General features: G+C 44.8%; 4 protein-coding genes and 1 long non-coding RNA gene across 8 annotated transcripts; 2 read left to right on the forward strand and 3 right to left on the reverse strand.

Moving 5' to 3' along the window:
• Positions 1–6,750: 6,750 nt before the first annotated feature.
• On the forward strand, positions 6,751–19,923 carry LOC123054328 (uncharacterized). Its single transcript, XR_006426107.1, has 3 exons — positions 6,751–6,762; positions 8,594–8,597; positions 19,781–19,923. It is a non-coding gene; the product is annotated as an uncharacterized lncRNA (long non-coding RNA).
• A 4,847-nt stretch (positions 19,924–24,770) lies between these two features.
• LOC123054327 (acyclic sesquiterpene synthase) lies at positions 24,771–28,797 on the reverse strand. Of its 4 annotated transcripts, none has more exons than XM_044478071.1 (11): positions 28,525–28,797; positions 28,169–28,221; positions 27,845–28,020; positions 27,494–27,588; positions 27,169–27,353; positions 26,447–26,550; positions 26,271–26,366; positions 25,979–26,194; positions 25,762–25,903; positions 25,430–25,675; positions 24,771–25,266 (listed from the first exon to the last, which is right to left on the reverse strand). In XM_044478071.1, exons 1-11 carry the CDS (start codon positions 28,655–28,657, stop codon positions 24,907–24,909), a joined length of 1,806 nt encoding a protein of 601 aa, XP_044334006.1. In that variant the 5' UTR covers positions 28,658–28,797; the 3' UTR covers positions 24,771–24,906. The 4 variants fall into 4 exon arrangements, with proteins under 4 accessions (XP_044334006.1, XP_044334004.1, XP_044334005.1 ...); XM_044478069.1 differs by having other exon boundaries at positions 27,845–28,041; XM_044478070.1 differs by having other exon boundaries at positions 28,169–28,224.
• Positions 28,798–35,012: 6,215 nt separating this feature from the next.
• LOC123054325 (multiple RNA-binding domain-containing protein 1) lies at positions 35,013–40,678 on the forward strand. Its single transcript, XM_044478065.1, has 15 exons — positions 35,013–35,211; positions 35,322–35,432; positions 35,981–36,095; positions 36,252–37,099; positions 37,207–37,338; positions 37,497–37,583; positions 37,672–37,795; positions 38,021–38,344; positions 38,533–38,597; positions 38,998–39,169; positions 39,347–39,451; positions 39,541–39,642; positions 39,760–39,933; positions 40,206–40,337; positions 40,423–40,678. Coding segments are annotated over exons 1-15 (2,658 nt in total). The 5' UTR covers positions 35,013–35,209; the 3' UTR covers positions 40,588–40,678.
• A 175-nt stretch (positions 40,679–40,853) lies between these two features.
• Positions 40,854–44,040, reverse strand: LOC123054326 (vacuolar-sorting receptor 7). Its single transcript, XM_044478067.1, has 7 exons — positions 42,576–44,040; positions 42,389–42,472; positions 42,195–42,271; positions 41,861–42,092; positions 41,515–41,753; positions 41,280–41,408; positions 40,854–41,155 (listed from the first exon to the last, which is right to left on the reverse strand). The coding sequence occupies exons 1-6, from the start codon at positions 43,753–43,755 to the stop codon at positions 41,295–41,297; spliced, it is 1,926 nt and encodes a 641-aa protein (XP_044334002.1). The 5' UTR covers positions 43,756–44,040; the 3' UTR covers positions 40,854–41,155; positions 41,280–41,294.
• A 996-nt stretch (positions 44,041–45,036) lies between these two features.
• On the reverse strand, positions 45,037–47,478 carry LOC123054329 (uncharacterized). The gene is made up of 2 exons (XM_044478072.1): positions 47,150–47,478; positions 45,037–45,358 (listed from the first exon to the last, which is right to left on the reverse strand). Exons 1-2 carry the CDS (start codon positions 47,361–47,363, stop codon positions 45,213–45,215), a joined length of 360 nt encoding a protein of 119 aa, XP_044334007.1. The 5' UTR covers positions 47,364–47,478; the 3' UTR covers positions 45,037–45,212.
• Positions 47,479–71,350: the final 23,872 nt, after the last annotated feature.

Below are 71,350 nucleotides of genomic sequence, written 5' to 3' on the forward strand. Positions count from 1 at the left end.
GAGCATATCAATTAATCGCATACGCAAAAAGATAGGTCTAATCATTTCAGCAAAGCACTCAAAATCCTCATCATCCTTTTTCTTGGATGGTTTGGGAGGAAAAGGCATGGGTTTCTGAACCCATGGTTCTCTTTCTTTACCGTGCTTCCTAGCAACAAAGTCTCTCTTATCATAACATTGATTCTTTGATTGTGGGTTATCAAGATCAACTGCAGGTTCAATTTCTACATCATTATCATTGCTAGGTTGAGCATCATCATGAACATCTTTATTAATATTATCACTAGACTCATGTTCGTTACCAGATTGTGTTTCAGCATCAGAAATAGAAATATCATTTTGATTCTCAGGTGTTTCAGCAATAGGTTCACTAGAAGCATGCAAAGTCCTATCATTTTTCTTTTTCTTCTTTTTAGAAGGACTAGGTGCATCTATATTATTTCTCTGAGAATCTTGCTCAATTCTCTTAGGATGGACTTCAGGATACAAAGGTTCCTGAGTCATTTTACCAGTTCTAGTAGCCACTCTAACAGCATAATCATTATTCTTACTATTTAATTCATTGAGCAAATCATTTTGAGCTTTAAGTACTTGTTCTACTTGAGTGGTAACCATAGAAGCATGTTTACTAATGAGTTTAAGTTCACCTTTAACATTAGCCATGTAATTACTCAAGTGTTCAATCGTATAAGCATTTTGTTTTAGTTGTCTACCAAAATAAGCATTGAAGTCTTCTTGCTTAACCATAAAGTTATCAAACTCATCCAGACAATGGCTAGCAATTTTAGTAGGAGGGATTTCAGCTTTATCATATCTATAGAGAGAATTTACCTTTACTACCTGTGTCAGTTTTCAAGACCGTGAGTTTCTTCAATAGGTGAAGGATTAAGATCATATGTTTCTTCAACAGGCGGTAAATTAAGACCATGTATTTCTTCAATAGGAGGTAAATTCTTAACATCTTCAGCTTTAATACCTTTTTCTTTCATAGATTTCTTTGCCTCTTGCATATCTTCAGGACTGAGAAATAGAACACCCCTCTTCTTCGGAGTTGGTTTAGGAATAGGCTCAGGAGTTGGCTCAGGAAGTGTCCAATTATTTTCATTTGTCAACATATTATTCAATAAAATTTCAGCTTCATCCGCTGTTCTTTCCTTGAAAACAGAACCAGCACAACTATCCAGGTAATCTCTGGAAGCATCGGTTAGTCCATTATAAAAGATATCAAGTATTTCATTTTTATTAAGAGGATGATCATGCATAGCATTAAGTAATTGGAGAAGCCTCCCCCAAGCTTGTGGGAGACTCTCTTCTTCAATTTGCACAAAATTATATATGTCCCTTAAAGCAGCTTGTTTCTTATGAGCAGGGAAATATTTAGCAGAGAAGTAATAAATCATATCCTGGGGACTACGCACACAACCAGGATCAAGAGAATTAAACCATATCTTAGCATCACCCTTTAATGAGAATGGAAATATTTTAAGGATATAAAGGTAGCGGGTTCTCTCATCATTAGTGAACAGGGTGGCTATATCATTTAATTTAGTAAGATGTGCCACAACAGTTTCAGATTCATAGCCATAAAATGGATCAGATTCAACCAAAGTAATTATATCAGGATCAACAGAGAATTCATAATCCTTATCAGTAACACAGATAGGTGAAGTAGCAAAAGCAGGGTCAGGTTTCATTCTAGCATTAAGAGATCGCTGCTTCCATTTAGCTAATAATTTCTTAAGATCACTTCTATCATTGCAAGCAAGAATGGCTCTAGCAGATTCTTCATCCAGAACATAACCCTCAGGCACAACAGGTAATTCATATTTATTAGGGGGAGAGTCTTCATCATCACTATCTTCAATATTATCAGTTTCAATAATTTCATTCTCTCTAGCCCTAGCAAGTTGTTCATCAAGAAATTCACCAAGTGGCACAGTAGTATCAGGCATAGAAGTAGTTTCATCATAAGTATCATGCATAGCAGAAGTGGCATCATCAATAACATGCGACATATCAGAATGAATAGTAGAAGCAGGTTTAGGTGTCGCAAGCTTACTCAAAACAGAAGGTGAATCAAGTGCAGAGCTAGATGGCAGTTCCTTACCTCCCCTCGTAGTTGAGGGATAAATTTTTGTTTTTGCGTCTTTCAAGTTCTTCATAGTGACCAGCAGATATAAATCCCAAGTGACTCAAAGAATAGAGCTATGCTCCCCGGCAACGGCGCCAGAAAATAGTCTTGATAACCCACAAGTATAGGGGATCGCAACAGTTTTCGAGGGTAGAGTATTCAACCCAAATTTATTGATTCGACACAAGGGGAGCCAAAGAATATTCTCAAGTATTAGCAGTTGAGTTGTCAATTCAACCACACCTGGATAACTTAGTATCTACAGCAAAGTATTTAGTAGCAAAGTAATATGATAGTAGTGGTAACGGTAACAAAAGTAACAGTAGCAAAAGTAATATTTTTGGTGTTTTGTAGTGATTGTAACAGTAGCAACGGAAAAGTAAATAAGCGAGAACAGTATGTGAAAAGCTCGTAGGCATTGGATCGGTGATGGAGAATTATACCGGATGCGGTTCATCATGTAACAGTCATAACATAGGGTGACACAGAACTAGCTCCAATTCATCAATGTAATGTAGGCATGTATTCCGAGTATAGTCATACGTGCTTATGGAAAAGAACTTGCATGACATCTTTTGTCCTACCCTCCCGTGGCAGCGGGGTCCTAGCAGAAACTAAGGGATATTAAGGCCTCCTTTTAATAGAGTACCGGACCAAAGTATTAACACATAGTGAATACATGAACTCCTCAAACTATGGTCATCACCGGAGTGGTCCCGATTATTGTCACTTCGGGGTTGCCGGATCATAACACATAGTAGGTGACTATAGACTTGCAAGATAGGATCAAGAACTCACATATATTCGTGAAAACATAATAGGTTCAGATCTGAAATCATGGCACTTGGGCCCTAGTGACAAGCATTAAGCATAGCAAAGTCATAGCAACATCAATCTCAGAACATAGTGGATACTAGGGATCAAACCCTAACAAAACTAACTCGATTACATGATAGATCTCATCCAACCCATCACCGTCCAGGAAGCCTACGATGGAATTACTCACGCACAGCGGTGAGCATCATGAAATTGGTGATGGAGGATGGTTGATGATGATGATGGCGACGGATTCCCCTCTCCGGAGCCCCGAACGGACTCCAGATTAGACCTCCTGAGAGGTTTTAGGGCTTGGCGGCGGCTCCATATCGTAAAACGCGATGAATCCTTCTCTCTTATTTTTTTCTCCCTGAACACGAATATATGGAGTTGGAGTTGAGGTCGGTGGAGCGTCAGGGGGCCCACGAGGCAGGGGGGCGCGCCCCCCACCCTCGTGGACAGGTGGAGGCCCCCCTGGCGTGGATTCTTCTTCCAGTATTATTTTCCAAAAATAAGTTCCATGGAGTTTCAGGTCATTCCGAGAACTTTTGTTTCTGCACATAAATAACACCATGGCAATTCTGCTGAAAACAGCGTCAGTCCGGGTTAGTTCCATTCAAACCATGCAAGTTAGAGTCCAAAACAAGGGCAAAAGTGTTTGGAAAAGTAGACGACGGAGACAGGATGCCTCCCTACTCACCTCAGTCAAATGGGGTAGCCGAAAGAAAGAACCGAACTCTAACTCATATGGTTAACACCATGTTAGACACATGAGGTCTTTCCAAGGAATGGTGGGGGGAGACGCTCATGACTGCGTGTCATGTCCTAAACCGAGTTCCCACAAAGCATAAGACCATGACTCCATTTGAGGAATGGGAAAGGAAAAGATTGAAACTCTCTTACCTACGTACTTGGGGTTGTTTGGCGAAAGTCAATATACCAATTCCCAAGAAGTGCAAGCTTGGACCAAAAAACGTGGATTGTGTTCTTATGGGCTATGCTTTTCATACCGTTGGCTATAGATTTTTGATAATAAAATTTGAGGTATCCGACATGCATGTTGGTACGATTATGGAGTCGAATGATGCGACTTTCTTTGAGGACATATTTCCTATGAAGGATATGTCGAGTTCATCAAACCGGGAGATACCTACCCCATCTAGTGAGGAATTTGCTGTAATTCCAGAACCCACCATTGCGATGGAACACGTTGAGAATCCTATTGAGGGTTATAATGGAACTCCCGTGAGGAGTAAGAGACAGAGGACTGCAAAGTCCTTTGGTGATGATTTCATTGTGTACCTTGTGGATGACACACCCAGGACTATTTCAGAAGCCTATGCATCTCCTGATGCTGACTACTGGAAGGAAGCCGTTCGTAGCGAGATGGATTCCATCTTAGCTAACGGAACCTGGGAGATCACTGATCGTCCTTATGGGTGCAAACTTGTAGGATGTAAGTGGGTGTTCAATAAGAAGCTTAGACCTGATGGTACGATTGAAAAGTACAAGGCACGACTTGTGGCTAAGGGTTATACCCAGAAAGAAGGTGAAGACTTCTTTGATACTTACTCACCCGTGGCTACACTGACCACAATTCGGGTGCTACTATCACTGGCTGCCTCACATGGTCTTCTCGTTCATCAAATGGACGTTAAGACGGCTTTCCTCAATGGAGAGTTGAAGGAGGAGATTTACATGGATCAGCCAGATGGTTTTGTAGTACCTGGTCAGGAAGGAAAGGTGTGCAAGTTATTAAAGTCTTTATATGGCCTTAAACAAGCTCCTAAGGAGTGGCATGAGAAGTTCGAAAGAACATTAACTGCTGCCAGCTTTGTAGTAAATGATGGTGACAAGTGTGGGTACTATCGCCATGGTGGGGGCGAAGGAGTTATTCTTTGTCTGTATGTCGACGACATATTGATCTTTGGAACCAAACTTGATTTAATCAAGGAGGTTAAGGATTTCTTATCTCGCTGTTTTGAGATGAAGGATCTAGGAGTAGCTGATGTTATCTTAAACATCAAGCTGTTGAGAGATGAGAATGGTGGGATCACACTGCTTCAGTCTCACTATGTGGAAAAGGTCTTGAGTCGTTTTGGGTATAGCGACTGCACGCCTTCTCCAACTCCATATGATGCTAGTGTGTTGCTTCGAAAGAATCGACGGATTGCTAGAGATCAACTGAGGTATTCTCAGATTATTGGCTCGCTTATGTATTCGGCGAGTGCCACGAGGCCTAACATCTCGTTTGCTGTTAGCAAGCTGAGTCGGTTTGTGTCAAAACTGGGAGATGATCATTGGCATGCGCTTGAGAGAGTTATGCGCTATTTGAAAGGCACTGCGAGCTATGGGATTCACTACACCGGGTATCCAAGGGTACTAGAGGGTTATAGTGATTCAAACTGGATATCTGATGCTAATGAGATTAAGGCCACAAGTGGTTATGTTTTTACACTTGGTGGTGGCGCTGTTTCCTGGAAGTCTTGCAAGCAGACCATCTTAACGAGGTCAACTATGGAAGCAGAACTCACAGCATTAGACACTGCCACTGTTGAAGCAGAGTGGCTTCGTGAGCTCTTGATGGACTTGCCTATGGTTGAAAAACCAATACCCCCTATCCTGATGAACTGTGATAATCAAACTGTGATCGTCAAGATAAACAGTTCTAAGGACAATATGAAGTCCTCAAGGCATGTGAAGAGGAGACTAAAATCTGTCAGAAAATTGAGGAACTCCAGAGTTATTATGTTGGATTATATCCATACGTTGAAAAATTTGGCAGATCCCTTCACAAAGGGTCTATCACGTAATGTGATAGATAATGCATCGATGGAGATGGGTCTGAGACCCACCGCATGAGTTGTCCATAGTGGTAACCCACTCTATGTGATCGGAGATCCCGTGAAGTAGAAGTGGGAGACAAGCTGTTGGTCAGCTGAGAGGAGAGTATCCCTATAATAATTATCCCACTCCGTGAAGATGCAATACTCTCCTGATCTGCATGGCAGGTTGATACTTATCTTAATGTGTTCCAAGCAGAGATGTTGTCCTGCAGAACATCTCCTGAGGAACACACCTATATGAATTTGACTGTTAAACGTCACAGTCTGTGAGAATTGGGTGTTCTCTAATAAATTCATGAAAGGCCCTGGAGTATGACGTATACGCTCCACCCGCGGGGAAGCCTTGTGGCAGCCCAGTATCGGTCAAGAATTTGTGTGAAACTAGTCTCGCAGAAAACTTGTAGTTCAAGGCATAGTCCACTATTCAAGTTGTGATCTAGTGTAGCATAAATCTCTAAGTGGAAGTTCAACTTCACAGTCTCCACTAAGCACCGGTATATAAAAAATGTTTTGGAACTAAATGATGAGATGTGCCAATGGGACTTTGTGGGGGATTGTTGGAATTTTGCTAGTAGGCCTTTGGCCCAAAGCCCAACTAAAATTCTGAAATTCTCTTGGCCCATTCATGCACACATGTGAGTGGAGTGAGTGAGGCTAAAGTTTAGTCCCACCTCATAAGTTGAGAGAGAGTTGCACCTCTTTATAAGGTGAGCTCTTCTACCACTCGTATGAGCATGAGAAGAGGAGACCTACACGCGCGCTCCTCCTCCTCGCTCGCCTCGCCACGCCACGCCTCGTCACGACGCGTCGCGGGTTGCGGGATTGAGCCGGGCCGAGGACAGAGCTATGCACGTTGTCTATATTTTTGCTGCACGGGAAAAATTAATGAGTCATTAATTAATAATTAACAGACGCATTAATTACTGAACCATTTCCGATTCTTTTGGATCGTGACGACTCAGACGTGGGGTTTACTCCCACGACCTACCTGGCCCGCACTATATACTCAGTCAGATGTCTACCCTAGCCGTCGCTTCGTATGGTTTCTCACCACCATTCCAAATCATTGCGCCGCCAAGCAAGTCTTCTCCATACCTCCTTTCGGCGTGCACCGGGAGAAGGGACAGCAGGCCTCCGGAACCCCGCCTCTCGTGATCCTGTACGGGAGAGGGGCGATCAGGTTTTTGGGGAGCGCACTCGCGCGACTGCTGGCAGCGATGACTTCGCGAACGATGACTTCTTCCCCGACCTCGGCAACCTCATCCTCGACGACATGGGTGACAACGTCAACGCCGGCGGTGCTGCACCGTATGTGATTCTATCCTTCCTATTCGAGATCGTGGTAGAATTCATGTTTCTAGTATGTGCCCTAGATGTGATCTGTTCATCTGCTATGCTAGTTCGCATGATTAGTTTAATCTCTGCTACTGTAGTCATGATTTATCTTCTGTTTATTCGGATTAAATCTCGTAGTAATTTGCTCATATTTCCAACAATCCAAAAACCTGATTATAGGAAATTTACTCCGAGTGGTTTTGCTGCACATCTGAAGCTGCCTGCCTTTAAGGGGCACAATATAAGAGGTGGCGCACGAGAGCAGTCTACTGGTTTCAAACCATGGGCTGCTATGACGCCACCAAGGGCAAGCCTGAGGGCGATCTTAATCCAGCACAACTGGAAGCTTTTGAGAAGATCGATACTCTCTTTAAAGGCGCTCTTCTGAGTGTTCTGGATGATTCCATTGTGGATTCGTATATGTCGTTTGAAAATGGCAAGGACATGTGGGCCCCACAATGACACCTGGGCCCCACAACCCAGTTTTGACCAGTCAACCCAGTCAATGTTGATTGTTGACCCGCTGGCTCAGCACCGTACTGGCCCCACTTTCATATACATAGGCTAGGATGACACTAGGTAACAAAAGTTTTTGCTGATTTATTTTTGAATTAATAGAATTCCATAAATTTTTAGAATATTGTTAAATCTTTGAAAAATCATAGAAAATAATCCGTTACTCGGATGAAAATGTTTTATACATGAAAGTTGCTCAGAACAACAAGATGAATCGGAATACGCTCTCCGTTCATCTGTCACATGCCCCTAGCATAGCGAACATCCAACTTTTCCCCTCTGGTTCGTCTGTCCGAAAATGCCTAACTCCGGGAAAACTTCCCGGATGTTTTTCCCCTTCGCCGGTATCGTGTAGCACCGCGTTAGAACACCCCTAGCCCTGCGTGTTACCGCTGTCATGCATCTGTGTTGCATCTATTTGCATTATATTTACTGTTTCTTCCCCCTCTTCTCTCCGGTAGACCCCGAGACTGCCGCTGATGCCCCTGTGATTGACTACGTCGACAATGACCCTTCTTCCCTTTTAGTGGAGCTTCCAGGCAAGCCCCGCTTTGATCATCCCAATATCGCCCATTCTCTCATGCTTGCATTAGATTTTGCTACTGTTATTGATTACTCCTATTCTGATGCATAGCCTGCTTTTGTATCTGCTATTGTTACCTACCTGCTTATCCTAAACTGCTTAGTATAGGTTGGTTAGTGATCCATCAGTGACCCCACCTTGTCCTTGTTGCCCCTGCTTCATCATCGATGACTCGATCAACGTGATCGACGACCAGAGCCCGACACCTCACATCACATCACACCCTTTTTGTTGCTCGACCCTGCAGAGCTACTATCGAGTGCCGAGGGTGATCCCTCATAACGCACTCCTGATGATAATTCTGTAGTGTAGCTATTCGATCGTGGTCATCGAGGGTGATTTCCTCTTTCACCATTCCCGATATAGCTCTGTCGTGCAACACCTCAAGTGTGAACCTCGAGGGTGGTCCCTCTTACGTTCACCTTGATGATTACCTTGAGTGGAATCCACCGGGGGTGATTCCTCGGGTTTTCCCCTTGATTTCTGGACACACGGTTACCTTGACTTTACTTGAGACATTGGTGAAAGTCGGGCGGGCCCGGAGAGCACCCGTGCGATGTGACTGTGGCGGCTGGCTGTTTAGCGGTATCACCCAGGAGAGGGTGATAGCTCCAGACTTGTCCCGACAGCCGTCACTTCTTTTAATAATGCACTAACAGGTTTGGGTATTTGTTCTGAATTGGCCTTTGGCCTTTATGCACTAACCACCATGCGAGAATAGATATGGGCCTCGACATCGCAGTATCAGTCGAAGCTTTGTCAGACGTCCAGTCCAGCATTGTGGCACGGTCGGATCGTGCTGGCCATCCGAGGCGGTGCTGGTATCCACCCTGCACACAACGACCCGGAGTGCTTAGGATGTAGACCGCGGGGACCTCTCTGCTGAGCCTAGGTAGGGTTGCGACGTGTTGATCTTCCGAGGCCGGGCATGACCCAAGAAAGTGTGTCCGGCCAGAGTGATCGAGCGTGTTGGAAAACATGGTGCACCCCTGCAGGGAAGATATATATTCGAATACCGTGTCCATGGTAATGGACGTTCAGACTTGTATCCTGATCTTATACAACTAGAAATGGATACTTGATATGTGATGGATATGTGGCCCCGGGATTGCTTTCTCGTAGGGAGTCGAGGAAGGATCTCTGGGCATTAATTCTACGACATGCTTGTTAATTATAAACTGCTATTCTTTACTATTCTACATGCTGCAAGATGCTTGGAGCTGCTTGAAGATGCTAGTCTTTGATAGGCTAGGCCTTCCCCTCTATTCTGGCATTCTGCAGTTCAGTCCACAGATACAACCCTTCCATTTGATACCAATGCATACTTAGTATAGTTCTAATGCTTGCGAGTACTTTGGATGAGTACTCACGGTTGCTTTGCTCCCCCCTTTTCCCCCCTTCTTTCTTCTTTCTGGTTGTTGCAACCAGATGGTGGATCCCAGGAGCCAGATGCCACCCCAGTCGACTACTACTACCACCCTGAGGGTGCCTACTACTACGTGGAGCCCGCCGACGACCAGGAGTAGTTAGGAGGTCCCAGGCAGGAGGCCTTGCCTCTTCGATCGTTGATGTTTGTGCTAGCCTTCTTAAGGCAAAACTTGTTTAACTTATGTCTGTACTCAGATATTGTTGCTTCCGCTGACTCTTGTGTATCGAGCTATCTATTCGAGCCCTCGAGGCCCCTAGCTTGTAATATGAAGCTTGTATGACTTTTCAATTTGTGTTTAGAGTTGTGTTGTGATATCCTCCCGTGAGTCCCTGATCTTGATCGTACACGTTTGCGTGCATGATTAGTGTATAGTCGAGTCGGGGGCGTCACAAGTTGGTTTCAGAGCCGACTGCCTGTAGGAACCCCCTTTCCAACTCCTTGGCCGAAGTTGAGTCTAGTCTTTGAAAAACTATTCTACTAACATGGCTGTGTGGCTTACGGGCCCACGTCGCCATTAGGTGGTTTTAGGATCTTTTACTCCTCGTCTATACTCTGGGACTCTGATCTCTCCTCTATTCGGGTTAAATGATTTGCTAACTCTAACATTAGGTTCTCGTGATCACATCCACCCGGAGGTTTGTGTTACCCCTTTCTCGAATTGAGGGCCAGGATCTGCTTTCACTGATCGCGGGATCCTCATATCAAGGGCACCCTACATCGTCACTTGCAAATCCCTCGTCCCAGAGGTTTTCCCCGATGTTGATGTAGCCTTTGCTATGTCCCATTGTTGTATCCCTCCATTGCGTGCATGCGTGCCGCCTAGTATGTCTAGGATGTTTCTCTTGTCCGAACTCATACGAGCAGCGTATAATTGGCTCTATATATATCAGTATGTCTTCAATGACTACTTCTTTGTACATACTGCGCCTTTGCTCACTGTTCAAGTTACATCTTGAATAACTCCATACACTTGCTCCACCCCTTGCTAAACTACCCCTGTTGCATTTAAGCAAGATGGTTAGATCCGCTGGTTGTGGCCACCAAAATACATGGCCGAAATGATACAGCAGTTTGATGCTGAATCGCCAGTTCATGGAAGGGGTCATGGCTTTTCCCACGCCCCAATATGAATCGGCAACCAGCCCCGGTAACATTGCATTACTTTGCGCACCTCAACCCTGTCATCTACCGCAGCTAAACTCAGCCCCTTGATGCTGATGACTGGCTCCATGACATCACTTTTGAGTTGGAGTCTACTGATATAGCCCCTTTCAACTATGTCACCTTCATGGTTTATTACCTGAAAGGTCCTGCTGCTCAATGGTGGAACAACCACATGCGTTCCTTACCTGTTGGAACTGTCATCACTTGGCGGAATTCCAAGCTGCATTCCGCGGGCCAATGTCGAACCACCATGGTTAGTCACAACGTCCCCGTTGAAATTGAATGATGGTAAACACACACCGCTTCAATCATTTGCGACACTAAAATCGTCCATCTACTCCATCCTTCAAGTGAAATAGTAAGCTACCATGCTCATCTTGTTCGAAATGCCGAAGCACAGATTTATCCCTTGAATGCGTTAAAAGCTTCTCCTCTTGGGAGAATTGATAACACTCTAGTCGTTTGGGAATTTCAAGATATCTTTCCAAAAGAATACCCAATCCATAACCTTGAACTTGTTGCAGTTAAATTTGCACTGAAGTTGTGGCGACTTTTCCTTCTTGGTAATCATTGCGAGATCTTCACTGATCATTAAAGTCCGTAGTATCTGTTTACTCAGCTAGATCTGGATCTCCGTCAGCAGTGATGTATGGAAACAATTACAGACTATGACTAGGTATTTCTTATACCCGTGGCAAGGCTAGTGTCATAGCCAATGCCCTGAGTCGCAAGTCATATTGCAACAACCACCTGGCTTGTAAATCTCAACCCCGGCAAGATGATCTCGCTTATAGAGAGCATCTGATCCGCGTTCTCGTTCAAGCTGAACGTCGCACCCGTCTGAGGGATATCAATTTTTTTTAAGTTCAGTGGTCAAATCATTCTAAAGATGAAGCCACTTGGGATCGCACGGATCATCTTCGTGATGAATACCCCGCTTTGTTTCCGTCTACCTCCTAAATCTCGGGACGAGATTTCTTGTAGTGAAGGAGAATTGTAACGTCCCCTCTCCCACTCGCCCACTTGCCCCCTCTCTCCCTCGTCGCCCTTTCTCCCCCCAAATCCACTCCTCTCTTTCCTCTCGCCCTTCTCCACCCGAGCGCCTCCTGTCACCGCCGCTGCGTTGTCGTCACCACGACCAACGAGCTCTCCGCCGTGGAAGAACCTACCAGGAGCCTCGCCTCGCTCGTCCACACCGTCCTCGCCCGCAAGCTCGAGCCGCGGAGGTCGTCACCGTCGGATCGGGCATCTTCCCCGTTTCGGCCGCCGTCGTTCCGCCTCCTCCAGTCCTCCCCGAGCCTCTCCGGCTCGTCCCCGGCCTCCCCGAGAACGCCATCTGCTCCGTGGTGAGCTCCTCTCCCCATCCCCCTCTTTTCCTTGCTCGATCCGTCGCCGTATCGTCGTCCTCGCGAGCCTGGCTGCCATGGCCGACGCTTTGCGTCCGAGCGCAAGCTTGCCTGCCCATCCCCGCGCCTCTGCTCCTCGCAGCGCACCCGCAGCCGCTCCTGGTCGCGCCCTGCCTTGCGCCCAGTTGCGCCTAGGCGCACGCGTCCGCCCCCTCGTTGCCGCGCTCCTGGCCGCCCCTGCGAGCCGCCGCTGCTGCCTCTTGTACTGCTGCTCGCCGCCTACGCTGGCAGCTCCCTTGCTCCTGCAATTGCCACGCTGCTGTTGGTGCTACCTTGCCGCTGCTATTGCTGGCTGTGCTGGTGCTGCTACTTAGCTACTGCCGCTGCTCCTTGCCGCTGCGGCTACTCCATACTACTGCAGCGCTGCTGCTCCTGGACATGGCCGTCGTGGCCTATGTGCCGTGCATGCTGCCCCTGGTTTGCCTAGTCAAACGAATGGCTTGAGCCACTACCAAACGGGCCGACCATTAGACTAGGATTAGTCTTACTTAACTAACCTAAAACAGATATTAGTACCTACATAGAGTATGACTTATGGGCCCCACCACTAACTAGACTAAATAAACAATATGTTAAAAAATGACCCAATGACACCTGGGCCCCACAACCCAGTTTTGACCAGTCAACCTAGTCAATGTTGACTGTTGACCCCGCTGACTCAGCACCGTACTGGCCCCACTATCATATACATAGGATAGGATGACACTAGGTAACAAAAGTTTTTACTGATTTATTTTCGAATTAATAGAATTCCATAAATTTTCATAATATTGTTAAATCTTTGAAAAATCATAGAAAATAATCCGTTACTCGGATGAAAATGTTTTATACATGAAAGTTGCTCAGAACAACAAGATGAATCGGAATACGCTCTCCGTTCATCTGTCACATGCCCCTAGCATAGCAAACATCCAACTTTTCCCCTCTGGTTCGTCTGTCCGAAAATGCCTAACTCCGGGAAGACTTCCTGGATGTTTTTCCCCTTCGCCGGTATCGTGTAGCACCGTGTTAGAACACCCCTAGCCCTGCGTGTTACCGCCGTCATGCATCTGTGTTGCATCTGTTTGCATTATATTTACTGTTTCTTCCCCCTCTTCTCTCCGGTAGACCCCGAGACCGCTGTTGATGCCCCTGTGATCGACTACGTCGACGACGACCCTTCTTCCCTTTCAGTGGAGCTTCCAGGCAAGCCCCCCTTTGATCATCCCGATATCGCCCATTACATTCTCTCATGCTTGCATTATATTTTGCTACTGTTATTGATTGCTCCTATTCTGATGCATAGCCTGCTTTTGTATCTGCTATTGTTACCTACCTGCTTATCCTAAACTGCTTAGTATAGGTTGGTTAGTGATCCATCAGTGACCCCACCTTGTCCTTGTTGCCCCTGCTTCATCATCGACGACTCGATCAACGTGATCGACGACCAGAGCCCGACACCTCACATCACATCACGCCCCTTTTGTTGCTCGACCCTGCAGAGCTACTATCGAGTGCCGAGGGTGATCCCTCATAACGCACTCCTGATGATAATTCTCTAGTGTAGTTATTCGGTCGTGGTCATCGAGGGTGATTTCCTCTTTCACCATTCCCGATACGGCTCTGTCGTGCAACACCTCAAGTGTGAACCTCGAGGGTGGTCCCTCTTACGTTCACCTTGATGATTACATTGAGTGGAATCCACCGGGGGTGATTCCTCGGGTTTTCCCCTTGATGTCTGGACACACGGTTACCTTGACTTTACTTGAGACATTGGTGAAAGTCGGGCGGGCCCGGAGAGCACCCGTGCGATGTGACGGTGGCGGCTGCCTATTTAGCGGTATCAGCCAGGAGGGGGTGACAGCTTAGGACTTGTCCCGACAGCCGTCACTTCTTTTAATAATGCACTAACAGGTTTGGGTATTTGTACTGAATTGGCCTTTCGCCTTTACGCACTAACCACCACGCGAGAATAGATATGGGCCTCGATGTCGCAGTATCAGCCGAAGCTTTGTCGGACGTCCAGTTTAGCATTGTGGCACGGTCGGATCGTGCTGTCCATCTGAGGCGGTGCTGGTATCCACCCTGCACACAACGACCCGGAGTGCTTAGGATGTAGACCGGCGGGGACCTCTCTGCTGAGCCTAGGTAGTGTTATGACGTGTTGATCTTCCGAGGCCGGGCATGACCCAGGAAAGTGTGTCCAGCCCCGAGCTGCAACGTTCAGACTTGTATCCTGATCTTATACAACTAGAAATGGATACTTGATATGTGGTGGATATGTGGCCCCGGGATTGCTTTCTCGTAGGGAGTCGAGGAAGGATCTCTGGGCATTAATTCTACAACATGCTTGTTAATTATAAACTGCTATTCTTTACTATTCTACATGTTGCAAGATGCTTGGAGCTGCTTGAAGATGCTAGTCTTTGATAGGCTAGGCCTTCCCCTCTATTCTGGCATTCTGCAGTTCAGTCCACAGATACAACCCTTCCATTTGATACCAATGCATACTTAGTATAGTTCTGATGCTTGCGAGTACTTTGGATGAGTACTCACGGTTGCTTTGCTCCCCATTTCCCCCCCTTCTTTCTTCTTTCTGGTTGTTGCAACCAGATGGTGGATCCCAGGAGCCAGATGCCACCCAGTCAACTACTACTACCACCCCGAGGGTGCCTACTACTACGTGGAGCCCGCCGACGACCAGGAGTAGTTAGGAGGTCCCAGGCAGGAGGCCTTGCCTCTTCGATTGTTGATGTTTGTGCTAGCCTTCTTAAGGCAAAACTTGTTTAACTTATGTCTGTACTCTTATATTGTTGCTTCCGCTGACTCTTGTGTATCGAGCTATCTATTCGAGCCCTCGAGGCCCCTGGCTTGTAATATGAAGCTTGTATGACTTTTCAATTTGTGTTTAGAGTTGTGTTGTGATATCCTCCCGTGAGTCCCTGATCTTGATCGTACACGTTTGCGTTTATGATTAGTGTACAGTCGAGTCGGGAGCGTCACAATGCGTGTAGTAGTAGTAATTAAAAAGAAAACCCAAAAAGATTTCTCGTTCTTCTTTTGCTTGTTGGGAGCTTTCCCATGTAAATAGTTTTATTTCTTTTTTTATTCTTTGGGGGTCGAGAGGAGAAGACCATGATGAAAATTTTGAGTGGCTCTCATATGCATTATTGTTGATTTAACAAAGAGGCCATATTACTTTGTCTTCTCCCTTGTATTGAATGCTTGCAGATTCTAGCTTAGTCCAATGCACGTGCACTATTATTATTATCCACACCTTTCGGTCGTGCGAGTGAAAGGCAATAATGACGATATATGATGGACTGATTGAGATGAGAGAAGCTGGTATGAACTCGACCTATCTTGTTTTTGTAAATATGATTAGTTCATCATTCCTGATTCAGCTTATTATGAATGAAACATGTTTGCAATGACAATTAGAGTTTATAGTTGCCCATGCCATGCTTAATTAGCTAGGAGTTTATAATGGTTTACCTTGCGTACCAACATGCTATTAAGATGGTTGTGATGTGGTATGAGCACCAGTTGGAGATCACCGTTGTCATTCGCATGCATTGCTATTAATTTACATTGAGTATGACTGTGACTGGATCTCTTTTACCATGAATTACAATGTCTAGTCAGTCCTTGATCTTCAGGGGTGCTCTGCATTTATGTTTTGTGGTCTCAGAAAGGGCTAGCGAGATACCATCTTGTTATATCATGTTGTGATTGTTTTGAGAAAGTGTTGTCATCCGAGATTTATTATTATTGCTCGCTAGTTGATTATGCCATTGATATGAGTAAATATGAGACCTAAATTTTAGTGTGAATATGGTTAGTTCATAATCCTTGCTGAAAACTTGAATGCTGGCTTTACATATTTGCAACAACAAGATCAAACAGAGTTTGTAAATTTTTTTCTTTATCACTTTCAGTTTGTTAGCTGAATTGCTTGAGGACAAGCAAAGGTTTAGGCTTGGGGGAGTTGATACGTCTCCAACGTATCTACTTTTCCAAACACTCTTGCCCTTGTTTTGGACTCTAACTTGCATGATTTGAATGGAACTAACCCGGACTGACGATGTTTTCAGCAGAATTGCCATGGTGTTATTTTTGTGCAGAAATAAAAGTTCTCGAAATGACCTGAAAATCCATGGAGACATGTTTTGGAATTAATAAAAATACTGGCGAAAGAATCAGCATCAGGGGGCCCACACCCTGTCCACGAGGGTGCAGGGCGCCCCCCTGGGGCGCGCCCCCTGCCTCATGGGCCCCCTGAGAGTCCACCGACCTCAAGTCAACTCCATATATTCACGTTCGGGGAGAAAAAAATCAGAGAGAAGGATTCATCGCGTTTTACGATACAGAGCCGCCGCCAAGCCCTAATCTTCCTCGGGAGGGCTGATCTGGAGTCCGTTCGGGGCTCCGGAGAGGGGAATCCGTCGCCATCGTCATCATCAACTATCCTCCATCACCAATTTCATGATGCTCACCGCCATGCGTGAGTAATCTCATCATAGGCTTGCTGGACAGTGATGGGTTGGATGAGATTTACCATGTAATCGAGTTAGTTTTGTTAGGGTTTGATCCCTGGTATCCATTATGTTCTGAGATTGATGTTGCTATGACTTTGCTATGCTTAATGCTTGTCACTAGGGCCCCAGTGCCATGATTTTAGATCTGAACCTATTATGTTTTCATGAATATATGTGAGTTCTTGATCCTATCTTGCAAGTCAATAGTCACCTACTATGTGTTATGACCCGGCAACCCCGAAGTGACAATAATCGGGACTACTCCCGGTGATGACCGTAGTTTGAGGAGTTCATGTACTCACTAAGTGTTAATGCTTTGGTCCGGTACTCTATTAAAAGGAGGCCTTAATATCCCTTAGTTTCCAATAGGACCCCGCTGCCACGGGAGGGTAGGACAAAAGATGTCATGCAAGTTCTTTTCCATAAGCACGTATGACTATATTCGGAATACATTCCTACATTACATTGATGAACTGTAGCTAGTTTTGTGTCACCTATGTTATAACTGTTGCATGAGGAATCGCATCCGACATAATTATCCATCATTGATCCATTGCTACGAGCTTTTCACATATTGATCTTTGCTTAGTTACTTTTCCGCTGCCATTGTTACGATTGCTACAAAACTACTACTGTTACTTTTTCCACCGTTACCGTTACTTCCATACTACTTTGCTACTAAATATTTTGCTGCAGATATTAAGTCTTTCAGGCGTGGTTGAATTGACGACTCAACTGCTAATACTTGAGAATATTCTTTGGCTCCCCTTGTGTCGAATCAATAAATTTGGGTTGAATACTCTACCCTCGAAAACTGTTGCGATCCTCTGTACTTGTGGATTATCAGCTTGTAGTTCAAATTTGAATTATGCACATAAAATGCCTAGAAACCCTAGTTAATGTACAAAAAAGGTCAAACGAACCCCGAAAAATTCCAAGATTAAACACAACACTCATGTTGTTCTATGTTGACACTAGAAATTTTTGAAAGCAATAAGAGGCAATGGATATCGTCCCGTCCCCAAAGGTGGTACATTCCCTATCGAAACCATCATGCTTGTTGTGAGAAGCTCTGGTTTGTGAGAAGCTTATACCCAAACCTGTCCCGAAATGGGACAAAATTTTCACCACGGCATGTTGATGCCGCTCCATGATAGCATGCCAAGTTTCATGAATTTCAGACGAGTTTTGGATTTACCAGAATTTAAAAACCAGGTATCTCAACGTTTTGCCGGCAATCAACAGTGCCCTGGTGTTTGAAATTCATTCCCGTCTCTTGCATGGGACCTAAGTATGCACCCAAGGACACACATGTGATTTTTCAACCAATTTATATGCACTCGAGCATGTGCATGTAGTTCAAATTTGAATTATGCACATAAAATGCCTAGAAAACTCAGTTAATGCATAAAAATGTCCAAACGAACCCCGAAAAATCCCAAATTTTGACATAACACTCCTGTTGTTCTATGTTGACACGAGAAAGTTTTTGAAAGCAATAAGAGGCAGTGGATATCGTTTCGTCCCCAAAGGTGGGACGTACATTCCCTACCGAAACCATCAGGCTTGTTGTGAGAAGCTCTGGTTTATGAGAAGCATATACCCAAACCTGCCCCAAATGGGACAATTTTTTTACCACGGTATGTTTATGCCGCTCCATGATAGCATGCCAAGTTTCATGAATTTCAGACGAGTTTTGGATTTACTAGAATTTAAAAACCAGGCATCTCAATGTTTTGCCGGCAATCAACGGTGCCCCGGTGTTTGAAATTCATTCCCATTTCTTGCATGGGACCTAAGCATGCACCCAAGGACACAGATTTGATTTTTCAACCAATTTATATGCACTAGAGCATGTGCATGTAGTTCAAATTTGAATTAGGCCCATAAATGCATTGAAAACTCAGTTAATGCATAAAAATGTCCAAACGAACCCCAAAAAATCCCAAAAATTGACACAACACTCCTGTTGTTCTATGTTGACACAAGAAAAATATATGAAAGCTGTAAGAGGCAATGGATATCGTTTCGTCCCCAAAGGTGGGACGTTCCCTATCGAAACCATCATGCTTGTTGTGAGAAGCTCTGGTTTGTGAGATGCTTATACCCGAACTTGCCCCAAATGGGACAATTTTTTACCACGGCATGTTGATACCGCTCCATGATAGCATGCCAAGTTTCATGAATTTCAGACGAGTTTTGGATTTATTAGAATTTAAAAACCAGGCATCTCAACATTTTGCCGGCAATCAACAGTGCCCTAGTGTTTGAATTTCATTCCCATCTCTTGCATGGGACCTAGAAATTCACCCAAGGACACACATGTGATTTTTCAACCAACTTTAGTGCATTGGAGCACGTGCTTGTAGTTCAAATTTGAATTATGCACATAAAATGCCTAGAAAATCCAGTTAATGCATAAAAATGTCCAAACGAACCCCGAAAAATCACAAAAATTGACACAACACTCATGTTGTTCTATGTTGACACTAGAAATTTTTTGAAAGCAATAAGAGGCAACGGATATCATCCCGTCCCCAAAGGTGGTACGTTCCCTATCGAAACCATCATGCTTGTTGTGAGAAGCTCTGGTTTGTGAGAAGCTTATACCCAAATCTGTCCCAAAATGGGACAAAATTTTCACCACGGCATGTTGATGCCGCTCCATGATAGCATGCCAAGTTTCATGTTTTTCTGACGAGTTTTGGATTTACTAGAATTTAAAAACCAGGTATCTCAACGTTTTACCGGCAATCAACAGTGCCCTGGTGTTTGAAATTCATTCTCATCTCTTGCATGGGACCTATAAATTCACCCTTTTGACTTACTCCCCCGCCACGAGCGAACGGGAATGGATAAGAGGCTTGTGGGATTGACGTGATAGGGTAGGGTTGGCTATACTGCTGGTGGCGAACTCCAGGCTAATAATCTGAAGCGCATGGATACAAGTTATCCTTGGAAGGAAAGACAATTCCGAATCTGCTTTGTCTACGAATAAGGAAGCTATAAGTAATGCAACTATGAATCTCATGGAGAGTTCGATCCTGGCTCAGGATGAACGCTGGCGGCATGCTTAACACATGCAAGTCGAACGGGAAGTGGTGTTTCCAGTGGCGAACGGGTGAGTAACGCGTAAGAACCTGCCCTTGGGAGGGGAACAACAACTGGAAACGGTTGCTAGACACACATGTGATTTTTCAACCAACTTTGGTGCATTGGAGCATGTGCTTGTAGTTCAAATTTGAATTATGCACATAAAATGCCTAGAAAATCCAGTTAATGTATAGAAAAGGCCAAACGAACCCCGAAAAATGCATTCCCATTTCTCGCATGGGACCTAAGCATGCACTAAAGGAGATAGATTTGATTTTTCAACCAATTTGTATGCATCGAAGCATGTGCATGTAGTTTAATTTTGAATTGTGCACGTGAAATGGCTAGAAAACCAGTTCAATATATAAAATGTCCAAACGAACCTTGAATAATTCCAATTCTTTTACGACACACATATAGTTGCATGTTCACTGCAGATAAATGGTCTAGCAATTCAAACAGCGTCCATTGCCGCTGTGACCCCATTTTGTAATTCATATCAAGTAGATCCCACACAGTTTATTATCACCAACCGTGTGAGATGTAGTACAAAATATCTTGGAGCACCGTTGGTGTATAGTACGCCTATGGCTTACGCGATAAGGTGCGTCGGCTACAGTCCACAGCCAGTGTGTCAAGCACACTAGCTCACTCCCCAAAAACTCTCGCCTCTGCATCCCTCGCAATCTCGAAAATATCTACCGCCTGGAAGGTTTTAATGTTTGGTAGCACACGATTAGTATGTGCGGACCGTGTGCGATATCTGTTACTCCCGCTCTGCTTCAGTCCCTTGATTCAAATTTTCAGTAGCCCCGGCATTTTAGTCCCGCCTCTGCATCCCTCGCAATCTCAAAAATATCTGCTCGCCCTTGATCCAAATTTTCAGTAGCCCCGCCTTGTTACTCCCGCCTAGTAAAAATTTTAGTTGCCGCAGTATTTCCTCAAACACAACCTTGCCCCCCCCCCTCCACACACCCCAAAACCTCCGCTCACACAGACACACACAACCCTCGAAACCATTGGTAGGTCGCCGCCATCGCCGGCGCCTCCATCCTCAACCTCTACCTGTGTGCCGGGGAGCTCGAGGAGCCAATGGCCAAAAAGAGGTTTATCGCGGCCTTTTCGCCCGACGCCGGCGAGGTGGCCGCCGAGGTGTCCCCGTCGTCCTCCGCGGGCCCGATCCGCCATCGCTGGTCCCCCGATCTGCCCGCCGCCGCGCCCCTACGTCGGTATGAGGACTTCCTCGTCCTCCCTCGGACCCGGCAGCCGACAAAGTCCTACCTCGGGTCCGGCAGCGGTGGTGGGGGACGTGGGTCGCTGAGATTACAGATCGAGAGACCCACACCCACCGGTGGCTCAGTAACTTCCACAGGGCCGAGCTCGCGGCCATGGAGTACGACCGTTGGCAGGTCCGCTACCACGGCGCGGCGGCTAGGCTCAATTTCCCCTTCAGCACACGGCCGGTCGACCTCGTTCCGTCAGAGCCAGGGATGGTGAGCTCGGCTATGGCGCGGGAGGACCGCGAGGCGTGGGAGCGCCTCGAGGCCGAGGCCACCGATGAGGCCTACATGCAAGAGCTCCGCCGGCAGCACCCGGAGCTCATGGAGGCGGAGCGGGCGATCTTTGGCAGCGAGGTTATCGCGCTCTCCTTTGATGACAAGGTCGAAGGCGGCGCGGCAGGCGGCGAGGTTATCGCGCTCTCCTCTGATGACAAGATCGAAGGCGGCGGCGACGGCGGCGCAGAGGGCGTCGAGGTGGGCCCCGAGGACGAGGAGATCGACGTCGACGAGTGGAGGAGTGCCTTCCCCAATGACCCCGATGATGGTACTGGCCCGGACCCGGCTCGAGGCACACCGTACATGACGAGGAAGGATTGGCTCGACCTCTACTTCGACCAAAAGTAGTTTAGCTTAGTTTAAATTTATGTTTTATGTTCGGTTATGCAAAAAACTATCTATGTTTATGTTTGAATGCATGCTACTTTTGGTTGAACCTGCTTTGAACTTGATCAAATTGAAGTTTACAACCTTAAGTTTAGGGGATCCACTAGAAAAGGCCAAAATTGCTGGAGTATATATATATATATCCACTAAGGGTTTTAGTCCTTTAACTTTTTAACGATCGCCTAGAGATGTCCTTATAACTTGTTTATTTCAGTTCTTCACAATGAGATGCTCTATATGTGCAACTATTTGCCGTGCAGTTCAATTTCATCAATAACAGTTTCAACAATACCACTATGAATTACGATATTTGGTTGTTGCTAAGGATATTGCAGTTAACATACCTTTTCGTTTTTCAATTGTTGTTTAGCAACATGCATTGTACTGAATGACTAAATATGCAATCTCAGGCTACATAGCAACAAGGAAGAGTGTTACCTTAATGTTCTGATGATGTATAGATATACATGTAATAAAATCTTATATAATGGGATGGATGGAGTATTGTACAACATCATTTTTCAATTGTTGTTTAGCTTCTAATATTAACTTGGTGCTTTTAGGTACATATATCATTGCCAAAGATCCACACTTCGACCCTTTTTGCGTATGGGGCAATGAGATATTCATGAACCATCATCAAGTGAGGAAACTAATAAAGAATATTAAAATGGGTCAAAAAAATGTCAATCGAACTATTTGTTTACACTTTATGCAAGACAACAGTGAACTACAGGATGGTAAGTAAGAACCCTGTAGCCTTCTTTTTACTGCCCGTAAGGAGTTGTGTTAGATGACAATATATGAATCTTTTTTCTTTTGCAGTGGATCCTGAAGAAGTTTAATCAAGATTACCTCTCAAACTACATGATTGGCGGCCGACCATCACAAGGGGTTGGACTAGAGTCCTGCATGCCTTCTGCATCCAGGAGAGCACAATAGAGCCATTCCGCTTCGCCTTGTTCAGCAACTGGAATGTCTGTCGCCTCTTTCTTTACCATCTGTAATAGTACAAGTATAGAACCCTGGTACATCATTCTTTATTTGGTGCTTATGTAATTCTTAAACATATGTACATGTGAATCGAATAATGCATTGGTTGTTTGAACCTGATGGATATGAATAAAGCTATAGCCTACTTTCAAGTTTAAATTAGGTACAATTTTAAATAGCAGCAATTAAATTAGGGCGAAATTACGTTGTGCAGGTCATTATGGCACACACGGTTGGTAAAACATAAACGTTTGCGATATACACCATAATCCGAGACGGTTCACAGAGAGGAAACGTGTGCAAGCATGCACACAGTTGCCATTTGCAAAGCGTGTGTGATGTCAGACACTATCACATACGGTGCGAGAAAACTAAATGTTTGTGATTGTCTACCCATCGTACACGTTTATAATCATGAACTGTTTGTGATGTGCCAGGCATCGTAAAACTCCCGTGCCTAGAATCTGCCTGGAAAACTCCTGTGCCTGGAATCTGCCTGGTCTTAAGCAGAACCACAAAACTCCGACTGCAATGGCAATGCGAGCACAAACGAGTAGCAAGGATGAAGCATTTGGGATATTCGAGATATCGGAAACGGTTATATAGGGACAACTATATGCATCAAGGCTCCCTATCCCCGACGGTTTCTGGGTCGTGTGGGAAGGACCCCCCTATCGCCCACACTCACTTGGCGACGGTTCCAAATGCCGTCACGGAAAGGGGTTAAAAACCGTTTGTTTAGGACCGACGCGCACCAGTGTTGATTTGTTGCTAACAACCTAAAGTCGTGGCCAACTGGTTGTGACGATTATTTCCATCTATGGGGAACCTCTCCTACCAAGTGGATTCCATATGCCCTAGCTCAGTTTGAAGGACCGTAGCTATGGCTGGAGCCTGTACTGCAGTGAGCTCCGATAGCGAATAGGGGGCAGTCCTGTCAATTAGACGGGGCTAACAGACGCGAGGCAAAGCCACCAAAGAGGTGGCCCCAACCGCGCCCACGGACTACCCGTCATGGAGCCCTGAGGAAAACAGATCGGGTGTGATGCGTTCGTGAAGATCGGACTACCGCGAGGGCGCCCAACTGGAGCGGGCGAAGCACCTCAGCCTGGGGCGAAGACGCTCACTCGGACCTGACTAGCTCATCTCTCGCGGGGCAAGGCGTGAGAGGGCGTGACGAAATCAACACATAGAGGTGGTCTCGGCGTGACTGCGGCCCATGCGTCATGGACACCCAAAGAAAGATGGTTGGGGTGAGGCGTGTAGGCAAATCGGAGCGTCCTAGGGCGCCGGCCATGTGAGGTCAGCGCCAACGGGACGGCGCGGAGGGCACTCTTGTGCGGCGAGGCTTCTAGGAGGCGGCTACTCTACCATCCTTTATAGGAATAATGTTCCATGTGTAGCACGCATATTTTCCATATTGTATGAGGGTTTCCTGCATATTTATTTACTCCATCCCCGCGCGCGTGAAAATGCAAATTGCATAGGCATCCCATCATTACATTTACTTATTCTCTGTGTCTATGAAGATCTTGTCGTTCAAGCTCGAAAGTGTGCTTCTAGTCCCGAGATCACATGCACATGTGTGGCATAAATGGTAAATTAAAAAAACGAATTCCAAGAATTATGTTTTTTTGCAACAAACATTGATTAGTGTTATGCCCGCATGCAAATTTTCATAATGAAATGACATTTGTTGATGTGTGCAAAAAATGAGCGCCCCAAAAATGCTTTAGAAATTAGTCTTTTGCAGATTGATTTGTTTTTGTGCGTAGACTTCCACAAACATTACTCCACCATAAAATTTTGCACGCACATAAAACATTGTTCAATGTTTACCTAAGAAAAAACAATTTTTTAATATTTTATTATTCTTCTGGGTGCATGTGCACCCGGTAGCAGAAACTCCATATCCTGTCTTTTCTATTTGTTTTCTTGTTTACTTGTATTACTCGTTGCCTACAAGCTGATTCTCTAGCTCTATGCATCTGTTGTTCATGGCTTTATCAAATTTAAAGCCCAGTGTAGTGCCTTCGATATTTAGGCTTCGATATTTAGGCTACACTATAACACAAGGATGCATATGCATCTTCACCAATGACGCACGCACAACAATATAAACATGAAGTAGTAATTAATGGTTGATCTTTGTTTTCTCACGCAAAGTAGATAAATCAAGGTCAGAGAGTAGATTCATCGGGAGTTGGAGTGGATCATGTATCACCGCATCCACCGCACCGGCCTTCTCCTCTTGGCAGCTAAATGCGTCTCCCTGATAATAGAAAAAGTAGCATGTCTTGCATATGTTCCAGAACAGTTCCTTGCAAGGCCTAGGCACGGCATCGTCCTCCCTAAGGACCAACCTTAGCAGGTCTCTTCTGCAGGTGTCTATGGGCTTCTGCAACTTCCTCCTAGCCTCTGGTATAGTCAAAGAGCCATCATTGTGAAGCACGAGCAGAGAGACACTGTTGAGTTTACCCTCTTTGTACTCCCTCTGCAACAAAGTAGTCAACAAAACTCTTTTTGTTAGCTATGATGCCACAACTTTTGTTTGGAGTTTGTCAATTGCATCACGAGAATTCAAGACACATTTATCTGAAGCTAAGTAATAAATCAACGCATGCAAATTAAATTTTAGAATAACTTGTGCAAGATACCTCGTAGGTTTGGACGTCATTGAGAAGACGACCGCAAGTGCTCGTCAGCCTAAACAACTCACTGTACTCAGGATCTATGACCATAGACTCCGTAATCTTTGGTCCAACAAAGTACAACGCCGGAAGCACAATTGGGCCCAACGCAAATGTCACAACTGCATTTTCTATGTACTCATCTAGAGTTGGAACGTATCCGCCCGTTCTCCATTCCACCTCAGTCATCATATTCCTTAGCAATTCTTGCCACTATAGAAAGCAACTGGGAGATCATCAGTATTCGTAACAACAACATATTCTTCCATGAACACGAGACTGGGCATGATTAGACTAACAATTTCTACTAGGTGTCCCGTGACATCGCGACCTTGCACTGTGGAAGCCTTTGATCCAAGCTCGTTTACCGAGCTATAAATTGCAGAGAACACGATCTCGACTTGTTCAGAGTAGTACTCAGTTTCCTCTTGGTGCTCCCACCTGTGACAAACTAGGATAACCATAAGAAACCCGACTTTGTTTTGGGAGAAAAATAACCGACGTAAATATTGTTACATCTCGACTAATGCAGTGAGGTTCTCCAATTCGTCTTTTGATCCCCCAACGTCAAAGAAGTCATCAACAACCGTTGTGAGCGCGCCATTCTTGGCCCATAGGATGCGAGCATCAGATAGCTCCGGAGGGAACATGGTGCTGGCAGCTGACAGGTAGAAATATGCCAACTTCTGTCTTGCGAAAGGTAGCCGGTTCAGCCTGCTCTCTCTCACCCAACTGTCATGAAAATAAAAATGTCTTAATAAGAAAATTTGTCGGTACATAGGAGAACATTAATTTCAATCAGAAGTACCTCTCGAGATGCTGATATTCTTGTTGGTAAATAGATTGACTTGTATTGAAATCCATGACACCCAAAGCTAGAAGATCTTGATTTGTCTGCCAAGTCCTGCTTAAGAAATGCGATGATATGGTAGTGTTTGTGTGTACATAGCACTTGATTTGCGAAAAAAAAGAATAAAACCATACAATTGTAGGATGGGATGCTCGATTATGTCAAATTGTTCGATGTTCCTCTTATGCTCCAGACGATCCAACATGGTGTAGAAGGGGCTATCAAGAACATGTTCTACCTAAGAACACAAAGGCACATATTAGCAACGAGCATACAAGAAAATTTAATCTCCAATGGAGCTAGGAAAATTAATTCCTAGAACGAATTAATCATAGACAAGATCTTACAGAAATATAAATCTAGTATACAGCAAAAATGTTCATTCTTTAGGGAAAGGAGTGGCTGAACCCAGCTCGGTGCACCCACGCAAGAAAACATAATAAAACATTTTAAAAAATTCTGAAACTTTGTAGGAATGATCATCAACAAATGTTATGGGCACTTGCAAAGTTTGATGGTAAAATAACATTCGAGGAGCTCTGTTCAAAAAATACAAAATTACAAAATCTGCTCAAACAGTGTACTTACGTTTTGAGTAAATTTCAGTGATTTTGCCTTTTCTGTACATAGCTCCTCGAATGTTTTTTGACCACCAAACTTTGCAAGTGGCCATAACATTTGTTGATCGTCATTCCTACAAAGTTTCAGAATTTTTTGAAATATTTTGCTATGTTTTTTTTGCGTGGGTGCACCGAGCTGGGGTGTAGAAAAACCACTCTCCATTCTTTAAGTCTATCTATAGAAGTTCAGTAGGTGCATGCATGCACATAGTTTTTTGGATGAAGTATATATATACCTCTCTTAGGAGTGGGGTTCTTTGTGCCTCACTAGATTTCAGTTGTTGCCTCAGTAGGTGACCTGACCAGTATCCTATAATATCCAGAATCAACTCATCGTCTGAAGTACTAACTTGTGAAGCCTTGTATAGTTCCAACAAAGATCTCGTGTCACTCAGATCGGTGGAGATATGTGACAGGCCATCTACATGCGCACGTTATAATTTCAGGTGGATAATCAGCGTGAGAAAGGTACACAGCCTGTATTAAGTAAGAATTAAAACAAATAATATACTTTAAGCAAATTAACAACCAATTTTGTTTCCAAAACTAGAAAAGGTATACCAGCTGATACATTGTACCCATTCATCCGTAAGATGCGGAACGCCATGGCACATGTCTCCACATCTAGCATGATCTCATCTCTTTGTAACCAATAACTGTAAAATTTGCTCTTGTCAGGACACACATGATACTTATAACCACAGTAAAAAGATGTTAGTGTTTACGCCTAAGTTGTCTTAGATTTTTCTTATGTCTAAGTCGATGGTGCTTGTCTCTCACTGCGGAAATATCAGACGGCTCAAACATCAACTTAGACATACAAATCCTAAACAACTAAGATTTATCGAAACCAAACACAATAACCAAATAAACGATCTCTAAACCCTACCTAGTAGTGTGTGTACGGTGTACCTGTATGTAAAATCCAGGATACTCTTGATCTCACTGGCAAAATGCCGAGATATACCGATCTTTTGGAGCACATCCACCATGGAAAGTTGGCGATGTAGACTTTCCTGACACGTCGGCACTTCTTCAGGTTTGTGGAGCTGCTTCTTTGTTTGAGTCTCTCTAGCCTTCTTCTCGACCTTGCAATTTAATGATCCTAACTGAAAAGTACATATGCAAGAAGAAGTACTAAAGTTGTACTAAGTCTGTGTTAATTAATATAGATTGGAGGGAGTACTTGTTTTCATTTATAATAAAAATAAAAATGGAACCAGAGTCGCCACGTACCAGATTTGGCATGCTCGCAACATTTCCTCCAACTTGTGGCTTGTTCTTGGCCACTGCTATAATAAAGAATGTCACCAAACCGATTGAAGACTGTTAGTTAGTTAAGAGTTTTGCTACACCTACGTAATTGGTCTTACATAGCATAAAGGAGGGACGAGGTGGCAGCTTTTAATTTGATATTAGTGGGGGAAAGAGGGATTTTCGTAGGTCACCTAATACCTCTTGGTAGGTCTAGCATTTTTGGTTAGTTATAATTAGCAATGCGGCACAACTAATTTGTTTCTCTCCGACGATAAAAGCTAGGCACAAGATTTTGCTTTGCATAAAACAAAGAAGATGCAAGCACGGCAGGCTACCTCTAGCGACGGCAGGCCGGGGAGCTCTGGTCGATCGCATCGGCAGCACCCCGCATAGGAGGCCGCCGCGGGACGAGCAGCGAGCGGTCGGCAGCGTCAGAGAAGAACTGCCCGGCGGCGGATTCACCATCATTGCCGCCGCCACACGATTGGTCGATGTGCAGAAGAACTAACCGAGTGTGTGGTCGAGTGAAAGACTCGGAGTTCAGTTTATATAGAACGTCGCCAGACCTTCCTATCTGTGTTGCGGCCGGATATTTTATTCTATACGAGGTGAGTCTGCATTGTCCCTCTGTTCCACTCACGGGTCTTGTGGACGAGGTGAGTCGCACATTTTTCACTCGCGAATCCTGAGGTTGGTTCAGTTCTTCAAAAAGTGGGCATGCGTCGTGAGCCACCCGTGAACATATCTTCCTCTGGTCCATGAGAGTAGGCCTAATATGGGCACGTCCAACGAAGGCTGCGTCAAGCTATATACGAACATACCTCTTCCACATAGGCACATGTGGTGCTGAAGCTACCGTCCAAAACAAACACTCTCACCTCACGCTCATACTCAGAGTGAATCGTAAAAATCCACCACATTTAGGGTATCGTTTGCAGAAAACCACCTAGTCCCTAATTTTGTGCAAAAATCATTGCGTTTCTAGTAAACTTTTTGCAAATTGCACTGATCAGGTGATTTAGCCCATGTAATCACTTTCTGACACGTGGGACCAGACTATAAGGAGCTGTCTTGGCAAAAACTTTACATGCACATCCCTGGATCTAAAAACAAAAAGCAATCAACCCCTACGGTGGAGTTCGTCCTCGCCGGAGTTCGGAGTAGTTCGGCGGCGCGCAGGAGCTCGTCCTCGCCGGAGCTCAGAGTAGTTCGGCGGCGCATCCCGGTCGCAGGTCCCCGCGGTCGCCTCGTCCGCGAGCTGGTCGGCACATCCGCGACACAGCGCCACGGCCTCGTGCTCAGCATGCCCGCAACACAGCTGCTCGGCGTGCCTGCGGCTGCAGCAGCAACCGCGGGGAGCAGCGGCGAGCAGCAGCCACATCGGCGGGAAGGTGCGGTGCCGAGCAGCAGCACGCAGCGGCGCACGGGGCCGTGAGCTTGAGGCTAGGGCGAGCTGCCGGCCAACTGCGATGGCCGGGGAGGAGGGAGGCCGGCGCCGTCCTGCCGGAGGCCGCCTCGCGGTGGCCAGCCACTACCTCAGAGGAGGAAGGCGACGGGGGTGGGAGGGGGGCTGATTGCTTTTTCATTTTTTGAATAAGGGTGTCTTTGTGAAATCCGGGGAGGTGTATGTCAAATTTTTATCAAATCATCTCCTTATAATCCGGTCCCACTTGTCAGAAAGTGATCAATCAGGCTAAATCAATCTACAAAAAGTTTATTAGAAACGCGATGATTTTTACACAAAATTAGGGACTATGTAGTTTTCTGCAAACGATGCCTCAAATATGATGCTTTTTTGCAATTCACTCTCGTACTCAGATTCTTTAGGCAGAGGTCGGCCCGTCCGATCAGAGTAGATTCCGGTAGGCCGGTGCGGAGGCAGAAATGGACCAGGGTAGCCTGACCAGCTTGTCCACCAAGTAAGCTGCCACGTCGTTCCAACAAACGGTTCGAGTTAATCACTTCGGCGAAATAAAAAAATCAAAGGCATTTATGGCGGTTGATAAATGATGGGGGTCATTGTCTTCTCTTATGTACAGTGGTTGGCAAAAACAGAATTAGAGGCTGATGGAGAACCACGACTCCCTTTGCTCTATTGTGCTTAGAGCAAAAGATATTATCCAGGGGAAAATTTATTGCAAGCAAAACGGAAGAGTGGAACATCGTTTACTTGGCATTGCCATGTAACTATTATTGACCCACTCGTGCTGCTTCAGGGAAAACCTTGGGATCTGGTATTCCAGATCGGACGATGGCGACACTGCGGTGTCGTTTCTCTTTTGGGAGCATCATTTGTGGAGCAGCGCTGGAAGACAGAGGCAGGAGGTAGAGCGGCTTCGTCTTGCACGGAGCTTCGGTGGAGATGTCAAGTCATGCCTGGGCGACAGGTGCTACGTTGTGTCATGTATGTTCGGCAGGTGCTACGTACAACATATTTTCCAGAGACTTCAAGCTGTGTCGGCTGGTGGTACTTGGTGACATGGTGCTGCGGTGTACTGGTGGCGACCGCGACGTGCTCAGCAGTTTGCGCGCAAGGTGGTGGTGTCGTTGGACGCCGTGGTGGCGTCGGCGGATGGCCGGACTGGTAAGGATGATGCATATCTCTTTCCTGAAGATGTGTCAGTGGTTCGATGATGATGGCGGCTTCTAAAACATGTGCATGTGTGTACGCTTTAGGTTTGCTGCACCAGTTGTAGGTTCCGATACCTTATGTGGATGTATCGGCGACGGCACCTATTTTAGATGTGAAGAGTAAGGGCATATACAACGGAGGCATCACCCTGATACTGCCTCAGCTCTTAAACTAATCAAAAAGTAATGAAGCCACCATTTTGAAAAAATTCTGACCAACAGAGGCCACACTATGTAGCGGACCCACTGTCCTTCACATGCATAGCATTCTTCTTCTGCTCTCTCTATCCCTTTCTCTGTATGCATCAGCGCAGCATGCCTTGCTTTTCACGCCCGAAGAGGCTGGCTCTTCTGCAGGCTACACTCGCTACTCCGAGGCTATATCTTTTAGTCCGAACCTAGTTCCGGTCCTACGTGTACCAGTGGCGTAGCAGGTTGAGGCTACCCATTAGCCATGCCCTAAAAGCACTCCACATTATCATGTTTGTTGGTGTGTATGTTGGCTTCAAGTGGCTTGATGTATATTCTTGTCAGACATTTGTTGAATAATTAATAAAGATGGGTGTACCATCGATTGATGCAGAGGCCGAGGGGTTTAACCTCCTTTTCCAAAAAAAAATCTAGCGAGTAGGTGATGGAACTCATATTGATATTTGGTCACCGTCTCATCCTTGTTTTCGTGTGCTTACACCAAAAGAAGATAATTTGATGCAGAAAGTAAATGACTTGAAAGGGCATCTCCAACAGTAACCTATAAATTTTCTCACGCATCCATTCGCGGACAGGCTGATGTGGGAGTCGGCCATCCAGGCCTGTCCGCAAATGTCCGCCTTGTCTTTTCTAACTCCGTCAAATATCTATGATAATCCATGGATTAGTAGCTTCCGCCAACACATGAAAAAGGGCTTCGGCCAAAACATGCCTGACTTATTTTGATAATACATGGATTATCAGTAGCTTTGTTCACTTGAAGGAAAAAATGAACGGCACTTTGGCGCAAGCCAGCAAGTGTTGGCGGAAGCTTTGTTCACTTAAAGGAAAAAAATGAAACACACTTGGCGGAAGCCAGCAAGTGTTGGCGGAAGAGGATGTGTATCACGTACTAGCACAGTAATCACACAGTAATCCAAGTGATTGTTGGCGGAAGCCTTTAACAAATGTTGGCGGAAGCATTACTAATACATGGATTAGTAGTTGAACAAAATAAAATAGTGACTTCCGCCAAACATGTTAGGTGGTTTTGAAACCTTCCGCGCTCCAGAGAGAGAAGGGTATGTGGTGGCTTTTGATTGACCAGACACGGATGTCCGGACTCCCCAAAAGCTCCCCCACGATTTACGGCAGAAAACACGTCCGGATGGCTTCCGCAGTTTGGATAGCGCGGTCCGGACGTATGCGGACAGTTTATGGCCGCCTTGGAGATGCCCTAAACCAGCTTCGGGTAAGTGGGATGAAGATCTTGTTCGAGATATATTTTGGTTATTGTCAATCCCTCTAGCGGATGACTGTGAAGATTTTGTGGTAACTTGAAGACAGGCATACTTTATATTAAAATCAGCGTGCTATGGGAGTGGTCTCACAAGTTTAGACAAAGTTTTGTTTATCCACGTGATATGGTTGGATCCATAAGCCACGAGGTTTGGGCAGACATATGGAAAGAAAAGGTATCTTCGAAGGTAAAATGAAAACAATTGGCGAGAATTCTAGCAAAAAGGCATGTATGTGATTTGGGACCGTGTCAATTGTGTCCTTTGAGGATTCGAACCATATGTTTTTTTGCTTGCACAAGAGCTAAGCAAATTTGGAAAGAGCTAGGACTGAAAGATGAATCGGAGAAGGATTTATGTACAAACCAAGATGGGGCCGTTGTACTAGAGTAGTTGTTTAAGAACGTCCATATATCGCCCTTGTCCCCGAAGGTTAGTATTTGCGAGCTAGTTTTCATATGGTGGGAGTGACGCCAACTAACACATGGCGAAAAGGTGCAACCTATTATGCAGCTTGTAATGTCCATTAGTGCGCTTGTTGTTAATTATGTGAGGTGTATGAAAAAAATTGTTGCTAAGCCGAGGGTGGGATGGAAGAAACCACCTGAAGGTATCTATATGGTGAATATAGATACATCCTAATCATGAAAGGTATGAAGCTACATCAGATGTGGTGATCAGGAAGTCGCCAGGAGGTTTCATTGTAGCTAGAAGCTTCAAGCTTAATGCAGTAATGGATGGCCTTATGGTCAAAGCTTATGCAACCCATGATGGTATCTGGTTTGCTCAACATATGGGTCTATCCAAAGTAATTATTCAAGGTGATGATTAGCAAGTTATGGCAACTCTTTGTGACGGAGGGCTCTCAGTTACATCTAGCTTGGCTATTTTCCATGAGTGCATGCTCCAAGCCAGTGTATTTGATGACGCATTGTATTCGATGAACCCTAACTTTCTTATGAACTCTATCATAAACAATGTAACTTCGGTTGAGAATGAATATATGAGCCCCAGCACCACCTCCCCCCCCCCCTCCCGGCAAAAAACACACACATCACTCTCCAAGGAACAGAGGTGGCAGCTAACATTTTTGCTCCAAAGAATCAAAGAGGCACGGTCCCTTCGCCATGTGCACCAACCCCCTTTACCCATATTACCCAAGTTTTTTATTAGACAATCTCGCAAAGATTCAGCCGCCATAATGTTTACAAAATAAACAAAGATCACCATGTTGACCTAATCAAACATGATGGTCAACTTCTAAATGTAAAGCATGTTTCGCTAGATTTTGAGCCTCGAAATTCAAGCTCCTCAACTCATGAACGAAATTACATGAAATAAAAACATTATAATGCTCTATGATTATATCCGGTGTAATCATAGAGGCTACGTTTTTTAGTGCTGAAACATTTTATTAACTCAAAATATTTTGAGGAATACAAATAATGTTTGGCCTATCCAGCAGCCACAAATGACGTCCAAAACCTAATGTGGTAGCCGCCTTTGCCAGATTATGAGCTTCTACATTCAAGCTTCTACTTTCATACACAAATTCTACCGAACCCACACTCTTCATCTTCCCATTTATTTCATGTATAATTGATTTTGACGTACCAAGGTAACCCCCCTACAAGTTCTTTACCGTTCTGTGGCAGTCGGTCACAATAATAACATTGTTGCACATTAGGTCCATTGCCCGGGATAGAGCTTCACTGCTTGCCTTCGCTTCAAGGATCTCCAGCGAAATCAGATCCAAGGAATCAAGAAAACAACATGTTTCATCATAGAGGTTGCGTTTTGTTTGAGACAATCTCGCGAAGCTTTTTATTAACTCATCACAATGTTTACAGGGATGAAAGTAAGATCACCCAAATTGCCTAACCAAACATGACGGGCAGCCCCAAGTGAGAGAGCATGCTTGGCTAAATTGTGAGCCTCGGTATTCGAACCCCTAAATTCATGACTAATCTAAAAGGCTGCATATACTCGGGACCTCCTATATGGCGACCTGGGAAACCAGTTAAGTGCTCACCCCCTCCCCCCGCGCGCCCTAATGAGCCGGCCCATGTGCGGGACGGGAAGCCCCTTGATTTTTTTTCTTTTTTTCATTTTTCTTTTCTCTTTTGTAAGTTTAAAAAAAATCAGGATTTCAAAAAAGTTGTGAATTGTGCAAAAAATGTTCGTGCATTCAATAAATTCTCATGATTTGAAAAATATTGAGGAAATGATAAATGCTCATGCATTCAAAAACTGTTTGTAATTTCAAAAAAATGTCCGTCTATTAAAAAAATTCGCAATTTTAAAAAAATTCATGAATTGTTAGAAAGTTTCATGATTTTTTATAAATTTTTCAAAATACTCAAAAAATGTTCGCAAAATTCAAAAAGTGTTTGCTGATTCAAAAAATATTCATGAACTCAGATAATGTTTGTCAGAAACAATAATTTTTTCTGAATTTTAAAAATTGTTCCCGAATCTTATAAATTGTTCTCTGATTCAAGAAAAATATCCCCGAGTTCCAAAAAATGTAGTAGTACGCACTAATTAGGAGTGGCCGTATTAGCCCCCGTTTTTACCCGAATGCCAACCCCTTCGAGCCGTAGCAGCAGTACGGCCCAACGAACTTGGGTTGGTACCGTGTGCATCGCAGTTCGGGCCTGCCAGGGGGTTATACGGCCCAGTCCCATCTCGCACAAGGCCTTGGCTCGACACGGTGAGACTCCCTGCCCTGCCCTATCGCCGCCGCCGGCCGCCATTGCCAGTAAACTTTCAACCGGTGACTCCCACCGCCCCCAAAGTAGGCCAAAACCTACTCGCCCTACCGCACCATCCCCAAACCCTACTGCCACCCGGCCCCCCTTCACCGCCGCCGCAGCAGCACGGGGACCTCGCCGCGGGCGCCATGTGAGTGCCCGCCTTTTCGCGATAGCTGCTCAGCCGGCCGAACTGCTCTGCGTCGTCTCGCTGCTGTGTTACCCCTTGGCGTTTGATTTGACATGGCTAGTGCCTCGCAGGTCGTCGCGGCTGTGCGTGAAGAATCTGCCCAAGGGCGCTGACGAGAAGCGGCTGCGGGAGGTGTTCTCGCGGAAGGGCGAGGTGACCGACGCCAAAGTCATCCGAACAAAGTAAGCGCCTCGGTTGGGCTCCTCTTGCTGCTTATGTGCCAATTTATAACCATATTATGTGTTTAGAATCGAACGATTAGATTTGTATTCCCTTTTACGGAGCACATGATATTCCTCCGGAAGCATAAGATGAGCTGATGAAAAGTTAGTAGGGAAAATGGTAGCTTCAATTGGACAAGAGAGTTAACATCTCACTTCTGTATCCTTGTTTCCTGCATCTTCAAACCTGGCCCGGCATCCATTGCACCTCATCACTCTGTAATGGGCAGGCACACAGTAGCGGAGCTATAGATGGAAAGCTGGGCGGGCTGGCCTATAGGAAAGCCAAATTATTTTTCTCATATGGCTCAATCTACTCCAACACCTCACTGATTTCAAACTGGACAGGGCGGGCCATGGCACAGTTTTACTTGCACATAGCTCCGCCCCTGCAGGCACAGTGAAACCTGACTTGAACCACACCATATGTGGCTGTCTGTTTGGAGTAAAGAAATTGCATTTGTAGCTTGAAAACTATATGTAAATTGATTCGTTTTGCGTGTTTATAGGGATGGAAAGAGCAGGCATCTTGCATTTATTGGTTTCAGAACCAATGAAGAGGCAGCGGAGGCCCTCAACTATTTCAACAATACATACATTGACACTTCTAAGATCACCTGTGAGGTAGTTTACTTTCTAAATAAATGGGATTCAGCTTCCTTTTCTCTTTTGTATACGTATTGGATGCACTGCTGTAGCTTGTAGGCGATTGAATGATACTCTGGTGGGTTGAGATGGGGGTGAGTAAACATGTCTTATAAATAATCTGGTGTCTGACAGATTGCACGGAAGATTGGTGATCCTGATGCTCCTCGCCCTTGGAGTCGCCATTCTTTAAAGAAGCCAGAATATAATGCTAAAGACAAGACTAACAGTGGCGATGTTAATGCACCGCTGAAGAGTTCCAAGAGCCAAGGAAAGTCTGCTGATGTGGGAGCTTCTAAAGGCACTATAGCTAATGATCCCAAGTTCCAAGAGTTTCTTCAAGTTATGCAACCCCGATCTAAAGCAAAGATGTGGGCAAATGATACAACGGGTACCCTTGATGATGATGCCAAAGATAGCACGGTAGCTACTGGATCCAAGAAGTCGCAGAAGAGTGAAAATGATTCATCGTCTGAAAATGATTCATCTTCTGACGATGATTTTGAGGAGAAAATAACAAATGATCTGCCCCCACAAGATGCTTCAGAGAAGCTGCAAACTGAAAGTAAACGAGACAACAGTATGACAGATATAGACTTCTTCAAGAGTAAAATTAGAAAAGATTGGTCCGATTCCGAATCTGATGATGAAGATTCTGGTGATCAGTTGGGCAACAACACTGATGATGAAGAACCATCTGATGAATTGCTTGACGCAAATGAAAAGGGTCAGATGGTGGATCAAAAGGGTAATCTAAACCAGAAAAATCATGAAGATAAGAAAGCGCCCATGGAAGGTAGTGACATGCAAGAGGTTGAAGATTCTGACAACCAAGACGGTGAACATATTGATAGCCAACAAAAAGATGAAAATCATGCCAATCAAGAAACAGAAGATGTGGAAGCCGCTTCAACTACTGATGAAAAGAAGCTGGCACTGGAGACTGGCCGTTTATATATCTGCAACCTTCCATATGCAACTACGTATGCTTTTTACTTGGTGTCATTACTTCAGATCAGCATTTATGTGTATATTCAAGACTTTAGCTGTTTGCCTTTTCTTACAAGGATATTGTTGCTTGTGGTTTCAGTGAAGAGGATCTGGTTCAGCTATGCAGCCAGTATGGCGATGTTGAACAGGCACATATTGTCGTCGATAAAACCACTAAGCTCTCAACAGGCAGAGGTTACGTGCTTTTTAGCCTTCCAGACTCAGCAGTCAGGTAAATATTTGGCTAGCAGCTTTGTTATCCCTGATGCAGAAGGATAGTTTTTTTTGTCAGTTCAGCTTACAGGAGATTGTTTAATCCGACACTGTACAGACTTACTTTCCTCCATGCATATTTGCATGATGCATGACAGCTTCATATGTGGTTTGCAGGGCACTTGATGAATTAGACAACTTAAGTTTTCAAGGGCGACTGCTACGTGTTAAGGCTGCTAAACCACTTAATAATAAGACATTTGAGTAAGAAAAGAAGTTCATTTTGTGCTATTTCCTTTCTTTGGTTGGCTGTGCAAATAATGTGGTATTCATTTACTCTTAAATTGTCAAGGTCTAGTCATTTTGCTGTTGACGAGAAAATGAATCTCAAGGAGAGAAGGTTGGAACAAAAGAAAACATCTGAAATTGGCGGGGATACAAGAGCATGGAACAGCTTTTATATGCGTCAAGATACTGTATGGTTATCTTCTAGCCTTGACATTGAGTACTGGTTTTTGTTTGTGTCAACTCAACATGCTGTTTATGTTTTTGTTGAGACAATTGTCATTTATGTACTTTTGTTGAAAAAATATTGTTGCAAATCACATGATATTGTTGTCAAACATTTCCTCGCTGTTCCTTTTTGAACAATCCTCTTATCTTTCATGTCAACTGATTGAAGCAATTGCGTTTGTATTTAGGTCGTTGAAAACATAGCAAGGAAGAATGGTATAAGTAAGAGTGAATTACTTCATAGGGAAGCGGATGACCTTGCTGTTCGTATTGCTCTTGGTGAGACACATGTCATTGCGGAGACCAAAAAATATCTATCTAGGTCTGGAATTAATGTTGCTGCCTTGGAAGAACATACTTCCAAAAGAAATGAGAAGTTGAAACGAAGCAACCATGTGATATTGGTAAAAAACTTGCCATATAGTTCTTCTGAAGAAGATCTCGCTGCGATGTTTCAGAAACATGGAAGTTTAGATAAAATCGTTCTCCCACCGACGAGAGTATTTGCCTTGGTATGTTCTACATTTTACTTGTGTTGTTCCACTGTTTGTTGTCATGCTGGTTGTGATATTGCCTTTTGGAACTTTTTATGGGTGTATATCATTCGCTCTTAGGATTGTGAGTTTGCTTTGCCACCTGAGCTGATAATGCCCCTCTTCACTTCTTGTATTGTTCTGAGTTATTTCTTTTGGTGTCTCAGGTAGTCTTCGTTGAAGCAACTGAGGCTCGTCATGCTTTCAAAAAATTGCTATACACACGATACAAGTAAGTTTCTGCAGTGGTGCTAGTTAATTCATTGTTAATTAAATATATTCCAGCTCATAAAGTTTGCATGTGTATTAGTTACTTAATTGGGTTCGGGTTCAATAATGTAATTTTCTTTGTTCAAGTAAAGTAATACAACGAATGGTATATCTGGCGTTCAATTAGGAAGATTCTCTTTAGTTTGTATATTCTTAAAAACTCGTATAGATACCAGAGGTTGTAATTCTGCTAATGGAGATATTTTAAGCCACTCTGCATCCTTTCATTTTAGTGTTGTTTAGTTTTGTTTACCCATCGTATCTTCTGAAATTCCTGTCAATTTTTATAGCGATAGCTCCTAGCTTTGTTTATAGAAATCTACACTTCTGTATTTCATAATAATCTTGCTTTTGGATTGTAGGGATACTCCACTGTATTTGGAATGGGCACCTGACAATATTTTATCTCCTACCTCAACAACCGTGGAAGAAGACGAAACAAATACAGCTGGTGAGAGGATTATTACAAAAGCTATTGTAGATCAAACAAAGGAAGGAGTTAGTGCTGAAGAGATTGATCCTGATAGAGTGGAGGTTTGCAGCTTTCTCTAACTCTTGTTTTCTTGTTTGTTATGACTCATGAGGAGCATTTGTTATACTTGGCCTTCTCTATTGTACATATTATGAACAGAACAGTTATGTATTTTCTTTTGGTTACCCGATTATACTTGGGCTATTACAATCTTAGTAATGTACCATTATTCATTGCAGTCCCGATCTGTATTCGTCAAGAATTTGAATTTCAAGACTACAGATGAATCGTTAAAGCAGCATTTCAGTACAAAATTGAAGACCGGGAGCCTTAAAAGTGCAACGGTATGGACATGCTTATGAATATCAAATGCATTCTTGGATGTCCCACTATCTTAATTCTTTACCCATCCTTTTTCTGAGTCACTATTTAGGTGAAAAAACATATTAAGAAAGGCAAGAATGTCTCAATGGGATTTGGCTTCGCTGAGTTTGATTCGGTTGAAACTGCAACCAGTGTGTGCAAGGATCTACAGGTATCCTCCATTTGACCTGCCTGTCAGGGTTCTCCTCCCCTCTATTTTTTTGTGTGGTTTACATCATAATGTGCTCATATAGATATGCAGCATGCTAAATGAACTGTGTGTTAATAGGGAACGGTTTTGGATGGGCATGCTCTGATCTTACAACTATGCCATGGGAGAAAGGATGGTCAAACTGCGAAGAAAAATGAGAAGGACAAGAGTTCAACCAAACTACTTGTGCGAAACGTAGCGTTTGAAGCAACTGAAAAGGACCTGAGGCAATTATTTAGTCCATTTGGCCAGGTGAATGTCCTCCTTTTGTTGTCGAAATCTATTTGAAAACCCAGATGAAGACCAAGAACAGTCCCTAGGGATTTGGATTTAATTTCATTGAAAATTGCAATAATAATATCATCATGAAGAAAATTTCAACTCCTCGCAACAAGAAAGTATTTAAACATAATTGGATTTTACTTTTAGATCGACTTAATAAAGAGTCCATTGCTTCTGGGTGGATGACAATGCTATATCCTTCCTGAAACCTAATGAGTTTATGTTGATGAAAACAATTTCAGATCAAAACCCTCAGGCTGCCCATGAAGTTTGGAAGTCACAGAGGTTTCGCGTTTGTCGAATTCGTGACGAAGCAAGAGGCACAGAACGCCCTTCAAGCCCTTGCAAGCACCCATCTCTATGGCCGACATCTGGTACGAACCTCTCTCATTCAAGATCCCACCCCCTATGCTTCATGAACCAACCGCAGTGTATTGACTTTGTTGTTTTCACTTTCAGGTGATTGAGCGAGCCAAAGAGGGAGAGACCCTCGAAGAACTGCGAGCAAGAACCGCCGCTCAGTTTGTGGACGAACAGAGCGGTTTCCAGCGGATGTCCAAGAAGAGGAAACAGACTAGTCTGGTGGACGAAGGCTCTGTTAAGTTTTCAAGGATAGTAGAATGATAATCTCCTGGAGGTAACAGCAGGCAGCAAAATTTTGACCATGTAGTATGATACGATAGCATCACTCATCTAAGGCGTGTCTCTTCTATCTTGTCTTGTATTTTCGGGTTGTCCAAGCTTTTGCTTTTATCTTGTTGTGCTGTGTTTAGTGCTGGAGAAAAGAAAATACAGAAACTTGAATGTGCAAACTAAACTACATCGCGCCCAAAAATGGTATTTAAAAGAAGTCAAAATTACTCAGTTCGAGACAAATTGATGACAAAAAATCAGAAAAGGCCAAGTAGTTCTGCCTGTTCAAATCTGTATGACGACCAGCTTGTCCGGTTCTGCACTGGACATCTTTATCTCAAATTTTGTACATCAATGGGCAGATTCATCACTGCTATCCTATTTCACATCTCAAATGTGTTTCAAAATCTATCTGGCAGCTCTCTCTACAAAAGCACAAAGTAAAGAAAATGCAAGAGCTCCTGCCTGTCCTGTCAGGTAAAGCTATAAGCAACTTCTTTCATGTACACCATGGTATTCACCCATTTGTGGAAAATCTATCTTGAAATCTCAGAGCTGGCTGTAAATATGAAAAATAACGATCAAGTAAGTCAAGCAAGCAGTAGGAATAATCAACACCTGGAGTCACCAGCCAAGGGATTTATTATGCCAAAACCAGTCATGCCATTCAATTCACTCATTACCTGGCTACGGGCTACCTATGCTGCTTCCACGGCCTCCTCCCTCAGCGGCCGGTGCTCGCCGCTGGTGCTCTGGCCCTCCAGGGGCATGTACTGCGACATGATCGCCGCCACTTCCGAGTCCATGTACCGCTGCACCAGATTTTAATTTTTTTTTCCGTCAGCAACAAAGATTCAGTGATTGCTTGCTTGCTAGATTTCGAGACGGAGGAGGCTGCCGCTGAACTCTGGTCCTTACCCTGAGCCTGTACTTGTAGAAGGCGAACCCGGCGAGCCCGGCGCCTGCGAGGCACGACAGCACCAGCACCGCCACCAGCCACCCCATCGCCGCCGCGCTCTTCCCCACGCAGGTGTCCTCGGCCTGGATGTACACCTGGTTGCCGCCGCCGCCGCAGCTGCAGTGGTACCCGCCCCAGTTGTTCCGGCAGGAGCAGCCCGGGCAGGTGCACGCCAGCTTCTCGCTGCACTCGTCCACGTCTGCAATGGCGGTCCGGAGTATCATCAGTCTCCTACCACCCACAGCCACAGGCCACGGAGAAACTGCAAGTGGAAGGAAGGTGAGCGACTGAACGAGGTGAACGCACCTTCGCAGGTGATGCCGTCTCCCTTGAACCCCGGCGGGCACTCGCACCCGCTGAGCGACCCCGAGCCCTTGCAGGCGGAGAAGGTCTTGCCGTGCCTCGTCTCCTTCCAGCACCCGCCGTTGTTGGCGGCGCACCGCCCCGGCCCGACGGGCTTGCACTCCTTGTACCCGTTTCCCTCGTACTGCACGCCGTCCACCGCCGGACACTCGCACACCCTCCCCCTGTACGTGTCCTGCAGTGCCAACGCGCACACCGGTCAGTTTACTGTGGGAGTAAGTCTCAACTCTCAAGTGTTGTGAAAAGCAGAAAAGGAATGAGGTATGCTGTAGTGTACCCTGCACGCGGTGATGTTGGTCTTGTCGTCGCGCCAGCAGCCGCCGTTGTTGTGCATGCACTCGTCCGTCTCCATGTCTGCCAGAGAGATCATACAGATTACTCAGTAATTAGCAGTGAGCAGAACTAATGAAATGAAGCGATCGACCAGGAAAACAGCCGGCAACTGTTATCATCAGGTTGTAAAATGTAAACCTTGTGTCATGCAGACACGGGGCTCCGTGGTCTCCTTGAAACCGGCGCAGATCGCCTTGAGGACGGCCGTGCTCTCCAGCTTCCCTGCAAAACAGAAACAAAACCACGATCAGTTTCTTTCAGGCAAATCCAGCAGTGTCAATTCTCTTGTCGCCATGAAACTTGGAGCAACCGAACCCGATCGTACCCCTGTACTGCACGTTGTTGATGACCAGCGTGGGCAGGATGGTGACGTCCCCTCGATTCCCCTGCCCGACCTGCACGACCTGCTCCGTCCGGAGCACGTCGTTGTCGGCGTCGGCGTCGGGGTCGCCCATGCACTTCTCAATCATCTCCGCCGGCAGGCCGAGCGACGCCACCACCTCCTCGGCGCACCCGCGGGAGTACTTCTTCTCCCGCATGGAGCACCGCACGCGGTAGTCGGCCACGAAGTCCCACCACGCCCACGACGCGTTGCGGGCGTTGGCCACCCGGTGCACGCACAGCTGCCGGAGGTTCTCCAGCACCACGTCGCGGCCCCGGTAGCCGGCGCCGAGGTCCCCCTCCGGGTCCGGCGCGCAGTAGCGGCCGCGGTTGATGCACTGCGACGCGCACTGCCGCGTGCCGCGGTACTCGTCGGGGCAGAACCAGGTGATGTAGTGCGGCGTGAAGAGCGCGTCGCCGGCCTTCTCCAGCAGCTGCGCGTGGCCCCGGAACGCCGCCACGAACGCCGCCTGCTCGTCGCACCGCGGCCCGCACTCGTCGTTGCTGTTGGTCCACAGCTCGTACTCCACCCGCGCGTCCGGGTTCGGCATCGACTCGCGCCAGTCGAGACGGACCACCACCTCGGCGCCGCCGGAGCTGGACGCCGCGGCGCGGAGCGCGTCGCCGAAGGGCTTGGAGACGAGCGCGGAGGGGGCGGTGATGTTGGCCAGGAAGGCCATGTCGGGGGTCTCCTCCTCCGGGGTGTCCATGGTCAGCAGCGGCTCGTCCACGCTGTCGGCGACCAGCACCGCCGCCGCGCCCGCCTGCTGCGCGTGCCACGTCTTGAGCGCGAAGTAGCAGCCGCCGCGGTCCACCAGGAGCACCACGGGCCGGCTGGACCGCGACTTGAACGCCGTCGCCCCGAACGGCTTGCACCCGTTGGCCTGCCCCGCGTCCGCCGGGTACAGCACCACGCCGGTCAGCGTGCCGCCGTAGTCCGGGACGCCGTAGTTGGCGATCGCGGCCTCGTGGCGGCCCCGGAGCGAGTGCGGCGACAGCACCTTGATGCTGTTCTTCTCCACCACGAACCGCGCCGACGCCACGCTCGCCGTGGCCACGACGACGAGCCACAGCGCGGCCGCGAGCCTGCCCCTCCTCCCGTGCCCGTGGAGCGCCATCGCCATGCCTCTCGGTCCGGTCTAGCTCTGCTTCCTCTGCGTTCTTGGGAAGAAAATTTCGTGGCTGGGTTGGTTAAAACAGGAGACCACGTAGTGGAGACGACATGGAAGTTTTCCAGGTACGAGTTTTCATAGGAAATGTGTAGACGAGAATAAAAACATTTTGGGGGAGGGGAATTGGTCCGTAGACTGCAAATTGGAGTCTAGAGATTCAAAGGTTGAAATCTTCTACGTTATGTCGCTGTACAAGATGATGTAACAACTTTGTAATTTTGCATTGACCGGCTGCAAGTCTGCTAAATGTTTTTTTTTTCTTTGGAAGGGGCACTATATGATAGTACGAGAGATGTGACAATGCTTGCTTCGCACAGCAACACACCATGTCGTGATAATTAGGCTCCGACCAATTCCATTCTTCTCCATATGAGAGTCGTGACACTGACATTGGAGATGCCCTAACCAACCAGCTCAAGGTTGGGGTCAGTCAGCGGGTGAGGGCAATCATGGCAACTGGCCGTGTGGGATCAGGCAGACGTGCCAAGAACAACTCAACCCTATTTCCTACTACACATCAGATCCGATCCGTTTAATTCAAACAATAACACAACTACCCAAGCCATGATAATTAAACGCATTCTGGTGGATGCTTAATAAGGCCACTAATTGATGCTTACTACATGAGAGATCATGTTCGAGTACATCATCTGGCATGACAAAAAACCATGAAATGTTCAATTAGGTTGCGCAAAATTCAGTGTCAGTGTGTTTGGATAGTATTCATCCAGTCTGGATACAAGTCAACTGGTGTTATTTTGTTTCTAGCACAATCTGTTGTGCACATGAGTAGATGATGGTGAACTGGATTTATGCATTCCAGGATCTGCATCAGACAGTTTCCATATGCTACCTAACAGAACATGCTCTCATGAGAATCTGAAATTCTTTATGATCCGCAGGCATGTGTCAAGGCTGGAACTAGAGCGCTTCGCCGGAGAAATGGCATACAAGCAGGTAAGTTATGCAAACATGAGAGAGACGAATGGCGTAACCTCGTTTTGCAAGCAGTAATAGCTTCCGAAATGAGAGAAACGAAAATAGTATTTGCCATGTTCATCGTTACAGAGATATGACAGGATACCATTGCGTTAACAATTGCAATATAAGATCATTTTGGAAGCTAAAACTGCTTGCAAAACAATCATATGTTATGGGACAGAGGAAGTAGTTCACAATGGAGTAACCTCGTAATCGGGTGAGCTCAAGTTCAGACAAGTGGGTACAAACAGATGAACATGGCAGACACTATTTTCGTTTGAGTGCTCGTTGAGATATTTTTCAGTACATTGTTGGCCACCCTAGAATGGATGGTTAACACTTAGGTGCACAAGCAGAATTACCGTTACACGCGTTGTTCAAACTAACAAAACAAAATTGCACGATACATAACAGAGCAGCTCGCACACCTAATAACTCTTCTTCCCAGAATTTCCCTTCTTCCTAGCTTTTCTCTTGTCTTTCTTGATCTTCAAGTGAAGCTGTACCTTCTTCTTGCTAATGGTGCCCATTGGCTTCAGGAAGGATGCAGACTTCTTGCTTCCTCCATCAACTTCTGTATACATGAAGAGAGGACATGACTCAACAAAAACATAGAAGGGTGACGTAGAACTGAAATTAAAGAACCTAAAAGGGTTGGCATGTTCAGTAACAATGGAGTTGTTTCTATAACACTGAAGCATCCAATCCCAGAAGCCAACAATTTGTCATGCCAAATAAACTGGGTTACCAACGTCTACCTTCGAGGAGTTCCGGTCCAGTCTCTACGTCACTCGCGACGTATCGACTGCGGGGGGTGTTGAGATACTCATGATCGCATGTACTTAGGAAGCTAGGATTTCTTTTATTGTTTCCTAATCTACGGATATCTCCCGATCCTTTCCTTGTATAGCGGATACGGTTGAGATATCCTTGCCCTTGTACTCTATATATATGCTATGGCATACGATCAATGAACATATCGCTAATCTACACCGTGCACGTGAACATATATGCTACGGCATACGATCAATGAACATATCGCTAATCTACACCGTGCACGTGAACACATGCACGGTGTAGATTAGCGATATGTTCATTGATCATATGCCGTAGCATATATAGAGTACAAGGGCAAGGATATCTCAACCGTATCCGCTATACAAGGAAAGGATCGGGAGATATCCGTAGACTAGGAAACAATAAAAAAAGATCCTAGCTGCGTAAGTACATGCGATCATGAGTATCTCAACACCCCCCGCAGTCGATACGTCGCGAGTGACGCAGAGACTGGACCGAAACTCCTCAAAGGTAGACGTCGCTAACCCAGTTTATCTGGCATGACTCAACAAAAATACAAAAGGGTGACGTGGAATTGAAATTAAAGAATCTAAGGCCTTGTACAATGCAAGAAGCTTACGGGAGGTGCTTAGAGAAATAAATCAGTCTTTCTTTAAACACCAGTGCTTATTTGTAGAGGGGAGATGCCTAGGTAGGAGTCTCTCCTGTAGAAATAGACATTGGCGCTTCAGAAAAACCCAGTTTATTTTACTAAGCACCTCCCTAAGCACCTAGCATTGTACAAGGCCTAATAGGCTGGCATGTTCAGTAACAGTGGAGTTGTTTCTGTAACACTGAAGCATCCAATCCAGAAGCACAGTTTGCCAAGAAAAGATACAAGCAATGGCATATTGACTCTAGAATTTACACCCAGAAGCATCACAATGAAGCTATGTGAGCACTATGTGACACAAACTGGCATAATTAAAACAAACAATAAAATTCTATTGCTAACCCGATCGAGACACCAGAAAGCAAATCAAATACATAAGCAATAAGCAGCTAAGATGCAAGCCGGGGGCAAAATCTTCAGTTAAAAGGACCTATGCAGATATTGCCCAGTAACTTGCGAGGGTCAAGGCTTGATAAAACGCACTGATCGCAAATCATTTTCAGCTCATATAACGTTTCAAATCATGCATTAATCGGGTAACTCTACTCTCATCCCTAGTAGCACACTCCAAAGGCGGTTCAAACCAAACATTGAAACGCTTAGGCGTTATTGACCTTCTTCAGAAGAAAAAGACCAAACTAAGCAACTACTATTGTCACTTAGACAAACTCCACGGTCCATCCCTACAAAAGAAATTGGTAGATGCAGCTACTGACAGATAATCTGCGCATGACCCAAACCTTCACAATATTCACCGCAAGTTGGCAGCAGAAAGCCCACTACGAGCTAATTTTCCATACTTCCTACCTGACGAATCGAGTTACTTATGTACTCCACAATTCAAGCCTAATGAAGGAATGATCTCAGCAACACCTAACACCGCGCGGTAATCCAGCAAGGAAAGAGGGGGCTCACCCATGGCCGAGGCCCGGCTGGCGGCGGCCGCAGCGGCAGCGGCGAGGGACTCCTCGTACATCGGGTGCACGCGGACGGGGAGCTTGGGGGCGTCGAGGGCGGCGGCCTGCGCGGCCTGCTTGGCGGCCTCCTTCTTGTCGTAGAAGGGCTCCGCGATCTCCCGCCGGAGAGTCCGCAGCCGCTTCTCCCGCTTCGAGCGCAGAGACTTCGCCATCTCTCTCTCTCTCTCTCTCTCTCTCTCTCGCCGCCGCAACGAGGGGACGGGGGCAGGAGGAGCTCGGTAGGGTTTGGGAGTCGGCGAGGCAAAGGGAGGGGCGAAACCGGGCCTTGTTTTGGTTCTTGTAGGAACGGGTGCCGTCTCTCCTTGGGCTGGGCTTAGCTGGGAGGTGCTGGGTTTAAACTTTCGGCTAAGCTCATATATAATTGCCAGGCGCAGGGCCACATTCGCGTCTGATGTACCAATCGCTGCTTTGCCTAAAAAAAATCAATCGCTGCTGACAAAGTAAAAAAAATCAATCGCTGAAAGAAAAGAACAGATTTCAGTCTTTTTTTTGCGAGAAAATTTCTGATCTTTTCATCTATCTTCAATTATGGCAGTACAACGAATACCAGAAATAATAAAAATTGAGTCAATTACACCACCGGTGTTTAAGCTTGGCGAGAAAAATCACTTTAGTGCCTAAACTTGCGGCATACATTGAATTGGTGTTACAATTTGGCTCGAGCGTGCAAATACGGTGCAAAACTCTTTTGAATACGCACGCAATGCTGACCAGGCGTAACAATGTGGCGTGGGGGCCATTATCAGTGACTGGACTGTGCAGACGAGGCGCGTGGCATCTACTCCCTCCGTTCCAAAATAGATGACTCAACTTTGTACTAAAGTTAGTACAAAGTTGAGTAATCTATTTTGGAACGGAGGGAGTATTAGGAAACAGAGCAAGTTTAATATCAGAATGACAAAATTGCACCCTGAGGGATTCGAACTGCCTAATGCCAATAGTAAAGCTCACTCGGCTAGCTACCCTACCACGACAGTGTTTGGTGACTTACATAAATTAGAATTTTAATAATTCCCAAAACAAGCAGTAACAAATCATTTATTTTCTACTGGGATAGCTATTCTTTTTGTCAGTAACAAACCGCTCTCATGGGCTAAAACATACTATGTTTTCTTTTCATTTTTCGAAATTTTTAGAAAAATATATAAATTCTAATTATAAATAATATATATTATTTATAAATTAAACAAATTACACAAAAAGATGCTCATGTAATGCCAAATTTCCACATATTAATTTAACAAAAATATATACAATAAAACTAAGAATTATACAAATGTTTGTATAATTATTAAAAGTGTTTTAATATTAACTACAAACATTCAAGTAATTTAACAATATGTATATATATGCTCATTTTTTACAGGGTTTTTAATAAAATATGTAGTATATAAAAGTGTTCATGCTTGAATTTTTAATCTTTCTTTTAAAATGTTTATGTTTTTTTTATAAATTCGCGTGTTTTCAAAAATAAATTAAATAAATACAACTATATGTATGGAAAAAACATATGAGCCTACTGTGCCATCTGAAGATCCTCAAATGAATACATATTTAAAATCTGTAGATTATTTATATTTATGGTTTAAATTTTTGTTTTAAGAATTTTCAAAAAATGAAAAGAAAAACAAAACACATGTTCAAAATGGCTTGCACTAACTGCAGTCAGTTATAGACATAAAACATAACACTCCAACTAAGACACAAAGTTGTGTTTTGTTTTTTTTGGGGGGGGGGGGGGGGGGGGGGGTAGCCCTGTCATCTATTTTTGTGTTAGGTCGCGTGTTCGACCCGCATGGCCGCATCTTTTTGTGTTGGAATTAAAATTCTCAATTTATGTTGTTGAAAAAATGATATAAGGAGTTTCATGTTTTCGTGGTTGGTTGGCTAGCAGCGCGCATAGGTTAGCTCGAGTTCCAGGTTTGAATCCTCTTGTGTGCAGTTTCATATTTTAATTAAATTGTGCTCTTTTGCAGACAGGTGGGTCTTGCGCCATGCACACCTCAAGGATTTTTCGTGAGAAAAAAAATGAGGGGGTTTTGCAAGAAAAAATACAGCCACACGCCTAGTCTCCACCGTCTGGTCACTTACAGCAGGCCCCACACCGTGCTGCATGCCTCGTCAGCACCGCATGTGTATACAATCGCGTTTTGTACCGTATTTGCACGCCCGAGCCAAGTTGTGGCACCAGTTCAATGTATGCCGCAAGTTTTGGTACTAAAGTGACTTTCCTCGACAAGTTTAAGCACCAGTGGTATAATTGACTCATAAAAATTACATCCAGATCGGTAGACCATCTAGTGACGACTACAAGCACTGAAGTGAGCCGAAGGCGCGCCGCCGTCATCGCCCCTCCATCGCCGAAGTCGGGCACAACTTGTTGTAGTAGACAGTCGGGAAGTCATCGTGCTAAGGCCCCGTAGGACCAGCGCACCAGAACAGCAACCGCCGCAGATGAAGAATAACGTAGATTAGAAGGATCCAACTCGAAGACACACGAACGTAGACGAACAACGACGAGATCCGAGCAAATCCACCAAAGATTTCATCCAAATCGGAGGTCGCGCCCCTCCCCGGGGGCGACACGGGCGGCGACCTCAGCCCCCCGTAGCCTCCACCCTCCAGGCTTCTTCTGTCCCTCGCTGTCGCCGGTGGCCTCCGGCAGGCAAAGCTTGTGTGGAGCCGGCGGCGGCGGGGCACTCTCTGGGTGCAGTTCGCTCCAGAGAAAGGGGATCTCGCGTGCGGGTTGCGGCCATCCGACGCTCGGCTCCGGGGTGGCGTCCTCGCATGCGGCGGAGGTGGTCTTCAGCGCGCGGAGCGGTGGCTGGTCGCGGCGGTGGGCGCGCCGTCGCGGAGTGCGCGGTCGCGGTCGCTGGCGTTCGTGCGGTCCCGATCTGGGACCTCACGGGCCGCGGCTAGCGCAGATGGTGGTGTGGTGGGAGGCGGCGGCCTTGATCCGAGCTCTGGCGCGACCTAGGCGTGGACAGCGTGCGCGGACGGCCGGCGTGCTTGCGGCGACTCCGGATGCACGCGTGGAGCGCGGACCAGCGGCTGGCGCGCGGCGGCCGCGGGGCGTGGCGGGCCTGACGTCCCCGGGGTGCGAGGTGTGTTGCGGGTGGAAGGCCTGCTCCGGCTGCTTAGCTCAAGCGGCTCGATCTGGATCTGGCGCGTTGTGCTCCTACTCTGGTTGTTATTTCTGCGCTGCAGCGGTGGTTGCTGCGGTGGTGGTGGTCGCGACGGTGCTGCGGTGGTGGTTGGTGATACGTCTCCAACGTATCTATAACTAGACAATTCCCCGCGCGTTGCTACGGGAATATATGGTTGAAATTTTAACAATAATGATTTCATGATTAGGGCACTCTTTCAGTAACATGGAATTAAGTTTCAAGTTGCTGGAAAGAATACACTCCACCACAACATAACCATGTTGCAAAGCAAATGGATTTCCTGTCCTGGTTTCCCTGGATTCTGTTTTACTTGTAGGGGTGAACAACCTGAATTCTCCATCAATCAAAGTTTGCAAATACATCATCAAGATGCTGCCATTACATATTTTCCACGTATTCCACACCCAGAATGGGAATTTCTATGTCAAATAGATGTTAGGGGAGAAAGCTCATAATTAAGAATAAGAAGGTTCACAATTGTATCATTGAGCAATATACATGGATTATTATTCCCTACAAAAATATGGAGCACATGACATCATGAGAAGGGGAAAAAGGACAGATGTGTGACCTAGCATAGTGGTGTAAGAATTCAGCCCACTATTGCATTCTATATGTATTCTCTGTGTAGATGAATATAAAATGTTGGCATGACACAGTACATAAACGATCACTTGCCGAACGACAGCGAAAGAGCAAAAAATGTCAAAAACATGAGTAAAAAAAAACAGACATGGTCATAGAGTTAAAGATTTCATTAAGAAATGTCCCACTTTGGCAGCGATAGAAAGTTAACATTACTAAGAGATGTCAGATCTAGAAAAGAGGAAGGTTAGAGCACCCACTTTACTATTCGATGGGCAAATCGACAATCACATTAAGAAAAATTGAATAATCTCATGAGAGTGCACTGATAGAAACATGAAAATTGCATATATTGGACAGAAATTTACATATGAATATAGCAAAAAAAAAAACTCGGTGAATTGATATTGAACCATTTACAGGTAGAGAACCATAGATAACCGCTGATTATTTGCTAGAATTATGTCGCGATGATAACCATGGAGGTCACAACAATAGGGAATGAACATAGCATTGTTAATCTGAAATCATAAAATAATTTGGAATGCTATAACTTTAAGAGAGAAATCTGAAACGCTGAAGGTAATTTAGCATTGAAGTAGCTCTTATGAGGAAATAGCTTAAATCACTTGAGCTTCCTATACATGAATTAACCTTCCGCTTCATCCATTATGCACTCTTTAATTAACACAATAATGGAAGACCGACAGATAACAAACAGAAAGAGATGGACCGGTGGACTGCTCCTGTAAGTATATATATATTAAGAATCTGTAAACAAAACCCGATGCACAGATATGAGTGAAATGCACCGGGGCAAATCGTCCAATTCTAATGTGTGATGTCTAATTGGCTATTGATTCATGGTCAAGTGGAGTATATATAAATAATAGCACTGGCCTTCAGATTTGATAATCATGAAAGAAAACCGTTTACCTTGCAGACAGGAACAATGAAGCCAATGATAGAAGTTCAGCTTGTCAATTGAAATGAAATCCCACAAGCTTCCGGCTATAGATGTTGAGACAACATAAGAGAAATTAGATATCCTCACTGCAAAGAGCCCTTTTCTTCCACTCACATCGCACGCCACACCGACCGACTAACTGCGCTCCATGACGGAGCAAAGGCAGGAGGGCTGAGCGGCTCCACCACAGGCAGGTGCCAACGACATGCTGTGGGCGTGCGGCGGTATCTTGCTGCTGCCGCGATGGCACGGACAGGGGTGTGCAGGCAGCATGACCGGGTGAGGTCTGTTGTTGCCGCTCTCTCACATGGATGGATGAAGGTAGAAGAAAGAGGAGCACACAGTACACTGGAGTTTCACCCGGCTTCACAGCCCCGTTACTCTTCCGAGAGCCCCAACTCTTCTCAATGAATACATAATCGTGTCCGCGGCTTTGTAGTCCTACAGCTACGCAGCGCCCACGTCTCCTGCGCATGCATGCACGTAGCGGAGCGAGCGATCCGCCCGGCCAACGACGCGCACACAACGCGCTCGATCCATCCGATCGTAACAGCCTGCATGCACAGCTCCTCCACACTACATGCATGTCAAGCTAACTAACTCCAACACACACACACGGACTCACGCACACACGCACCTACGAACCTGACGTGGCCACACACCGCCCACACACGCGCCACGCTGCTGCGTCCCGCACGTTCCGCTCGTCCCACGCGCCACCGACAAGCCCGACGAGCCCGACGACACCAGTGCATCCCGCCCGTCCCGCGCGTATCCGTCGCGCCCGACGAGCCCGACCACACACGCCGTGGCTTATTCCAACACACACCCCCTAAACCACAGCCTAGAGGAGTCCGTCGTCGTCAACGTTGGCGCCAGGCAAGAGAGCCTGCTCCGCCGCCGGTCCTTTCCGCAGCTGCGGGCACTCGCGCCAGAAGTGCCCGTGCTCCCCGAACTTGTAGCAGCGCCTGCGCCTGTTGCCGCCGCTCCCCGACGCCACGCTGCGCCCGTCGTCGTCGTCCCGAGCACCGCCGTGTCGACGCTCCCGTGTTGCCCACTGCGCCGCCGTCATGAGCAGCTGCTCACCCCCGCGCCCGCCGCCGTCTTGTCCACGGCGCCGAACCCGCTCGTCGAACACACGCAGCCGCCCGAGCGCTTCGTCGAACGCCATCTCGTCACGTCGTGGAACTGCTCGATGCCGGCAACGACGGGGAAGAGCCGATCCGGCACCGTATCCAGCAGCTTCTTGACGAGCGCCGCGTCGCCCAGCATCTCCCCGAGGTTGGCGTACCTCGCCGCCATCGCCGCGAGCCTCCCGCCGTACACGTCGAGCTCCTCGCCGTCCGCCATCTTCATCCGGTCGAATTCGCCGCGCAGCGTCCCCAGCCTCACCGCGCTGACCCGATTGGCTCCGACGAACCTCCCTGGCGGTGAGCTTTGTCAACACCTGCAGCAGCACATCCTCCGGCAACGCGCGCGCGCCAGCTTGTCCTTCTTGGCGTTCACCGCCGCGTCGCCCGGCGCCACCGCCTCCCATACGGTGTGGACGTCGAGGATCGCCTGCGCCTTGATGGTCCAGACCGTGTAGTTGTCCGCGGTCAGCATCGGCATCGCCATCGTCGCCGATCCGCCCGCGCCGCCGCTGTGTGGGACGAGCGCCATGGTTGGCGGTGATCGTCTGAACCGAAGCTCTGTATACCAATTGTTGTTGCCGCTCTCTCACACGGATGGATGGAGGTAGAAGAAGGAGGAGCACACAGTACACTGGAGTTTCACCCGGCTTCACAGCCCCGTTACTCTTCCCAGAGCCCCAACTCTTCTCAATGAATACATAATCGTGTCCGCGACTTTGTAGTCCTACAGCTACGCAGCGCCCACGTCTCCTGCGCATGCATGCACGTAGCGGAGCGAGCGATCCGCCCGGCCAACGACGCGCACACAACGCGCTCGATCCATCTGATCGTAACAGCCTGCATGCACAGCTCCTCCACACTACATGCATGTCAAGCTAACTAACTCCAACACACACACACACACGGACTCACGCACACACACGCACCTACGAACCTGACGCGGCCACACACTGCCCACACACACACGCCACGCTGCTGCGTCCCGCACGTTCCGCTCGTCCCACGCGCCACCGACAAGCCCGACGAGCCCGACGACACCAGTGCGTCCCGCCCATCCCGCGCGTATCCGTCACGCCCGACGAGCCTGACCACACACGTCGTGGCTTATTCCAACAAGGTCCGTACGGATAGTCGGAGGTGGCCGGCAGAGCGAAGCCCATGCAGGTGTGAAGTGTGCAACGGTGCCATGACGGAGCAGAATGGGGTGTGGATGGCAGCCAACCGGGTGAAGTCCATACGGACGGTCGGAGGTGGCCGACCGAGTGAAGCCCATGCGGGCGCCAACCACACCAAGCCGTAGGCTTGCGGTGGCTCCATCCAGGTGCTGCGCGGTGGCGCATCATCCAGCCCCATCTTGGCGTCGAGGTCGCTCCTGCCGGAGCTCAGTTGTCGTGGGTACAACTGAACGGAAGATGCATCGTTGGGGTCTAGGCTCCTCTTCTACTAGTTATTGTGGGCTGCCTCGTTTGTTACTAAGAGTAAATGTTGGGTCGCTTCGGTGTTTAGGATGGCTGTCTATCTCCCAAGATTTGTTGTTTTTTATTTTAGATTTGGATGAGGTGGAAGATTTGTTAATAAAAACATTATTTTTTCTGCTGAAGGGGATAAGAAAAAAAAGGAAGAAATGAAGTGACGTGGGTGAAATTTGTTGAGGTGGCTAGACGATGATGTGGACGGGTTGCATGTTGAGAGAATAAGTAGTAGTGGGGATCAACTTCTTAAGAATGTAAGATTTATGAAGTATTCATGCTGTTATATTATCATTCTTGGATGTTTTACAATCATTTTATAGCAACTTTATATCATTTTTTGGGACTAACCTATTGACCCAGTGCCCAATGCCAGTTGTTATTTTTTTGCTTGTTTTTTACATCGCAGGAAATCAATATCAAACAGAGTCCAAACACCGCGAAACTTTTTGTGGATTTTTTATGGGTCAGAAGACTCCCGATGGACCAGAGCAGCACCTGGGGCTGCCCCGAGGGGGGCACAACCCACCAGGGCACGCCTGGGGGCCCAGGCGTGCCCAGGTGGGTTGGCCCCCAGGCGTGCCCTGGTGGGTTGTGCCAACCTCGGTGGCCTCCCGCATCCCTTCTTTGCACTATAAATTCCCAAATATCCCGAAACCCTTGGGAGTTAACCTAGACCAGAAGTTCCACCGCCGCAAGGCTCTGTAGCCACCGAAAATCAATCTAGATCCGGCACCCTGTCGGAGGGGGAAATCATCTCCGGTGGCCATCTTCATCATCCCGGCGGCCACCACGATTAGGAGGGAGTAGTCCACCCTCGGGGCTGAGGGTTTGTACCAGTAGCTATGTGTTTAATCTCTCTCTCTCTCTCTCTCGTGATCTATATCATGGGCTTTGTTAATATAGATGGATCATATGATGTTTTTCCCCTCTATACTTTTGTTGTGATGAATTGAATCTTTACCCTTTGAAGTTTTGTCTTGTCGGATTGAATATTCAGATATGAGAACACATGATGTATGTCTTGCGGTATGAATACTTGAGGTGACAATGGGGTATCATATTGATTCACTTGATGTATGTTATGGCACTCAACTTGCGGATTTCCGAGGTGACATTGGGGTAATCTATGCATAGGGGTTGATGCACGTTTTTATTATCTTTTCTCTGATAGAAACTTTGGGGTCTCTTTGTAGTTCTTTGTGTGGATTGAGTATTATGAATTGCTTTGGTGTTATTTTAGTACGAACTCTTGATTAGATTGATCAGAAGAATAGCTTGCGTTATTTTAGTACGAACTCTAGGATAGATCGAACGAAAAGAATAGCTTTGAGGTGGTTTCGTACCCTACAAACAATTTCTATCTTTTGTTCTCCGCTAATAGGAACTCGGGAGTGATTCTTTATTGCACTTTGAGGGATAATTATATAATCCAATTATATTAGCATTGTTGAGAGGTTGCACTAGTGAAAGTACGGACCCTAGGCCTTGTTTTCAAGCATTGCAATACCGTTTTTGTGCCCGTTTACTATTTGCCACCTTGCTGTTTTTATTTATTCAGATTATAAAAATATATTCCTACCATCAATATTACACTTTTATCATCATCTCTTCGCCGAACTAGTGCACCTATACAATTTGCCATTGTATTGGGTGTGTTGGGGACACAAGAGATTTCTTGTATTTAGTTGCAGGGTCGTTTTAGAGAGACCATCTTCATCCTACACCTCTCACGGATTGATAAACCTTAGGTCATCCACTTGAGAGAAAATTGCTATTGTCCTACAATACTCTGCGCTTGGAGGCCCAACACGTGTCTACAAGAATAAAGTTGCATAGTAGACATCAAGCTCTTTTCTGGCGCCGTTGCCGGGGAGGTGAGTGCATGAAGGTATATCTTTAGATCTTGCAATTGAATCTTTTAGTTCCTTGTTTTATCACTAGTTTGGTTTGTAAAAGAAAACTAAAAAAAGGAATTGGGGTTGCATCATACTATTGATCATCTTTAATATCTTTCTTGAAAACGATGGATCTGAAAATTATGCTCAATTGTTAGAAGAAGAAGTCAATAAAATGTTTGGCACAAAATATTTGAATGATGAGGATGATTGCAATGTTGTTAGTATGAATTCTTTGAATATCCATGATGCTAATGATATGCAAAGCCATAAGCTTGGGGATTCTATGTTTGATGATGATATTTTTAGTACCCCAAGATTTGATGTGGAAATTTGTTATAATTATTGCATGCCTCCTATTTATGATGATTATAATGATGAAAGTGGATGTGGAGAGGTCATGAATTTATTTAGTGATGAATCCACCATTTTGGATGAGGCTTCAATTGACTATGATAACAAGGTTGCTATTTATGATGATTATGGTGATGACATGTATGCTACATTGAATAATGATAACCATGAAACTTGTCATCATGATTTTAATTTTCAATCACATGATAGTTATTTTGTTGAGTTTGCTCCCACTACCATTCATGAGAATAAATTTGCTTATGTGGAGAGTAAGAAAATTTCTATGCTTATGCATCATGAAAATAATGATTTATGTGATAACTATATTGTTGAATTCATTCATGATGCTACTGAAAATTATTGTGAGAGAGGAACATATGCTTTTACTTATCTCAATAATATCAAGTTTCCTCTCTTTATGTTGAAAGTTTTGAAGTTATGCATGTTTTGCCTTCCTATGCTAGTTGATTCTTGTTCCCATAAGTTGTTTGCTCACAAAATCCCTATGCATAGGAAGTGGGTTAGACTTAAATGTGCTTGTAATGTGCTTCATGATGCATTCTTCATGTTTCAATTCTTATCTTTTATGCGAGCATCATTGAACTCATCATGCCTAGCTAAAAGGCATTAAAAAAGGCGCTTGTTGGGAGACAACCCAACACTTTTACCTACTGTTTTTGTGTGTTCACATGATTATGCTACTATATTGATCATTTTTTATTGCTTTTGTTTCAATAAAGTGCCAAGTAAAGCCTTTGGGATCATGTTGGGTGATAGTTGATTTGGGCCCAGTTCTTTTGCCAGAAGATGGGGTTTCTCCCAGAATCTGACCTCTACCCAGCTTCTCCCAGAATCTCTGAGCCCCATTTGTTTTACAATCCTATCTAATTAGACCCTAACTAGATAGGATTGTAAAACAAATAGGGCTCAAAGTTTCTGAGAGAAACTGGGTAGGGGTCGGTTTCTGGGAGAATCCCCAGATTCTGACAAAAGAACTGGGCCTTGATCTTGCTGAAAAACAGAAACTTTTGCACTCACGGAAATAATTCTCATTTTTAACAGAAGAGTGCTTTTGAGTTGATTCTTTTTGCAGAAGATTAATATACAAATTTCTCACGTGGTCTAATGTTTTCAGAATTTTTGGAGTAGCATAATTATGGTTATTCTGCAGATCATTACAGACTGTTCTGTTTTTGACAGATTATGTTTTCAATGCATAATTTGCTTGTTTTCTAGTTTCTATGGCTAATATTGCTCAATATAAATTGTGTAAATGATATGCTACAGTAGGCATTGCATGGAAACAATTATGAATCTTGTCTTTGACAGTACCAAAAGTGAAATGGTTTGCTTTTATCATACTAACCTATCTCACAAAGTTCTGTTAAGTTTTGTGTGATTGAAGTTTTCAAGTTTTGGGTGAGATGTCGATATGAGGAGAATAAGGAGTGACAAGACCCTAAGCTTGGGGATGCCCAAGGCACCCCAAGGTAATATTCAAGGAAGATCCAAGCAACTAAGCTTGGGGATGCCCCGGAAGGCATCCCCTCTTTCATCTCCAACATTATCGGCAACCTCACTCGGAGCTATGTTTTCATTTGTCACATGATATGAGTTTTGCTTGGAGCATCAATTTATTTTGTTAAGAATTTGCTTGCTGTTATTTAGAATAATGCTTTGCATCTTTTATTTCAATAAAAGTGGCATTGATAGCTTTTCCATGCTTATCTTGCAAGTATACATGTTGCTGTTTGAAAACAGAAAGTTTATCGCTGTTACAAAAATTCCCTAGAAAAGTCAGAATGTGATAAAATGTTGAAACTTTTTGCATAATAAGATCTGATAATTTTTTTAACACACATAATAAAACTTAGATAGATAAGATGCAAAACACCGTACCCTTACATTAGGCAATAATAACTTGGACCCATAAGTTCACGGACACGACACGACACGGCACGCACGACATAGAAAAGCAACAAAATAAAAACGATAAAACTAAAACATGATGAGCTTGACTCCGGGCTCGCATCCCTTCTTGAACATCTTCATGTTGACCTCCTTCTTTCACCTTGGCAGCGCGCCCCTTCAACACCGTCTTCAACTTCACACCTCCTCCTCCTCCTCGTCACAGGGAAGGGAGTGCATCTGGCCTGGAGTGGGGAAGATGCTCTCGTAGTTGGTGAAGATGTTGTACACCGTGAAGAAGATGGACTCGCAGCCGCACCAAAAGACTTGGCCGAGGAGCTCGCGCGCATCAAACGGGTTGGTGAAGGTGACCATGAGCAGTAGGAGGATGCCGCCGCGGTCACGAACCTCGTTGAGGGTGAACATCCTAGGCGAGCCCCGTGGGAGGTGGGCATAGCCGGCTCTGAGGAAGGCGCGGGTGAGTTCGACATACCCCCTCCACCTTGAAGTCGCCCACACACGGAGCTCCCTCTCCACGAGCACGGCCGGTGGGTAGCGCAGCTCCGGCACGACAGGCGGACGAAGGAAGGTCGGCCCGTTGAACTGCATCTTCACTTGATCGCTTGGAGAGGGCTCGGTGGCTTGGGTGTTTGAAGTTGGAGAGAATGGATCGGATCTGGCTTGTGGGTGGGAGAGGAAGAGAGGTAGCCCATTTATAGGCCTGTGGGTGGGAGAGGAAGAGAGAAGGGATGAGAACGGTGCGTGTGTGAATCCGGACGCGTGCATGTGTGAATCCATTCAGTTTTGGACCCTTAAATTTTTGCACGAAAATGATGCATGGGGCGCGTGCGTGCATCTGAATCACTTCATAGGGAAGCTCTTTGACCGGGCGCGTGCATCTAACTCGCTGCCGTAATCTGAACCACTGCCGTAATCTGAAACAATGGCCTAAGACTGAATCAATACGTGCATGGCCACCTAGCTCGCCTAGTTCGCATCGCTCGCCTCGCTCGCATGCATGCACGTCCGCCTCCCTCCCGCGCATGCAAACCCACGTCGCCGCCCTTCCCATGCATGCAGGCCTGGAAAGGCTGTGACATGCTATTAACTACGGTCTCAGGCCCAGAGAGCAAGACGGCCCAACGGTCCATCCATCGCGCCCGGTACTTGTTCAGAAAAAACAATCTCCCAGCCAATCAGATTGCATATCGCGGATCGCCCCCCTCCTCCCCGCAGATTCCTTCTAGAAGGGTTAGATCGACGTGAAGGAAATATGCCCTAGAGGCAATAATAAAGTTGTTATTTATATTTCCTTATATCATGATAAATGTTTATTATTCATGCTAGAATTGTATTAACCGGAAACTTAGTACATGTGTGAATACATAGACAAACAGAGTGTGAATAGTATGCCTCTACTTGACTAGCTCGTTGAATCAAAGATGGTTAAGTTTCCTAGCCATAGACATGAGTTGTCATTTGATTAATAGGATCACATCATTAGAGAATGATGTTATTGACTTGACCCATTTCGTTAGCTTAGCACTTGATCGTTTAGTATATTGCTATTACTTTCTTCATGACTTATGGATGTTCCTATGACTATGAGATTATGCAACTCCCGAATACCGGAGGAACACTTTGTGTGCTACCAAACGTCACAATGTAACTGGGTGATTATAAAGGTGCTCTACAGGTGTCTCCGATGGTACTTGTTGAGTTGTGATGACCCACAAGTATAGGGGATCTATCGTAGTCCTTTCGATAAGTAAGAGTGTCGAACCCAACGAGGAGCAGAAGGAAATGATAAGCGGTTTTCAGCAAGGTATTCTCTGCAAGCACTGAAATTATAGGTAACAGATAGTTTTGTGATAAGATAATTGGTAACGAGCAACAAGTAACAAAAGTAAATAAAGTGCAGCAAGGTGGCCCAATCCTTTTTGTAGCAAAGGACAAGCCTGGACAAACTCTTATATAAAGGAAAACGCTCCCGAGGACACATGGGAATTATCGTCAAGCTAGTTTTCATCACGTTCATATGATTCGCGTTCGGTACTTTGATAATTTGATATGTGGGTGGACCGGTGCTTGGGTGCTGTCCTTACTTGGACAAGCATCCCACTTATGATTAACCTCTATTACAAGCATCCGCAACTACAACAAAAGTATTAAGGTAAACCTAACCATAGCATGCAACATATGGATCCAAATCAACCTCTTATGAAGCAACGCATAAACTAGGGTTTAAGCTTCTGTCACTCTAGCAACCCATCATCTACTTATTACTTCCCAATGCCTTCCTCTAGGCCCAAATAATGGTGAAGTGTTATGTAGTCGACGTTCACATAACACCACTAGAGGATAGACAACATACATCTCATCAAAATATCGAACGAATACCAAATTCACATGACTACTAATAGCGAGACTTCTCCCATGTCCTCAGGAACAAACGTAACTACTCACAAAGCATATCCATATTCATAATCAGAGGAGTATTAATATGCATATAGGATCTAGACATATGATCTTCCACCAAATAAACCAACTAGCATCAACTACAAGGAGTAATCAACACTACTAGCAACCCACAGGTACCAATCCCGGACTTAGAGACAAGAATCGGATACAAGAGATGAACTAGGGTTTGAGAGGAGATGGTGCTGGTGAAGATGTTGATGGAGATTGCCCTCTCCCGATGAGAGGAGCGTTGGTGATGACGATGGCGATGATTTCCCCCTCCCGGAGGGAAGTGTCCCTGGCAGAACAGCTCGGCCGGAGCCCTAGATTGGTTCCGCCAAGGTTCCGCCTCGTGGCGACGGAGTCTCGTCCCAAAAGCCTTCTTCTGATTTTTCTTCGGACGAAAGACTTCATATAGCAGAACATGGGCACCGGAGGGCCAACAGGGGGCCCATGAGGCAGGGGGCGTGCCCCCACCCTCGTGGCCAGGTGGAGGCCCCCCTGATGTATTTCTTCCGCTCAATATTTTTTATTATTTCCAAAAATAACTTTCGTGGAGTTTCAGGACTTTTGGAGTTGTGCAGAATATGTCTCTAATATTTGCTCCTTTTCTAGCCCAGAATTCCAGCTGCCGGCATTCTCCCTCCTTATGTAAACCTTGTAAAATAAGAGAGAATAGGCATAAGTATTGTGACATAATGTGTAATAACAGCCCATAATGCAATAAATATCGATATAAAAGCATGATGCAAAATGGACGTATCAACTCCCCCAGGCTTAGACCTCGCTTGTCCTCAAGCGAAAGCCGATAACGATAAATATGTCCACATGTTTAGAGGTAGAGGTGTCGATAAAATAAAATACGGACATGAGGGCATCATGATTATATTCTCATAACAGCAACATATATGGATATTGTCATATGATTTCTTATCTCAAGTAATAATCTATTCACAATGCAAAGTATGAATCAAAAACTTTATTGAGAACTAACAAACTATAATCTCAGTCATTGAAGCAATTGCAATTTATCATAACATCAGAAAGAGTCTATGTCAGAGCTATCTAGCAAGTCCACATACTCAACTATCATTTAGTCTTTCATAATTGCTAACACTCACGCAATACTTGTGGTTACGGAGTTTTAACCGGACACAGAGAAAGATAGGGGCTTATAGTTTTGCCTCCCAACCTTTTACCTCAAGGGTAATGTCAACAATAATAGTTCATGCTAACTTACATCCAATTAGATATATATATATATATCAGGATCTTTCCAACATCCTGTGCTTGCCAAAGGATAAAATGTAAAAAGGAAAGGTGAAGATCACCATGACTCTTGCATAAGGTAGAAGGTAATAATAAAAGATAGGCCCTTCGCAGAGGGAAGCAGAGGTTGCCATGCGCTTTCAGGGTTGGATGCATAAAATCTTAATGCGAAAGAACGTCACTTTATATTGCCACTTGTGATATGAACCTTTATTATGCAGTCCGTCACTTTTATTTCTTCCACAAGATCGTATAAAGCTTATTTCCTCCACACCAATCAATCACACATATTTAGAGAGCAATTTTTATTGCTTGCACCGATGACAACTTACTTGAAGGATCTTACTCAATCCATAGGTAGATATGGTGGACTCTCATGGCAAAACTGGTTTAAGGGTTTTTGGAAGCACGAGTAGTATCTCTACTTGGTGCAAAGAATTTGGCTAGCATGAGGGGGAAAGGCAAGCTCAACATGTTGGATGATCCATGACAATATACTTTATCTCAGATATAAGAAAACATAACCCATTACGTTGTCTTCCTTGTCCAACATCAACTCTTTAGCATGTCATATTTTAATGAGTACTCCCAATCATAAAAGATGTCCAAGATAGTATATTTATATGTGAAACCTCTCTTTCTTTATTACTTCCTATTAATTGCAACGATGACCAAGGCTATGTTTGTCAACTCTCAACAATTTTTAATCATCATACTCTTTCTGTGTGAAGTCATTACTCTCAATAAGATCAATATGATCTCTTTATTTCTTTTTATTCTTTTCTCTTTTCTTTTATTCACTCAAGATCATGGCAAAATAAACAAGCCCTTGACTCAACACTAATCTTTATTATATATAGCTCACGGACTCGATTACATAGAGAGATCATAAAGCAAAACTCAAAACTAGATCATACCAAAACTTTATTCTACTAGATCAAGACACTACTAAAAGGATCGAACTAAGAAAAATGGTAAAGATAGGAGTGTGATGGTGATACGATACCGGGGCATCTCCCCCAAGCTTGGCAGTTGCCAAGGGGGGTGCCCATACCCATATGATTATGTCTCCTTTGCTGGTGAAGGGATTGTTGATGATGTAGGCTTGTCGTCCATCTTCCAAGGCATAGGCTCACCATCATAGAAGGATGATCGAGTCTCCGGGATCCTTAAATCTGCAGCCAAACTCATCCTCTTGAATCTATATTCATACTCACAGTTTTGGTTTTGCAGGTCATAGATTTGGGCTTGGAGGTGCTCGATTTTCTCGTGGAGCTTGAAGATGGCCTCCCCAATGTCCTTGGCATCCAGCTTGTGGTTGTTGGTGAACTCCGTGATCATTATGTGATTGGAGTCAAGTCCACGCTCCACCATCTCCTTGCACTTGAAAACTTGTTGCTCCATTGCTTCAAGCCTTGTCTCCATGCTTCCGGTCCTCCGTGGTCCCTCAACATCGCGGATGTGCAGCACCCCCTCATGCATCTCAATGGTTTGAGGGTGTTGCAGCACCTCCGCGAGGTAGGGATTGATGACCTTCTCGAAGACTTGTCCTTGGGGGCACTTGGAGACGTCATGATGATCGAGATCTGTCAGAAAAACAGCTTGAAACAAGAACAGAGGATATTTGCGTGATACAGGAGTCAAAACCTTCGGGATATTATATAATGAGTTTTTACCGGCCGAAATACGTATCGCGCAAGAAAACGGAGTCCGGAGAGCGCACGAGGTGCCCATGAGGCAGGGGCGCGCCCAGGGGGTAGGGCGCGCCCTCCACCCTCGTGGAGCCCTCGTGTCCTTCCCGGACAGCTTCTTATTTTTCTTTTTTTCTAAATATTCCAAAACGGAGAAATATTGCCATAAAAACTATTTTGGAGTCGGTTTACTTACCGTACCACATACCTATTCCTTTTCGGAGTCTGAAACGTTCCGGAAAGTGTCCCTTATGTATCCCTCCGGGGTTACGGTTTCAATAACATTGGTTTCAACATTTATAGGATTACCTGAGATATGGTGTTTGATTCTTTGACCGTTCACCACCTTCGGATTTGTGCCTTCGAAGTTGTTGATTTTTATGGCACCGGAACGATAGACCTCCTCGATAACGTAAGGGCCTTCCCATTTAGAGAGAAGTTTTCCTGCAAAAAATCTTAAACGAGAGTTGTATAGCAATACATAATCACCTACATTAAACTCATGCTTTTGTATTCTTTTGTCATGCCATCTTTTAACTATTTCTTTAAACAATTTGGCATTTTCGTAGGCTTGGGTTCTCCATTCATCAAGTGAGCTAATGTCAAATAACCTCTTCTCACCGGCAAGTTTGAAATCATAATTGAGCTCTTTAATAGCCCAATAAGCCTTATGTTCTAGTTCGAGAGGTAAGTGACATGCTTTTCCATAAACCATTTTATATGGAGACATACCCATAGGATTTTTATATGCAGTTCTATAGGCCCATAATGCATCATTAAGTTTCTTGGACCAATTCTTTCTAGATCTATCAACAGTCTTTTGCAAAATTAATTTGAGCTCTCTGTTGCTCAATTCTACTTGACCACTAGACTGTGGGTGATAAGGAGATGCAATTATATGATTAACATCATACTTAGCAAGCATTTTACGAAAAGCACCATGAATAAAATGTGAACCACCATCAGTCATTAAATATCTAGGGAATCCAAACCTCGGAAAAATAACTTCTTTAAGCATTTTAATAGAGGTGTTATGATCAACACTACTAGTTGGAATAGCTTCTACCCACTTAGTAACGTAATCAACAACAACTAAAATATGTGTGTAACCATTAGAGGCAGGAAAAGGTCCCATATAGTCAAAGCCCCAAACATCAAATGGTTCAATAACGAGTGAATAGTTCATAGGCATTTCTTGCCGTCTACTAATATTACCTATTCTTTGACATTCGTCACAAGATAAGACAAACTTACGGGCATCCTTGAAGAGAGTAGGCCAATAAAAACCGGATTGCAATACCTTATGTGCAGTTCTATCTCCAGCGTGGTGTCCTCCATAAGCCTCGGAGTGACACTTGCGTAGGATCTGTTCCTGTTCATGCTCAGGTACACAACGTCTAATAACACCATCTACTCCTTCTTTATAAAGATGTGGGTCATCCCAAAAGTAATGTCACAAATCATAGATTTTTTTTCTTTTGCTCGTATGTGAAACTAGGTGGTATAAATTTAGCAACAATATAATTAGCATAATCAGCATACCATGGAGCAGTACGAGAAGCATTTATGACATTTAATTGTTCATTCAGAAAGCTATCATCAATAGGTAGTGGGTCATCAAGAACATTTTCTAACCTAGACAAGTTGTCTGCAACGGGGTTCTCAGCTCTCTTTCTATCTACAATATGCAAATCAAATTCTTGTAGCAAGAGAACCCATCTAATAAGTCTAGGTTTAGCATCTTTCTTTTCCATAAGATATTTAATAGCAGCATGATCCGTGTGAATAGTTACTTTAGAATCAACAATATAAGGCCTGAACTTATCACAAGCAAATACAACTGCTAAGAATTCTTTTTGAGTAGTAGCATAATTTCTCTGAGCATTGTCTAGAGTTTTACTAGCATATTGAATAACATTTAATTTCTTATCAACTCTTTCCCTAGAATAGCACCTACAACATAATCACTAGCATCACACATGATTTCAAAGGGTAAATTCCAATCAGGTGGCTGAACAATAGGTGCAGAGATCAATGCTTTCTTAAGTTTTTCAAATGCTTCTACACAATCATCATCAAATACAAATGGTATATCTTTTTGTAATAAATTAGTCAGAGGCCGAGAAATTTTTTAGAAGTCCTTAATGAACCTCCTATAATGAACCTCCTATAAAATCCGGCGTGACCAAGGAAACTTCTTATACCTTTGATGTCCTTGGGACATGGCATCTTTTCAATAGCATCAACCTTGGCTTTATCAACTTCAATACCTCTTTCAGAAACCTTATGCCCCAAGAAAATACCTTCATTAACCATAAAGTGGCACTTTTCCCAATTCAAGACAAGATTAGTTTCTTCACATCTCTGCAAAACTCGATCAAGGTTGCTCAAGCAATCATCAAAAGAGGATCCATAGATGGAAAAGTCATCCATGAAAACCTCACAAATCTTTTCACAAAAGTCAGCGAATAAGCCATCATGCATATTTGAAAGGTAGCAGGTGCATTACATAAACCAAAAGGCATACGTCTATAAGCAAAAGTACCGAAAGGACAAGTAAAAGTGGTCTTTGATTGATCATCAGCTGACATAGGTATTTGAGAGAAACCAGAATAACCATCTAGAAAGCAAAAATGTGTATTTTTGGATAATCTTTCTAGCATTTGATCAATAAAAGGTAAGGGGTAATGATCCTTTTAGTAGCCTTATTTAATTTGCAGAAATCAATTACCATCCTATAACCTGTAATAATTCTTTGCGGGATCAATTCATCTTTATCATTAGGAACGACAGTAATACCTCCCTTCTTAGGGACACAATGGACAGGACTTACCCACTGACTATCAGCAACGGGATAAATTATACCTGCCTCAAGGAGCTTTAGTATTTCCTTTCTTACCACTTCTTTCATCTTAGGATTCAGCCGTCGTTGGTGATCACGAACTGGTTTGGCATCTTTCTCCAAATTTATTTTATGTTGACATAGAGTGGGACTAATGCTCTTAAGATCATCAAGAGTATATCCAATAGCAGCACGGTGCTTCTTCAGAGTTTTCAATAATCTCTCTTCTTCATGCTCTGAAAGGTTAGCACTAATAATAACAGGATATATCTTTTTCTCATCAAGATAAGCATATTTAAGAGTATCAGGTAACGGTTTAAGCTCAAACACGGGATCACCCTTGGGTGGAGGAGGATCCCCTAGGATTTCAACAGGCAAATTGTGTTTCAGGATAGGTTCCTGTTTAAAGAATACTTCATCTATTTCCCTTCTTTCATTCATAAACATATCATTTTCATGGTCTAGCAAGTATTGTTCTAAAGGATCACTAGGAGGTACGGCAATAGAAGCAAGACCAATAATTTCATCCTTACTAGGCAATTCCTCTTCACGGTGTTGTCTACTAAATTTGGAGAAATTAAACTCATGAGACATATCACCCAAGCCAATAGTAACAACATCCTTTTTGCAGTCTATCCTAGAATTAACGGTGTTCAAGAAGGGTCTACCAAATATAATGGGACAAAAGCTATCTTATGGGGAGCCAAGAACAAGAAAATCAGCAGGATATTTAGTTTTCCCACACAAGACTTCAACATCTCTAACAATTCCAATGGGTGATAGTGTATCTCTATTAGCAAGTTTGATGGTAACATCAATACCTTCTATCTCAGCAGGTGCAATTTCATGCATAATTTCTTTGTATAAGTCATGAGGTATAGTACTAGCACTAGCTCCCATATCACATAAGCCATGATAACAATGATCTCCTATTTTAACCGAAATAACAGGCCACAGTTCTATGTTTATCTTTAGCACAAGGTTTAGCAATTCTAGCAGTTTCATCACAGAAATAAATAACATGCCCATCAATATTATCAGACAAGAGATCTTTAACAATAGCAATATTAGGTTCAACTTTAATTTGCTCAGGAGGTGTATAAGTTCTAATATTGCTTTTACGGACCACAGTTGAAGCTTTAGCATGATCCTTTATTGTCACAGGGAAAGGTGGTTTTTCAACATAAGAAGTAGGAACAATAGGATCATTATAAGTGATAGTCTTTTCTTCAACTTTAATAGGTGCAGCTACTTTTACTTCTATGGGAGGATGATATTTAAACCACTTCTCCTTGGGGAGATCAACATAAGCAGCAAAAGATTCACAGAAAGAGGCTACTATCTCAGAGTCAAGTCCATATTTAGTGCTAAACTTACGGAAAACATCGGTATCCATAAAAGATTTAATACAATCAAACTTAGGTGTCATACCTGACTCCTTACCTTCGTCGAGATCCCAATCTTCAGAGTTGCATTTAATTCTTTCCAATAAATCCCATTTGAATTCAATAGTCTTCATCATAAAAGAGCCAGCACAAGAAGTATCGAGCATGGTTCGATTGTTATTAGAAAGCCGAGCATAAAAATTCTGAATAATTATTTCTCTTGGGATCTCATGATTGGGGCATGAATATAACATTGATTTAAGCCTCCCCCAAGCTTGAGTGATGCTTTCTCCTTTGCGAGGCCAAAAATTATATATATATAATTGCGATCACGATGAACAAGATGCATAGGATAAAATTTCTGATGAAATTCCAATTTCAATCGTTTGTAGTTCCATGATCCCGTAACATCACATAGCCTATACCATGTCAATGCATCTCCCTTCAAAGATAAAGGGAAGACCTTCTTCTTAATAAAATCACCGGGTATACCTGCAAGCTTAAATAATCCACAAACTTCATCCACATATATTAGGTGCTCATCGGGATGCTTTGTTCCATCTCCTGCAAAAGGATTAGCTAGCAGTTTTTCTAACATACCCGAAGGAATCTCAAAGTGGACATTTTCATTTTCAGTAGGTTGAGGAGCAAGTCTTTGCTCTACTGGTCGGGGTGACGATACCCTGAACAATCTCCTCAGAGGATTACTTTCCATAATAACAAGTGACAGTAAATTTCAGCACACTATATAAATTTTTCCTTACCAAATTCCACCTACCAAAGACGCTTCACTCCCCGGCAACAGCGCCAGAAAAGAGTCTTGATGACCCACAAGTATAGGGGATCTATCGTAGTCCTTTCGATAAGTAAGAGTGTCGAACCCAACGAGGAGCAGAAGGAAATGATAAGCGGTTTTCAGCAAGGTATTCTCTGCAAGCACTGAAATTATAGGTAACGGATAGTTTTGTGATAAGATAATTGGTAAGGAGCAACAAGTAATAAAAGTAAATAAAGTGCAGCAAGGTGGCCCAATCCTTTTTGTAGCAAAGGACAAGCCTGGACAAACTCTTATATAAAGGAAAACGCTCCCGAGGACACATGGAAATTATCGTCACGCTAGTTTTCATCACGTTCATATGATTCGCGTTCGGTACTTTGATAATTTGATATGTGGGTGGACCAGTGCTTGGGTGCTGTCCTTACTTGGAAAAGCATCCCACTTATGATTAACCTCTATTGCAAGCATCCGCAACTACAACAAAAGTACTAAGGTAAACCTAACCATAGCATGAAACATATGGATCCAAATCAGCCCCTTACGAAGGAACGCATAAACTAGGGTTTAAGCTTCTGTCACTCTAGCAACCCATCATCTACTTATTACTTCCCAATGCCTTCCTCTAGGCCCAAATAATGGTGAAGTTTTATGTAGTCGACGTTCACATAACACCACTAGAGGATAGACAACATACATCTCATCAAAATATCGAACGAATACCAAATTCACATGACTACTAATAGCGAGACTTATCCCATGTCCTCAGGAACAAACGTAACTACTCACAAAGCATATTCCTGTTCATAATCAGAGGAGTATTAATATGCATATAGGATCTGAACATATGATCTTCCACCAAATAAACCAACTAGCATCAACTACAAGGAGTAATCAACACTACTAGCAACCCACAGGTACCAATCCCGGATTTAGAGACAAGAATTGGATACAAGAGATGAACTAGGGTTTGAGAGGAGATGGTGCTGGTGAAGATGTTGATGGAGATTTCCCTCTCCCGATGTGAGGAGCATTGGTGATTATGATGGCGATGATTTCCCCCTCCCGGAGGGAAGTGTCCCCGGCAGAACAGCTCTGCCGGAGCCCTAGATTGGTTCAGCCAAGGTTCCGCCTCATGGCGGCGGAGTCTCGTCCCGAAAGCCTTCTTCTGATTTTTCTTCGGACGAAAGACTTCATATAGCAGAAGATGGGCACCGGAGGGCCAACAGGGGGCCCACGAGGCAGGGGGGCGCGCCCAGGGGGTAGGGCGCGCCCCCACCCTCGTGGCCAGGTGGAGGCCCCCCTGATGTATTTCTTCCGCTCAATATTTTTTATTATTTCCAAAAATAACTTTCGTGGAGTTTCAGGACTTTTGGAGTTGTGCAGAATAGGTCTCTAATATTTGCTCCTTTTCCAGCCCAGAATTCCAACTGCCGGCATTCTCCCTCCTTATGTAAACCTTGTAAAATAAGAGAGAATAGGCATAAGTATTGTGACACAATGTGTAATAACAGCCCATAATGCAATAAATATCGATATAAAAGCATGATGCAAAATGGACGTATCAAGTTGGCATAGATCAAGATTAGGATTTGTCACTCTGATTGTCGGAGAGGTATCTCTGGGCCCTCTCGGTAATGCACATCACTATAAGCCTTGCAAGCAATGTAACTAATGAGTTAGTTGCGGGATGATGCATTACGGAACGAGTAAAGAGACTTGCCGGTAACGAGATTGAACTAGGTATTGAGATACCGATGATCGAATCTCGGGCAAGTAACATACCGTTGACAAAAGGAACAACGTATGTTGTTATGCGGTTTGACCGATAAAGATCTTCGTAGAATATGTAGGAACCAATATGAGCATCCAGGTTCTGCTATTGGTTATTGATCGGAGATGAGTCTCGGTCATGTCTACATAGTTCTCGAACCCGTAGGGTCCGCACGCTTAAAGTTCGGTGACGATCGATATTATGAGTTTATGTGTTTTGATGTTTGGAAGGTAGTTCGGAGTCCCGGATAAGATCACGGACATGACGAGGAGTCTCGAAATGGTTGAGACATAAAGATCGATATATTGGACGACTATATTTGGACATCGGAATGGTTCCGGGTGAGATCGGGAATATACTGGAGTACCGGGAGGTTACCAGAACCCCCCGGGAGGTATATGGGCCTTATTGGGCCATAGTGGGAGAGAGGAGAATGGAGCAAAGGAGGGGGCGCGCCCGCAC

Source organism: Triticum aestivum, chromosome 2D, assembly GCF_018294505.1.
Source record: "Triticum aestivum cultivar Chinese Spring chromosome 2D, IWGSC CS RefSeq v2.1, whole genome shotgun sequence".
NCBI classification, from domain to species: domain Eukaryota; kingdom Viridiplantae; phylum Streptophyta; class Magnoliopsida; order Poales; family Poaceae; genus Triticum; species Triticum aestivum.

Excerpts from the sequence above, each read along its gene's own strand:
- LOC123054327 (XM_044478068.1), bottom strand. The coding sequence starts at position 28,657 with ATGATGGTGAATCCGCCGCCGGGCAGTTCTTCTCTGACGCTGCCGACC. Across the intron at positions 27,589-27,844 it reads ATCCTGGATTTTACATACAG|TTATTGGTTACAAAGAGATG; the intron begins GTACACCGTACA and ends CAAATTTTACAG. Across the intron at positions 25,676-25,761 it reads CGGGACACCTAGTAGAAATT|TGGCAAGAATTGCTAAGGAA; the intron begins GTTAGTCTAATC and ends TGCTTTCTATAG.
- LOC123054329 (XM_044478072.1), bottom strand. The coding sequence starts at position 47,363 with ATGGCGAAGTCTCTGCGCTCGAAGCGGGAGAAGCGGCTGCGGACTCTC. Across the intron at positions 45,359-47,149 it reads CAGCCGGGCCTCGGCCATGG|AAGTTGATGGAGGAAGCAAG; the intron begins GTGAGCCCCCTC and ends TCATGTATACAG.
- LOC123054325 (XM_044478065.1), top strand. Across the intron at positions 37,100-37,206 it reads AACCTTCCATATGCAACTAC|TGAAGAGGATCTGGTTCAGC; the intron begins GTATGCTTTTTA and ends TTGTGGTTTCAG. Across the intron at positions 39,934-40,205 it reads TATTTAGTCCATTTGGCCAG|ATCAAAACCCTCAGGCTGCC; the intron begins GTGAATGTCCTC and ends AAACAATTTCAG.
- LOC123054326 (XM_044478067.1), bottom strand. The coding sequence starts at position 43,755 with ATGGCGATGGCGCTCCACGGGCACGGGAGGAGGGGCAGGCTCGCGGCC. Across the intron at positions 41,754-41,860 it reads AGACGGCATCACCTGCGAAG|ACGTGGACGAGTGCAGCGAG; the intron begins GTGCGTTCACCT and ends CCGCCATTGCAG. Across the intron at positions 41,409-41,514 it reads TCTACAAGTACAGGCTCAGG|CGGTACATGGACTCGGAAGT; the intron begins GTAAGGACCAGA and ends AATCTGGTGCAG.